General features: G+C 30.5%; 5 protein-coding genes, 1 long non-coding RNA gene and 1 pseudogene across 17 annotated transcripts; 3 read left to right on the forward strand and 4 right to left on the reverse strand.

The window, feature by feature from the left end:
- Positions 1-4,781: 4,781 nt before the first annotated feature.
- On the reverse strand, positions 4,782-24,903 carry LOC105154924 (uncharacterized). Its single transcript, XM_087414900.1, has 8 exons — positions 24,716-24,903; positions 20,672-24,313; positions 20,110-20,408; positions 8,419-8,978; positions 7,361-7,890; positions 6,616-6,745; positions 5,498-5,712; positions 4,782-5,283 (listed from the first exon to the last, which is right to left on the reverse strand). The coding sequence occupies exons 3-5, from the start codon at positions 20,113-20,115 to the stop codon at positions 7,671-7,673; spliced, it is 786 nt and encodes a 261-aa protein (XP_087271026.1). The 5' UTR covers positions 20,116-20,408; positions 20,672-24,313; positions 24,716-24,903; the 3' UTR covers positions 4,782-5,283; positions 5,498-5,712; positions 6,616-6,745; positions 7,361-7,670.
- LOC147906806 (uncharacterized) lies at positions 13,814-15,366 on the reverse strand (annotated as a pseudogene). Its single transcript, XR_015547854.1, has 2 exons — positions 14,503-15,366; positions 13,814-14,149 (listed from the first exon to the last, which is right to left on the reverse strand). The product of XR_015547854.1 is annotated as an uncharacterized LOC147906806 (transcript).
- A 109-nt stretch (positions 24,904-25,012) lies between the features above and the next one.
- LOC147906807 (uncharacterized) lies at positions 25,013-35,257 on the forward strand. 3 transcript variants are annotated; one of them, XR_015547856.1, is made up of 5 exons: positions 25,013-25,099; positions 32,285-32,434; positions 32,762-33,023; positions 33,413-33,511; positions 34,711-35,257. It is a non-coding gene; the product is annotated as an uncharacterized LOC147906807 (long non-coding RNA). The 3 variants fall into 3 exon arrangements; XR_015547855.1 differs by having other exon boundaries at positions 25,017-25,211; XR_015547857.1 differs by having other exon boundaries at positions 25,017-25,211; positions 32,892-33,023.
- On the reverse strand, positions 27,066-48,283 carry LOC105153757 (putative ATP-dependent RNA helicase DHX35). 9 transcript variants are annotated; one of them, XM_011068790.2, is made up of 13 exons: positions 48,116-48,229; positions 47,966-48,011; positions 47,463-47,677; positions 35,190-35,369; positions 34,693-34,833; positions 34,449-34,611; positions 34,208-34,369; positions 33,615-33,761; positions 33,397-33,538; positions 32,759-33,045; positions 32,277-32,582; positions 31,976-32,129; positions 27,066-27,229 (listed from the first exon to the last, which is right to left on the reverse strand). In XM_011068790.2, the coding sequence occupies exons 2-13, from the start codon at positions 47,991-47,993 to the stop codon at positions 27,103-27,105; spliced, it is 2,052 nt and encodes a 683-aa protein (XP_011067092.1). In that variant the 5' UTR covers positions 47,994-48,011; positions 48,116-48,229; the 3' UTR covers positions 27,066-27,102. The 9 variants fall into 9 exon arrangements, with proteins under 9 accessions (XP_011067092.1, XP_011067094.1, XP_011067091.1 ...); XM_011068792.2 differs by lacking the exon at positions 47,966-48,011 and having other exon boundaries at positions 48,116-48,283; XM_011068789.2 differs by having other exon boundaries at positions 47,966-48,283.
- Positions 48,284-48,326: 43 nt separating this feature from the next.
- LOC105153756 (putative methylthioribulose-1-phosphate dehydratase) lies at positions 48,327-49,786 on the forward strand. The gene is made up of 5 exons (XM_011068785.2): positions 48,327-48,466; positions 48,723-48,817; positions 48,889-49,157; positions 49,249-49,450; positions 49,535-49,786. Exons 1-5 carry the CDS (start codon positions 48,434-48,436, stop codon positions 49,629-49,631), a joined length of 696 nt encoding a protein of 231 aa, XP_011067087.1. The 5' UTR covers positions 48,327-48,433; the 3' UTR covers positions 49,632-49,786.
- On the reverse strand, positions 49,640-51,879 carry LOC105153755 (CWF19-like protein 1). Its single transcript, XM_011068784.2, has 3 exons — positions 51,048-51,879; positions 50,320-50,965; positions 49,640-50,220 (listed from the first exon to the last, which is right to left on the reverse strand). The coding sequence occupies exons 1-3, from the start codon at positions 51,656-51,658 to the stop codon at positions 49,921-49,923; spliced, it is 1,557 nt and encodes a 518-aa protein (XP_011067086.1). The 5' UTR covers positions 51,659-51,879; the 3' UTR covers positions 49,640-49,920.
- Positions 51,880-55,219: 3,340 nt separating this feature from the next.
- LOC105153754 (uncharacterized) lies at positions 55,220-57,599 on the forward strand. Its single transcript, XM_011068783.2, has 4 exons — positions 55,220-55,403; positions 55,749-56,934; positions 57,054-57,189; positions 57,265-57,599. Exons 2-4 carry the CDS (start codon positions 55,763-55,765, stop codon positions 57,463-57,465), a joined length of 1,509 nt encoding a protein of 502 aa, XP_011067085.1. The 5' UTR covers positions 55,220-55,403; positions 55,749-55,762; the 3' UTR covers positions 57,466-57,599.
- The last annotated feature ends 13,155 nt before the right edge of the window (positions 57,600-70,754 follow it).

Consider the following 70,754-nt stretch of genomic DNA (forward strand, 5'->3'; position numbering starts at 1 on the left):
GATCTCATCTACTTTCTTGTGGGCGGTTGGAGAAGTCTCGCGAGACATCCTGTATCCAGCAAATACCAAATATAAAAATAATATAACATGAAAGTAACAAATAATGTAACAGATGTTACACTCTATATATATAACTTTACTTTATACAGGGTGTCATGAATATACGGCCCCACTCGTTCCGAGCAGGTAAAGTGAACTAAACTGAGTAGAAAAGTCCTCTACTATTTTGTAATGCTCACAATAATTAACGAGATATTAACATTTAAAGATAACCGAATATGCACGTCCTCCCGACCAATTATTGCCGAAAGTACGGCCCACCGCGCGCGGGCCGCGAGGAGCGGGGCTTACCGTCGCGAGCATCTAAGCTCAAAGGGCGCGACCCGCGTGCCGTGCGCTCGGTGGGCCGTACCTTTGACAATAGTAAGTCGAGCGGACGCGCGTATTCAGCTATCTTTAAACATTAATATCTCGTTCTGGAAAATCGCAATGCTTCGGGAAGTGATTAGCGAATCAAAATAAGGAACAAGAGCTATATAAACATAGGTCCGGAAATAGATCGTTTACAAATTATAACTACATTTATGTTACAAAAAAAATTGTAATTGATTTTTTTTAATTACAATAATAACTTATTTCATACTATTTTTTTAACTACATTTTAGAATATTTTGGCGTTACTCAAGATGCATGTGGAGGCATAGTCTGCTAGATATCCTTCTAGTAAAATAAAAAAATTTTTAAATAAAAAAGATTAAAAAAGAGAGATACTTAGCGGAGTACGTATCCGCGTGCTGCATTTTTGGTAATGCCAAAATAATCTGAAATGTAGTTATTTATGTTAAAACCATATGAAATAAATTATGATTACAAAAAATAAATTACAATTTTCTTAAAATATAAATAGTTATAACTCGAAAGCGACTTATTTCCAGAACGATCTTTATATACATTTTTCTTTCTCTTAAGTCCGAATTTCTTCTTGTAGTATTGTGGCTGATTTCCGGACATCTATATAAAATACAGTATAACTTTAAGTATGCATTATAATGTATATATACGTAAACTGCGTTATTAGATTCGAAATGAATCATCCTTTTCTAATTGTATCAGTTTGGTTTTCGAAGTATACGCTTAAATATTGCAAACATAATTATTCCTCGATAAAAGTTGTTTTTTAATTTAATGATTCTATTTATCTTTTATTTGGCACATTTTATTTATACTTTAATATTCTTAAACATAATAATATTGACGCGTTTATATTTACATTCTAAATTTTTTTGTTACCGTGTATAGATCGCATGTCAATTTTTCGAAATAAAAGCGTAGCATCCAATTTACACTCTTTGCAATATATACACTCTTTAGTTTTTCAAATACTATGTAATAATATTATATAAATCATATAAAAAATAAGAGCATAAAAAACCACAGCACAAGTTATAGTTTGTGATATTTAATTATTATTACATAAATTAAAACATTAAACGTTTCGGCCACAATCTGGCCATCTTCAGTAATTCAATAATATTCTTAAAACGCAGAGTTACATCTAGTTGACATTAAATTCAACAGTCGAGAATTGTAATTAAATAAACATGTTCTTTTATATGTGAAGATGCTTCATACAGTAATGTTAAAACGCCATTTGTCATATCAAGAAAAGTGTAGAACAAGAATTTCCAGATTCTAATTTAAATAAAATTGTATATATTAAAATCTTCTAATCGTAATATAAAGAAATAGAATCATTACCTGTTTTACAGCAAAAAAACCAAACGATGAATCTCAAGTATTTCTTTTACACAATTAGAATTTTGTCGTGACATTATGTTGTTATTTGTCCTATCATGTATTTTACCATTATTTATATATCTGAGTCAACAATTTAGAAAGTTCTAGAATTATTTATTAAAGGAAAGAGACATCCTTCTTTAGAAGAGGAAAATAAACCTCAGGCAAACCTTCCGTGTCACTTTGCTTATTGATACCACTTGTTTGTCTTTTTATATGTATCATTTCCGAAATTCTTCTTTTCACTAAAGATTGTTCTATATCTAAAATTCTTATATTATCCCAATCTAATTCATGCATCTCATTCATACGGTGACGTGAAACCACAGAAATTTCGGAAGAAGGTTTTTTTAAATCGGCCTTATGTTCTTTAATCCGAGTTTTTAATTTCCTTTTAGTTTGGCCAACATAAGACGATTCACAGTTTAAGCAATTAATTTTATAAACTATTCCGCATTGGTCATCTTTAGGCAAAGAATCCTTTCCTGTCTTAATAAATGTATCATTTTATTCATAGGTTTATAAGCTATATTAAAACCGTAAACATGTGAAAGTTTTTTAATTTTTCAGAAACTTTGTCCAAATAATAAATTGGTAATTTATTAAAAAATTGGAAAAATAAGGGGTACATTGATTCAAATTTATACAAAAAATTGTACGTTTCGGACGGCGAACTTCCGAGATCTTATGGATTGCCAAAAATTCACAAAGAAGGTCACCCTCTAAGATTAATTGTCAGTTGTATTAATAGTGCTTTTTATCCACTGCCGACTTTCTTAAAAGAAATCATTGACAATAATAATATAAAAAATTTTAGTTTTGTTAAAAACAGCTTTGATTTAGTAAATAAACTCAATGGTAAAGCAATTGATAAAAATTTTAGTATTATATCATTTGACGTGGTCTCCATGTACACGAATATTCCGACTGAATTAGTATCAAAAAACATTGAACGTAGATGGAATTTTATGGAGAATAAGACTTCGATTCCTTTACATGAGTTTATCAAAGCAATTATGATTATAATTAATTCTACATTTTTTGATAATAAAATTATTTAAACAGATTTTTGGCATGCCAATGGGTTCTCCTTTGTCCCCCATACTGGCGAACATAGTTCTACAAGATTTTGAACAAGAAATTATTACCACGAATAATATTAATTCATCTTTTTATTTTCGTTATGTGGATGATATTGTATTAGCTGTACATAAAGAAAAAGTTGAAAGGGTTCTAGAATTGTTTAATTCATATCATGAAAGGCTTAAATTTACTGTGGACTTTGATGATGATAACGGCATACATTTCCTAGATGTTAAATTAATGAGACAGGAAGGAAATATCATCTTCGATATTTATAAAAAACTTACCAATTCTGGGAGATATTTAAATTATTTTTCGAATCATCCGTTAGAACACAAAAGGGGAGTTATTATTGGGCAATTTGATAGAATTCTATTCTTATCCCATCCTAAATTTCATGAAAAAAACATCTCTGAATTAATTCACACGTTTCTAAGTAATGGTTATCCTTTAAAGTTTACATTTTCAACGATAAATAATAGAATTAAAACTTTGGAAAACAGAACTAATTTAGATCAAAATCGTAAAGAAATTAATAATGAATGTGACTTCAAAAAAATTTTTCACGATACCATATTTGGGCAGTTTCTGAAAAATTTAAAAAACTTTCACATGTTTACGGTTTTAATATAGCTTATAAACCTATGAATAAAATGAATACATTTATTAAGACAGGAAAGGATTCTTTGCCTAAGGATGACCAATGCGGAGTAGTTTATAAAATTAATTGCTTAAACTGTGAATCGTCTTATGTTGGCCAAACTAAAAGGAAATTAAAAACTCGGATTAAAAAACATAAGGCCGATTTAAAAAAACCTTCTTCCGAAATTTCTGTGGTTTCACGTCACCGTATGAATGAGATGCATGAATTAGATTGGGATAATATAAGAATTTTAGATATAGAACAATCTTTAGTGAAAAGAAGAATTTCGGAAATGATACATATAAAAAGACAAACAAGTGGTATCAATAAGCAAAGTGACACGGAAGGTTTGCCTGAGGTTTATTTTCCTCTTCTAAAGAAGGATGTCTCTTTCCTTTAATAAATAATTCTAGAATGTTTCTAAATTGTTGACTCAGATATATAAATAGTGGTAAAATACATGATAGGACAAATAACAACACATAACGTCACGACAAAATTCTAATTGTGTAAAAGAAATACTTGAGATTCATCGTTTGGTTTTTTTGCTGTAAAACAGGTAATGATTCTATTTCTTTATATTCCGACTAGAAGATTTTAATATATACAATTTTATTTAAATTAGAATCTGGAAATTCTTGTTCTACACTTTTCTTGATATAACAACTGGCGTTTTAACATTACTGTATGAAGCATCTTCACATATAAAAGAACATGTTTAATTAATTACAATTCTCGACTGTTGAATTTAATGTCAACTAGATGTAACTCTGCGTTTTAAGAATATTATTGAATTACTGAAGATGGCCAGATTGTGGCCGAAACGTTTAATGTTTTAATTTATGTAATAATAATTAAATATCACAAACTATAACTTGTGCTGTGGTTTTTTATGCTCTTATTTTTTATATGTTTTAATATTAGAACCACGTTAGTTTTCAAGATATATTATATAAATCATTTGTGCAAATTAAATAGCTGTTTAACAGTTCGAAATAGTTGTTAATAAAATCTTTAATAAAATATTTATGTAAAATAATATAGATTATTATATTTACAAGACTATCATTATTTAATTTGTAATTTGATTCTATTACGATAAACATTCAGAATATTTTATTCTTTGATCTTCCAGCCAAATATGGATGCTACTTGTTTGCGTAATGCTTTCATAGTCAAATGAGAATCCGCCACAGTGACAATTATTCAACTACATCTATAAAAATGTTAAATATGTAAAATGAGTATCTCAATACAATTGGTTTTGTCAAAAGTTTATTCACAACAATAATTTGAGAAATCGTATTTTAAAAACTGAAATCATAGCTTAAATTGTTCATCTCCCGGCACTACTACAATGTTTCAATGCGTACAGTGCCATATTCAGCAATTTTAATAGAGCAACACTTCTCCTAGTCATATAATACGGGTTAAATTATTTAAAAAATTTCTCTATTATCATCTGTATCTTTTTCTGTATGACTGAATTTGAAAATCAAAAAAATTTGATAATTTCAATGAACAAGGTTTTTATTTTTACATCTCTGGCTTACGAAAAAGGTTACATATTCGATACTTTTGATAAAATGAAATATTGATTTCTTCCTAAACTCATTTGAAAAGATTATTTTAAAAAATATTTCATTTTAAATATTAGTAAATTTGGACTATTAAAACACATAGCATAATATCCTTTGTACAATGATGCCCTTGTAGCGACGGTTTTGAATTCTTTTCGGATTCAATATGATCTATAACATCTGTAATTTTGTTTTTGCACATATGTATTATTTATATTTCATTTAATAAGTTATTACAAAAATTGCAACACACATCAAAAGATATTCTGTATAATTTTCTGTATAATTTTATTCTGTTAATGAGTTTTATGTGATCAGGAGAAGTTATATTTATTACAAATTGTACAATATGTAAGATTTATCTTTACGTGACATAAACGAAGCGAGTAATTACCAGGATCTGATCTTATTTGTTTTGATAGTGGTTCCACAGTCAAAGGACTTTGCGTTTCGCCGGAGACTGGTATATCTTCATCGTCACTGCTTTGTCTTGGCATATTTTCCACAGTTGCAGAACTTTGCGTCGCAGTACTTTGTATTTCGCTGGACTCTGCCTCTGGTGTCTCTTGTGTCTCTGGTACACTCTCACTCGGAATGTCTTGTTCAGGCCTATATTTACATATTATTAAAAAGATAGAAACTATTACGTATTATTTAAAAAACAGAAAAATGCCATGAAATACATAACAATGTAAATTCAAAGTGTACGTCCTGTTGAGAAATTAAATCAAAATTTGCATTTTTTAGATTCAGTATTGATATTATCAATTCGTTAACATTTACATTTGTAATTTATTTATGTTATACTTGTATAAAATTAATGTCTTTAAAATTGAATATTGTAATATAATGCTATATATACAGAAATTAAATCACATAATGTAATATGCAAATGTTGACAGATATACTGCTAGGGTGTCCGATCATAAATTTAAAGTACGGTTGAAGTAATTTAAATTGAACAAAAAAGTTAATTTTTTGCCATTTTGCAATTTTCGCGTTCTAACTAATGAGAAATTATTTAATTAAGATAAATGAATGACCGTTTATTAGGGGCAATTCTGATAGTAAACGTGTTGCACATTATACATGCATGCTAAATACGCCCTAATATTTCGTTACCAACGAAGAAACCGCAATTGTCGCGATACGTTTGTTAGCGATCTCTTCTTTGCGTTTACATACATTCATTATTGAATCTATCATCACAAATTCCGTATATAAGCAATATATAAGCAGAAAATGTTAATATTTATCATACTTTTTGCTTATATTCCACATACAGGAAATATGATGCATATTATGTAAGAAATTTTTAATATTTGTATAATTGAAAAAAGCTTAAATATTTTGTAATTTATCAGTTTGTTAATAACGTGAAACATAGTTTAAAATTTATTACATTTTTTGTATCATAAATGAATTATACTTTTATTGGAAGTTAATATTTAATTTTCATACCTCATTCATTTCATGTTAAAGTTATTTGATATAAGAAAAGTGAATAATTACTCAACAATGTGTACTTCTTGAATCTCATATCTCTCCGATGTATGTGATATCTGCGTTGCAGCTTCTCATCTTTAGTTCTTGTATCTTAGTTTGTAGATTTTCATCTGTCTTTGGCCTACCTGACGTCGAACTGTTATTAAATAATTGTTTTGGGATAAATATTAAAATTATAAATGAGATCGTTTATTTGAGTAAATCAATTAAGTACAAAATAACATCAATTATGATGAAAATTAAACGTTAAATTACTACACGTAAAAGAAGGGTCCCATTTGCCTACAAAACGATTGTCTATAGCTTCGCATATATATGTATGTATTTTAAATAAAATAATCTTAAAAATAATAAAAAGTTACATTATTCTGAAGAAGTTCTTTACAGGTTTTAAGATTTAGCATGAAATTAAAATTCTAATTAAATTTGGTATTATTATAATATTTCATATATATATTGATTATGTGTTGAAAGATCGAAAGCAATTGTCGCGCAGTTATTGTTGAGATGATTTCATTTAAAGTACATTCGTATGCGTGTGTCTAACTTTGACCATAACTGGCGCTTCTTTGTATTTAATTGCTCTGTGATTATATTACTATTTATAAAATATTTATGATAAGATGTTTTTTGATAGAACAAAACCGAAGTCATAGATCAATTATCTCTTTGGATTATTATAAAGTTATAGAAATAAATCAAGTAAAACGCAATTAATTTTTGATATGTCTAAAAAATATTCGTTTTATACCCATGGTTTTGGATCCAGTGGTCTCTTATAATTTTCAAACCGTCCAAATACAATTTATTGTCTTTTTCCATATTTTCTGAATATTCACACTTAGAGCAGGTTGCTAATGTTCCATCCGTTATTTTGTAATTTCGAAATATTACATTTCCATCATTTTTTATTTCATTGTAAATCATATTTTTCGGCCCGTGATGAATTTCCCAATGGTTTCTTATGCAATATAACTTATTAGCATCATATGTATATCTGTGATTAGAATCTATATTACAATGTAGTTTATATTTTCCTATTTTAATACATTTCGTTATTTTCATATTGTATTGTTGCAGTAGCGTATTAAGATCTTCTGAAGCAGCTTCCGTTTTTGTTTTTCTTTCAGTCTCTTTATTTTAACTTCTTTATCAATATTTTGCTTTGCTTCATTTATATCTAATTGCATTTTTTTTTCTTTTTCTAGCTCACTTTGTATGAATGCTTCGTCTAGGAACTGTAAATCTTGTACTTTTTTTTCTAGTATGTCCGAATAATCGCTGTGGAAGCCATAAGATTATTATTAAATATAGTTGATTAATTTTTGTTTTATATTAGTTACGTTCCGTGTCAATTTTAAATTAATTGTCTACAATGATTTGTAGATTACCAATGACTGCAATATGAGCATATGGCAAGGAATTATTATGTTTCAATTAATACATATAAATTATATGATTACCATAACGGTCATTACGAAGAATTTAATTTATTACAAAACATCTTAAATGTTACATAGTAAAATGTACTTAGCGTATATTCGTACGTATGACAAAATAATGGTTACAGAAAATGTACAGAAAACTTATTTTCTTATATAAGATATATACATATCAGGGGAATTTATATAACATTAATTTATATAAAACTAATTTCATGAAGAAATGCTCAATTTCAATTCTATTTGCAAAAATCTTTTCTGTTTTTCGAATTAATAACGAAATTGTAAAAACAAAATAAACAAAATGTATAAAATCAACTTTTCATACTTTTGAGAATGATAAATATGAACAATATATTTTACATACTCAATATGTGGTATCAAGTGTCTGTTTAAGGCCACGAGTATCACAGCAGGATGCGAATCCAAACCTTCCAAGGATATCAGCGTCCGACAAAATGAGCATTTCGCATATTCGGTGTTTTTTATTTTGTAATTATTCAGTATTTTTCGTCCAGAATCTATTTTTACTGCTTTTGCAAAAAAAACAGTTTTTTTGTCGTCTGTGTGATGCGTTATCGAATGGTTTTCAAATGGTAATCCTTTACCAAATTTACTTTTAATTTTCGTGTTACAATTTGAAACAAGACATTCCCCAACGTCAATTTGGTTTGCATTTTGGCGATGAAGATTAAATCTTGCTGCTACGGACTGATATTTTGGGTCGTCCATTATTTCTGATTCTCCATGCTCATTGTATATATGACATTTCATTCTAACACGATCGATGATAAAATCAGGCTCCGATTTTTGTCTGCAGCGTCCACATGTGACTAACTGATTACCCTTCGCATCTAATCCAGATTCTTTGTAAAACTGCACTATACCCTCTGGTTGCTGTTGAGCCATGTTCGTTAACACTGTTCTCTATTATGGATTGCTCACGATTAACTGCTTATTACTCGGAGAACTGTTTATTATTTTAAAATCATAGCTAAGAGATCGAAGGAAGATACATGTTTCCTTGTCAGAAAATGTAAATACTAATGTTTTTAGTTAGTTTATGTGTATTAAATATACCGTTTGACCGACAAATTGTGTAGCTCTACATCTCATTCCATATTTAATGCAATTTTATATATTTAATAAAATTCTAAAATTTTAAATTATTGAAACACGCAGAGGAAGAAGAAATATTCTTATATTGGTAATGTCTTTATTTTTAAAATATAAATCTTGAAATAAGATTATATAGCGTTAAATCAACCTGCTTACATGAAGAAATTTTAATTAAACCAAGAAGAATATATTCTCGTTACTCAATAATAATAATTATAATTTTGGAGAGAAAATACCATGTAGAAAATAAGAATATTTTCAAATTGAGAATCAGAATTGCTTTAAATAGAAATGAAATTTTTATTTTATTGTACCGTTTCCTCGAAATAAATTGTTTGTATTTTTAAATTGTTTTATTAAAATTGAGCGTGCATCTCATACGTGATCTCAATATGTACAATGGACGTAATAAATAAACGCCCAGATCTTCGTTATAATTGTCGTTCGCATAAAAATTCGAAATTATACATATATTATGAACGAATCGATTAAAGTAACGAGAAAAGCAAATCTTATAATAAATCTTCAAGACTTAATAGTTTACTTTATCTCGTCTATTGAATTTAATTATTTGTTTAATAGACTATCTTATTAAAGATTCAATTTTCACTCTTTAGATTAGAGTGAGATTTCACTCGGAATAAAAGAATTTTAATGAGTAGATATTTGTAAAATAACGAATGGTTTTATCAAAGATTCGGGACTGTTTCGCCTTTGTTACTTGCCTTTGTTACGATTATGACAAAATCACATAATATTATAATTAATATGAAAACAAGAATTTGAATATTAACGCGTGACATTAGACAATTCACGAATTATTATTTTTATGATTACATTGACGACGCATATATACTATATATTCTCCAATAATGCAAAGTATTGTCTCCTTGAAACAATTTATTAATGTAAAGATTTTGAAATATATTTACATAATACTCGTAGCAGTTAATAAAAATAGCTTGGGTATGCATGCTGAACGCGCAACACCGATTTTAATTAATCAAAAATTGGAAAATTCAGAAGAATAAGAATTGTCAAATTTTATATAATAAATTTCTTGGTATAAAACTTTTTAAACTCCTGTTATTATGAAGTTTGGTTTACCTCGAAGAGTTGATACCCGAGAAACTTTTGTTATATAAAAAATTATTATACGCATGTATTTTGTTATTATGAAATATTTCTTCGTAATCACTATTTCGTAAGGAAATCATCCATTTATTTTTAATAAGCGAAGATTTTTGGGGTGAAGAATGTGGGGCGAAGAATGTGGGGCAGAACATATTTTCTTGTGAATTTTAATTATAATATATTAAAGATGCAATAAAAATGACTATCGCGGTCTGAAAGATTCATATTCTCCTGTAGATAACTTGTGTTTGATGCATTGCTTAACTTTTCTTTGCGAATGAGTATTGTGAATTTGATGTTGAATCAGAATTAAGTTCATTCTCCACTATGAAGATCGCTCTTCTATGTATTAAATACTAAATTATCAAAAAGCACAGAGAATTTAAAAGAATTCAAAATGAATTTCAGTGATATGTCATTAATTCTAAACTTATTACTTTTCAGATACAACATGAATTCTTTTTAGAACTTTTCAGAAAAAGAATTCTTTTTGCGTCTGAAAATAAATTCAGAATTGATGACATATCATTGAATTCTTTTTGAACTCTTTGTGATATCTGGATTATCAGCGAATTGTTACAAAGCGCAAGGAGCTTGAAAAGTCTCTACTTCGTTTTTTGCTAAATTAAACCTTAAATTAGCGATATACGATTGGAAAAGTTTGAAGTGTATTCAAAATCTCTGTAATTGTTAGTAATTATAAAGACTTTGAAATATACTTACATACTAGTAATTATATTTGGTTAAAAACGAACTGAAAGTCTGTATAAAGAAACATAACTTTGTAATTTCATTTTTATGCAGGTATAATACAAAATTCGTTATAATACAAAATTCGTTAAATTAACTTGTTTGGATATTCAATTTTGAGTTTCTTTAAATTCAACAACTTTTATTTCCACAGTAGTAGATGCGAAATTAAAATTTTTGTTTAACCTATTAATAAATATTGTCTGAAAAGAATTCATGTTGCATTATGTCTCAGAACACCGAGGAGACAAGATTTTGTTTTATTTCTTTTCGCATTGTCTCTAATTTTACTATTTGCACCCGAAACTCTTTTAATTTGTGACTCAAGGATCAAACACATATTTGCGTTCACCATTCACTTTTAATCAAAGGACTTTCGATTTACTAAAATTGACATTATAAGCATTTTAATGACTGCAAGTAGCTTTTATTATGCGTACGTTCTTTTTCCGTTATATATTATAAATATGTACATTATGATATTCGTTTTCTTGTTACCAGCGTCAGAGCGAAATAGATAATTTATGTTTTTATTTTCTTTTCCGACTGTAACTATTATGTATATTTTTAACATTGAAAATGATCCGATCACGATGGGAACGTCCGTCTGCTAGCTTTCTATATTAAATCTTTAACTTAAAACATGTCTGTTTCTTTTATTTTTTTACATTCATGTTTATTATATAATAATTTTTGGCTCGTAGCCCTCTTTTTTCTTTATTTTATAAAATTTATGAGCCTTATTACTAATTAGATATTTTAATTGTTATTTTATTTCCAAAAATAAAACCCATTCTACAATTGCGTAAGCGTAATTGTAAATGATTGCAGTTGTAAGAATTGGTCAATTATAATCGAATATGAGAAGAATATTCGTCTGTGATTGATCAATTCTTACAATTGCAATTATTTACAATTACGCTTATGCAATTATAGAATGGGCTTAAAATATCCATTTCTGAAGTTAAAAAAACTTTCCATGACTCGCGCTTGATTATTGTATAATAATGGGACTTTACATAGATTCATTTCATTTTTCTCAATTATCTAAAAAATTGGACATGAGCAAAACGCCTTCCGAATTTAGACCAAAATCTATAAGAAACACTTATTCATTTAATTTGTTAAAAAAATTTCTGAAATTTATTTTTTTGCGATTTACATACCACATAAAAAAAACAATGAATGCATAATAAAGATATTGTTGTAGGTTTCATGGGAGCCAGATTTCGAGCCTTATATAATAGTTTCAAAATCTGTTTAATTTTAGTCTCGGTTTAATTTATTCTTTATTTTTAATTCTTCGAACTGAAAAAAAAAATGAAACGTGAGTTAAACCAAGAACAAAATTTTAATCTACAATGACAGAAAGTATTAGTAGTACATAAATATAGTTGTATAAATGATATATTCTGCTCAGTAATTGTTTTATTTCCACGCATCATTTTGAGTGAATTGATATGTGTATATCAGACCATGACAGTACATTGTATATTTTGATTCCAATTTCAAATAACATACATTTTGCATGCACACATGTAAGAATGACTGTTGTACACACGTGAAAAAGTTTTATATATATATATATATATATAAAACTTTTATATATATATATATATATATATATATTCGTAAAAGTTAAAAGGCCAAAATTAAACGAGCAAAAATATATGTCAATTTAATTAAAACATGTATTTAATGAAATTAAGTAGAACGTTTCGGTTTGATAAAGCGCTTTTCAGTCATTACAAATGCTCAATCAATCGACTATAATTAAAACAAAAATTTTTTTTATCTATGTGTTGCATATTTTCATCATGTTTTATATGAAAACTTTCTTTGTTCTATTTTAATTGTATTCGACTGGTATGTATACTTGTATTCAAATGTTCCTTGCGGCTGAAAAGAGCTTTGTTAAATCGAACCGTTCCGATTCATTAAATACATATATTTTATTAATTTGACATACATTTTTATTCGTTTAATATTAATCTTTTAATTTTATATATTTAATACGAGCTACTTTCGTTCTTTATATATCTGTAACAACATAATTGATCTAAATATGATATATATTGATCGAAAAATTAAATTGATACGCGTCTGATTAAAATGTAATATAAAAACTATTGATAATTTCTTTCTCTTTAGAAGATTTAGGTGATATTTTTCAAACATATCGTTTTCGTCATCGTTCGATGCCATTTAATGTGTAATTTTATAAATACAAAGATACTACACATATCTGTACTGTTCTTGCTGTGGAATCGAAATACAATATTAACTGTATTTAAGACATACTTATTATTTCAACTGTATGTATATGTATAGCGATAATTAGTTAATACAAAAGATTGTATTGCGACGTGTTTCTAAGCAATGATTGAATGCAATAGCAACTATTTAATTGTATCATCCATTTATATTTGCAATCACAATGATAGTATTTATGAATTTTATTATAATTTAATCACACATACTTGTGTTCACATATTGTGAAAGAATCTTAACAAAATTTTACATCATCAATCAAAATGATGGAAAATTTCTATTCCACATGCATGCACAGAATGTTTAAATTACCTAAAAAAGTATGATTTACATTATATAACGCAGCATTAGAACAGCATTCGAATGGAATAGAAATTTCTATCAGAGAGTTGAGTTTTTTTTCTGTCACAATATATTTCTTTGTATCCTTCTTCTATTACTTGATTATTTTATTTAATGTATTATTACGAAAAATTCATTTAATAATAATAATGATATTTAGAATTGATTTACAATTAGAAATTTATAAATTATAATACTTTGTAACGTGGAATATTTCGTGAGATTTTACGGTAAACTAGTTTAAGGGGGGAAACCACAGTAGAGCACGAAAAAGTAAGTATATTTTCGGGAATTTTTTTTGGCTCAATGAAATGATCAATCAAAAATTTGTAAAATAAGCATTATAATATTATGAATGAAGTACAAATAAGAATTTTTTCATACATTTTTGATACAAAATGCGGCTGTGCCGCACTTGTCCGATGGCGCCTATTTTTGAAGGAGGGACCATGGACGGACATCTAGAGTCCTTAATTTTTGACCTGGAATAAAAAATGACAGTTTTTTAGGTTCTATATATCAATAGCTGTGGAAGTACGTAGGATTTTTTCGATATATTAATTTTTCGCAAAATGGTGCACGTTTTAAGGAAAACTTGCAAATTTAACAAAAAAAAAACGCCATAAAATTGTTGATAAAAAAAAAACCATGTAATATAAAAAAAAACCCTACGCACTTCCATAGAGAAAGGTATTCTGAATATACTGTCAAAATTTGAAACCGATCGGTAAAGATTTATTCGAGTTATGTGTCCGCCCAGTTTAAAAAAAGTGGTTTCGAGAAAAACGCGTTTAAAGTTTTAAGTACTGTAAAATCATATAATATTTTTATATACCTCTAATCTGCGATGCCTGCGCCATACAATTGGCCTTCTTCATCTATCTCCTGCTCTTGTTTGGCCTTTCGAATTGTTTTCAGATCGATGCGGGCCTGTTTTGCGCCCTCACTCAAAGATCGTTCCGCTTTCTGTATGCGTTTCTCATCCAAGTCCATGCATAGTTCGTGACTTTTTGGGCCAATTTTCATGCCCATGACCTGGATTATATGTAAAATTGATATTAATCCGTCATTAAAAACACACGAAGCGATGTTCGTAGCAATGTCGATGATTATTTTGCCGGAATTCATAGTTTTCGGAGCTATCGCCCACACTGTCGAGTTGAAGCTCTCATTGCTGTTTTGAGTGAAACCCTCGATGCAGCGAGTGAGAAGATCATCCGTAGTGAATTGTTCGTAAACTGGCTTAATTGCTTCATAAACTATATCAGACATTAGTGATTTGTGCGTATAGGTAGCCAAAGTGTTAGAAGATTTTGCCCTTTGCCACGAGCACCATGAATTTTCTCCAGTCGGGCAATCGTCGTGTTGGGGATGGTTATCCGTAGATATTTTGTGAAGTAATGTAGCCCATATAGCTGTCTTCATTTTTTCGACTGATTCGCAATTTCTACGAATAGCTAACCCGAAATATATTGACAGTTCATCGATCAGTTTGCCTGTCAATTTCCCTTTTCCTCCCAAGCCTTTTGTGCGTTTCTTCAAATTACGGAGGTGGGTGCCCATGCGTTTTTGTACGTGATCTACGCATTCCTTTTTAGTTATCGTTTATTTTCGGAGGGAAGTTCCTCCTCCATCGCCATTATACCTGCTCCCTAATTTATACTCATAAATTACAGCGCGCGCCGGAATCACAAAAGGCGCTCGGAGCATACCTGAGAGGCGTTGCCGCAGAATGGAAAATTTGGGTATTCCGAAATTTTTGCGGCACTCCATCTTTTGGTATGTTATTCTTAAGACCCTAAAGCACCTTATAAGCGAAAAAAAATTTTTTCGATTTTTTCAAACTTTTACTGTGGTTTCCCCCCTTAAATATTCTTAAATATGTTACATTTTAAGATAATCTCTCTCTTTTCACTTCCTCTAATAGAAAGAAATTATTTAAGTTAAGCATACGAAAATAGCATGCTAATTTATCGTTTCCATGTATTCCGTTTAAAAATAAAATTTTATCAGTTATCACACATCTACATAAAAAATGTCTTTTATTGTACTATGTCAGAAAAACAGTACATTATTCTGTTCTATGACTTATGATAAAATTTTACGATTATCTGTGTCCTTTCGACGGTGAGCACAAATTGTAAATTGATTCCAATTAAATTCAAAAATTTTCACGATATTTGATTATACGTCTCTTCTTATACGTTTATGTAGTGTATTTTATTATGCATGTACGATGTATTTTATTGCATATCGCAGGTCAGCAGGAATATAAGCTCTCGTCAAGCGGCCATTATCAGTGGCACAGTGCTGGCTTGCCTGATACCTATTCTGTTGGTAATCATTTGTATTGGATATCGAGCTCTCAAAAGCAACAACGAGAAGATGAGGAGGTTTTAGCAAGGTACTGAAACCTGTTCACTATCAATTCCGAAGTGAATCTTGTACATGATCGCGACTAAACCTATTTTTCACGCGGCAAGCAGAACTGCAACGGTTGCGGTAGATCGACGAGGATGAGGAGTCTATCCCTTACAGTTCAAGCAAAATTACGGAAATTAATTAGAGGAAATTTTATACGTCAAATTTTTAGAAATGTAAAACTTTTGTACGATATTCATATATCATTTCACATTATTTACTTATAATTCACCAATTCCCACTCAGTGAATATTATGTCATATTTTTTATTTAAGTATACATATTTACGAAAAACTACATTTAAGGCGGTAACAAATTCGTAGCTTTTTTTTTTCTTCATCTTTTTTTAAGTCGACTATTGCTTGTATTGTAAATCTGTACAACGACAGAAGAAAAAAACAACACTTTTTCCTTCTTTTGAATTAAACATACTTTCAAACTAATCAATTTTTAAGGATACATTAATAAATAAGAATAAGAGGAACCTTTTTTTTTCGAACAAATTATTCAAGTTACGAATAATGTCCGTCATAAATATATTGCTCCACTGTTTATTTTACAGGCAGGGTTTATAAATTTGAAGAAATGGAAATACAGATATCTATACAGAGTGTAACAAAAATGTTGAATAAAACTTTAATAATTTTTATTGCTTATAATATATACTTAAAGAAAAATTGATTATATATTATGCAGTTAATATGAGTACAACAGAAATACTTATAGCATCTGTCGTACTCAAATTCATCAGAAATTGGCTTGAGTACGAAGTTTATAGAGTTTATTTTCAACAGTGTTCTTCCCTTAACATTTGGATAGGGACTATTGATGATTTTTTATTAGGATTTTATATGTACTTTTGAGACAAACATATATAAAATTTATTAGAAAATTATTTGATCCATCTGTCATTGCGGTGATCGTATACCTTATTGTAAAAGATAAACCTTTATTTCAGGTAGCTTCATTAGATTTATATATTCTTTTAATATCCAATTTTGTCCTTTTTTTCATAATACTACAGTAAATTTTTTTCTAATTAGCAATGTCTTATGTAATGGTGTGCCTACTCAAATTTCAATTGAGTTTCACAAGAACGATGAGTGTATACATGCACAAAATGATGAGGTACCAGCAAATCTGCTGTTCTAACGTCTACCAGTATATATCAATCTACGGATTCTTGGGAGGATTCCATTTTCTTACAAATGGAGTGCCTACATCATTTACTTACATCATTTTTGCCAACGACGAGATACAATCAAAAACCGTCAATCATGACCTTTATTTTTTTCGAAAGAACCTCAAAAGCCCGGAGATAATTAAAGACGTTAGCATTGTCAATAATTAAATAATATAAATTTGTAACTATTAACACAGATATTGTACAGCTAATACATTATTATATTAATGATTTTATATTATATAATATAAATATTCTATAAATAAATATGCATACTTGTAATGCATGTAGTGCTGAGATATATCTTATATACTTTCAAAAAATTACAATTTTCTTCTTTACAATTTACATTTTTATCGATCAAATTTTGACGAACATAAAAATCATTGTTTTAAATCAATTTTGCACTAGCGTCTCTACACACTTATTTATTATGTATGGCACTACATACTTATTTCATACATTTTTATTGTCTAGTATCAATTTTGATTGTTCATCCTATTTTAATGCTGTTAAGGGTATCCTAAAGTGAAGCCCGAATTCCGATGAGATCGCTGTTTTACCGATAAAATGCGACACGTCGATATTTTTTTATATATTGTATATAGAAGAAAGCCCCCTATTATGAGATAGGCGCCTAATATTAGATAGCGACGTTTCTGCCAAACTAATTATGCTATATCCATCTTCCCCTTTATTTTTTTTAAAGAACCACAAGGATAATTTTTTTGGGAAATAACTTTTTTATTATTTTTTTTCGGTTAAACAAAAAATTATATCTATGTCTGTTTTACAGCATCTAGTTCAGAAGTGTTTCATCAATACTTGTTCCAAAAATATTTTTTCGATACATATAAAAATGTTTTATGCAAACCGTAAAAAAAAACCGTTAAAAAAATCGTAAAAAAAATCAATAAGTTTCAAAATTTAAAACCAAATAATTGGAAAGAAAATAAAAAATATCTGATAATTTGTACTTATAACTGTATGTATCTAGTTTAAATCTTTCAAAAAACTAATTTTTGACGATTTATTCAAAGTTATTGAATTTAAAGTGCCAAAGCAGTCCATGCGTTATCTACATTACACAATATCCTCTCGAATCTAACACAGCCATTGATGACAGAAGCATGTTGTATAGACTTTTTTGGTCACTGATTTTAAATGTGAATTAAAAAAATGTGCAATTTAAAATGGCGGATCCAATATGAAGAACGGAATTTTAAATATCCATGTATGAAAATAGATATCTGGTCGTTTCGTAAGTCTCTGATTACTACTGTAATCACGATTGTTAAATTGAAAGTAGCAGATTCAATGGCGATGAATTATAAATGTACACGGAACAGTGATTTTAGCATTATCCTTATTATAATCATATCTCCATGCGATACAAGATAGGTAACACTAATTGTAAAGTCAACGTTTCGTGTATATTTATTATTTATCGTCATTGGATCTGCTATCTTCAATTCAACAATTGTTGATTATAGTAGTAATCAGAGATTTACAAAACCACCAGATATCTATTTTGATGTACAGATTTTTAAAAAATGTTGACCTTCATATTGGATCCGCCATTTTGAATTGCACATTTTTTACTTCACATTTAAAGTCAGTGACCAAAAAAGTCTACACAACATGTTCCTTTCTTTGGCTATGTGTCAGACTCAAGAGGATATCGCATTATAGATAACGCGCGGACTCCTTTGGTACCTTAAATTCAATAATTTTTGAATAAATGGTCAGAAATTAGTTTTCCAAAAAAGGATTTAAACTAGAAACGTATAAGCATAAATTATCAGATATTTTTTACGATTTTTTCAAAGTATTTTATTTGCGGTTTGCAAGACATTTTTATAAGTATCGAATAAATATTTTTGAAACAAGTATTGTTGGAACACTTCTCAGTTAAATGCTGCAAACAGACATTGATATCATTTTTTGTTTAACTTGGGAAAAGAATAATAAAAAAGTTATTTCCGAAAAAGCTATGCTTATGAATATTTAAAAAAATGAAGGGTGAAAAAAACGAACAACGTAGACGTTTTCAAAATCCTATGGAAACATCTTTCAAAGCACAAGACTTCCCCTAAATTTTGTCAGTCTGTGTTATACATAATCCCGTTCCAATTATCAAACATTAAGTATAAATCAAATAATAAATAATTTTGAATTTTATTGAATGTTCAGTTCTTCTGAAATTAAACTTAATTTTTTGTAAAATTCTATGCATAAACAAAGTCTGTAACGTTAATATTGTAATTAATTTTGTTATTAATAAATGTATATATAATAATATTTGGTACATAAAATTATGTCGAGATAAAAATCATGTTTACGTTTGTAATTTTCGCAATAAATAATAAATTATAAATTTATTGGAATCTTTATATTCGTACTGAACATATCTATTCAATACAGATAGCATTTATCTTGTCGTAAATCAAATTTATTGTTTGATTTATGTTTTTATGATCTAATTACACACAAAATCGACAAAACATATAATAACAAAAATTGTTTATTAATTTAACGATTGATAAATATTTAATTTTAAAACTTTTTTAAAATTTGGATTTCATTTTGAATATTAAAAAATCATTGCTAATTTTAAGTGACTTTTAATTAAAATTTCATTTAATTTTATTAAAAATTTCATGTTTAGAATAATCATCAATTTTTCTTTGTATTTAGTATACAAATTTATTAAATAACTCAGTAAAGATTGGCACGAACTGAAAGTGACGGATTCGTTATTAACAGATCACGAGTTCAAATCCCACATATAGAATTTTGAAAATATAATGCAAGCTATCTAGTAAAAAGAGCACTTACCTGCATTATCGTGAGGCTGGTTTGGCTGCTGAGTGCCTCCTCTTCAATGTCATTCGGATACGCATTGACTTCATGCTCGCTCAGCCACCGCTTCAAAATATTTACAGCCTCTTTGAGCAGGTTTCCTCATCGCCTTCTCCCCGTGGCATTTTGTGCGGCGACAGTACGGCGATTTACACGGTTTTCTCCGTGATTTAAAGGCGACCCACGTGGTGATGTGTCCTCCGATGATATGCTTTGTTCATCGTCAATGGGAGGCGACGCTCTCCTTGTGGCAAGCTGTCGATTGCAGTAAGGCACTGTAACAAGAAAATAATTTTACTATTAAATGTATGTAAATGTATTAAATTAATTAAAGACGACTTAGAAATATGATATCGCGATTTTCAGAGAATCTGAGTGAGAAGTTTGGTCTATTAATAATTGCAACACTGTGCAACAAAAATAATTATTTTTTGTTTTGACCGAAGCAGTAGTTAAATATTAACTTCTTGTTTATTTTTAACATTTATATTTTTAACATTAGAGAATTACAAGTATATCTTAGTGATTGATTTGTTACATGCAATGATCTCGTTGCAGTCCCTCGCGTTAGATGTATACCAGTGAATGCGTGATTTGTACATATCAATGAAAAGACGTAATTATTTTCATCATGGAGAGTTTTTCCTTGTTGCTTTTCGTAAAACCCATTCGCAATGTCCAGTTTGATGTTCCATTCGAGATTTTTGTACGGGATCAGAATTAAAAACGAGTTTTTTTTCATCAATTCCTGGAAGTAATAATTTTACCAATGATTCAATGACAATTACTACATATTTTAAAGTCAAATCGTGAAATCAATTTATATAATTTAGCATAATTAAGTTTTATTACCGACTTTCAATAATGTTTTTTTTGTCTACTCGTAATAATGTTTGGTTTGTATACGAATTTTATACTTCGTAAGTATAAAACAATTTTGATTTGCACTAAAGATTACATGAACAACCAATGTTGAGTACTTAGAATTAAGTTTAGATACTTAATACGAAAGATTAGTTTGTTAGAAAATTTGTACTTATGTTGAATGCGATATTGATGCAGTAGTATATGTATAAAGATATATTGACGTATCGCATTGTATCGGTAAAACAGTGATCTCATCGGAATTCAGGTTCCACTTTAGGATTCCTTAGCGTTAAAATAGGATGTATAATCAAAATTGATACTAGACATTAAAAATGCATGAAATAAATATGTAGTACTATATACATGTGTAGAGACGTTAGTGTCAAAATTGATTTAAAACTATGATTTTTATGTTGTCGTCAAAGTTTGATCGAAAAATGTAAATTGTAGAGAAGAAAATTGTAATTTTTTGAAAGTATATATAAGATATATCTTAGCATTACAAGTATGCATATTTATTTATAGAATATTTATATTATATAATATAAAGTCATTAATTTAATAATGTATTAGCTGTATAATATCTGTGTTAATAATTACAAATTTATATTACCTAATTATCGAGATGTCAACGTTCTTTAATTATCTCCGGGATTATCTTAAGGCTCTATCTAAAAGGGTAAAGGTCATAATTGACGATTTTTGATAGTATTTCATCGATGGCAAAAATGAAGTAAGCAAATGATGTAGGCAATCGATTTGTAAGAAAATGGAATCCTCCCAAGAATCCGTCGATTGATATATACTGATAGGCGTTAGAACAGCAGATTTGCTGGTGCCTCATCATTTTGCATGTATACACTCATCGTCCTTGTGTTATTCTATAATACTATTAATAACTTGCTGCACAAATAAATAAAATAAAATTATTAAAATTAAATATTTGACCAAGAACGATAAACTATTATCTAAGAATATTTACTCTAAGTTTCGTGACAAATATATCTCCATTAGCATAAAAAAGATAAGAATGACTTGATTATTTTAATAGAAACATTTAGAATATCATTTGTACATTTGTACGAAAGATATAGTTGTAACATTAATTTTTAATTATGGTATAGGCAGAAAATAAACAAATATATCTGTTAAAAATATTGCATCAAAAACCGAAACATTTATTTATAATAATAAAAAACAAAATCAATATAAATTTTTATCAAATTTTATTTCAATTATGTAGATGTATACATAATTTATTAATAAATGCTTATAGATTTTTAGTTTTTAATATACATAATTTTTATTATATATATTTATATATATATAGTTTTTAATTTTTATATATATTTAAAGTTAAATGATATTACTAAAACTGGAGAAAAATTTTAAATAAAGCAATATTCGAAATTAAATTTTAAATTGCACAAAACTATTATTTTATATTTTCTAGAAATTAATAATATCGTAAATTTTATATTAAAAATAGTAGAGAAGTAGCTTGTAAATTATTCATTATTTTCTACTTATTTCATACTTAATACGCATTTCTTGTTAAACTAAATTGTAATAATATTCTAGAACTTTTTAACAGTGTATGTACAAAAACGGATAAAAAATATTAACAGCCTTTAAACAATTAAAGGGATCCTGGAATCTAACATTTTATCAACAAAAATTCATTTTGATCTATTCATAAGATGTACTTCATATTGATTTTCCAGAATAATGTGTAAAATTTATTTTCCACTACTAAAATTGAAGAATAAAGAAATCTCTAACTATACTGACATTTGAATGTTTTAATTTGAATATAAGTTAAAATAATAAATAAACACTTTTCAGGAAAATGTTGTCCTTTTAATAAACATGTAGGGCAGATGGACATGGGTTTTTATATATTATAGGTCTTTTATTACACATACATTAAATTGCTATTATATCTATAACATTATGTTAATCGTAGTTCTGAGCTTAATCTTAAGAGCAATCTAATAGAGAAGAATAAAAAATACTGAATGCATGTGTAGTTTGAAAATCTCTGTTTTCGGCAGAATTCTGATCCGGCGTTTTCCGGCGTATACTGATTATTGATTAAAATATTTGACAACAGAATAATACATTAATTCTGAACTTTGATTAAGTATCTTAATCTTTCATTAAGTATTAATAAAAAATAAATATATAAAATTGTGGTAGACAATTTATCATGCATCTTACGTTTATTAATTCAAAATCGACATATATCAAAGCCAATTCACATACAGAAAAAATACATTTTTTTCTTACCAATTTATAAACGCATTTTATTTCTCTTTTATCTAAATATTAATAAATGTTAATATTCGCTGCCATTATATTTAAAATATAAATAAACACATTATAAAATTAAATAATACATAATTTCTACAGGAATTTCTATGTAATAATACATAATACATAATTATAATACATAATTTCCGTAGAAATTTAAACTATATATTCCCTGTTGTTCATTTATGCTCCGAAAATGTATGAAAATAATCTTTTATTAATTTATTTTCTTAAGAAGAAAGGAAATTCTGTAAGATAAACGATGTCATGATTGAATGTATTTTTTATCCTAAAATAATAATAGTATGTAGTATAATACATTTAATAAGCACAATTATTTTCAAAAAAAAACGCATCAAATTACTTATAATTCTGAAGAACAAAACTAATAATTAATATACGAATATAAGAGAGTGCCAATAAAACAAGAATATTAATAAAAAACACTTAGGTATACAGGGTATCTGGAAAATCGCAATGCTTTGGGAAGTGATTAGCGAATCAAAATAAGGAACAAGAGCTATATAAACATAGGTCCGGAAATAGATCGTTTACAAATTATAACTACATTTATGTTACAAAAAAAATTGTAATTGATTTTTTTTAATTACAATAATAACTTATTTCATACTATTTTTTTAACTACATTTTAGAATATTTTGGCGTTACTCAAGATGCATGTGGAGGCATAGTCTGCTTGATATCCTTCTAGTAAAATAAAAAAATTTTTAAATAAAAAAGATTAAAAAAGAGAGATACTTAGCGGACTACGTATCCGCGTGCTGCATTTTTGGTAATGCCAAAATAATCTGAAATGTAGTTATTTATGTTAAAACCATATGAAATAAATTATGATTACAAAAAATAAATTACAATTTTCTTAAAATATAAATAGTTATAACTCGAAAGCGACTTATTTCCAGAACGATCTTTATATACATTTTTCTTTCTTCTTAAGTCCGAATTTCTTCTTGTAGTATTGCGGCCGATTTCCGGACATCTATATAAAATACAGTATAACTTTAAGTATGCATTATAATGTATATATACGTAAACTGCGTTATTAGATTCGAAATGAACCATCCTTTTCTAATTGTATCAGTTTGGTTTTCGAAGTATACGCTTAAATATTGCAAACATAATTATTCCTCGATAAAAGTTGTTTTTTAATTTAATGATTCTATTTATCTTTTATTTGGCACATTTTATTTATACTTTAATATTCTTAAACATAATAATATACTTGACGCGTTTATATTGGGTCATCTAAAAAGTATCCGCGGTTTTTTGTCACTAGATGTGTGTTGATGGTCATATATCTAGTGACAAAGTACCGCGGATACTTTTTAGATGACCCAATATATAATTGAAATTATGATGTAGGAAACTACGTTCTCAATACCTTACTAGCGCTGCGAGTGTTGAAAACCTAGCGATTTTGTAAGTTGCGAGTTGTCTACAAGCAGCAGAGAAAAATAACAAACGAGATTATCGCGCTCATCCCGTACGTCTCATCGTACAAGCTCATCATATTCATTCGAGCTCGAATAATAAAATTCATCATTATTAGTTGCAAGAAAAGTGTCGATCATTACACCTCATATCACATCACACGACAAGCGTGGGCTTGTCTTGAGAATTTGACTTATCAATCGAATCTTATTCCCACAATGATTCTAACGTTGCGATCTCTATCCGCGACGTCGCGAAGCTCTGTGCCAGTCGAGCTGTCATCTGTCACGTGTGACTATTTGCATTTGAATCATGAGAATTTACGGACAAATAAGTATTACTTGTACTATAAAAGAATATTATTAATGAATTCAATCGCTTACACATTAGAAATTATATCAGTGCATACTAAAAACTGTTCCATGGAATTAATTAATGTAAAAGTGGTAATTGTTGAATTTAACCTTTACACCTCCGATTAAGTTCATTCGATGCATTTTTGCATGAAATGAACGAATTTGGTAAATAAAGTATCGCTTTGCCCCGTAATGGAGATATTAATCGTTACAGTGAAGACTATTCAGGTTAGGAAATCTGTCACATCGATGATATAGATTGTCATGAGAACATATAAGTGAAGCTATAATAAGATGTGACAAAATTATAAACGACTCTTGATGGAAACAAATCTCTGAAAATCGCAATTGCTAAAATTTTCAATTGACCTATTTCAGTTGAAATAGGTCAATTGAAAATTTTAGCAATTGATAAAGATTTTAGCGATTTCAGTAATTTTCAGCGATTTATTTCCACCAATGGCATTTCCAAGCGATTTTATTTCAGTTTATTTCTACATTAATATATTCATTATATATATAAGGTATTCAAAACAATTGTATAACAAAAATATAACACATTGAAACGTTTATACAACAAAAATGTAATTATTATATAACAATCCATAACATCTACATAGCAAGTACTATATAACTATTACATAGTCTCTTATTCATCTGAGTGGGAAATTACAACTAACAAGAATGCAACATAGTTGCATTTTAGTTACATAACTTGTTATATTCGGATTTATAAATGGTACATTAATGGTATACAACTATGTTTGCTGGGTATATATGAGCTTTTTATTTGCTAGCGATACTATTGTTTATTTGTTACATTGACGAATGAGAAATAATTAGTTTGCAATAATAATTAATCGATCGTTTTCTTAACAAATATCACATTTGTTTTCCCGATTTGTTCCTATAACAAAATCATTTCTCTCAGTATATAACCCGCTCATGAGAAGTGATCTCGTAAGTCGGGAACCTCCTTAAATCCATTCTGCAATCAGTCGATGTCGATGTCGGCTAGTCTTTTGTTGTATGTTGTATGTCGCACATGAATACGACTTGCTATTCTACAATTGAGTCGTTGATCGAAGTCGAAAGGTCGGAACAAATGTAAAGAATGGATATTGAAATGTTGAATACATATTTAAACTTATTAATTTGAATGCAAATTATATGATTGTAGAATAATGCGACTCCATTTGCTTGACGACTACTATGCATTGATTTAATTAGTTTTATAATATTGAAAAGCATCAAAATGATGATTGAAACGTATATTATTCAAGTTATATACGTATCTTATTAAACTTGAATAAATTTATATACACAAATTCACCCAGTGTCAGCTCTTATAGGCATTTCTTAAGTTTGACACAAAAGAATTAATAGAATTACGAAATATTTTTATATTAAATAATAATTTAACAAATAAAAAATTATCTGACATATTTATATCATAACAGTTTCTCAAATTTATGGATATTTTTTACCACAGATCTCTTTTTTGCTAACATTTTTAAAATCCACATCGCGTTTATCATAGAAGCAATGATTTTCGTGAACAAAGTCAATAATTATTTCATCTACATTCAGTGATTCCATAATATAATATAAATATAAATATAATATAAATAAATTCGTATAAAAATACCTTTATCCATACACAAATATGTCCGAAGATTATGTTTCATCTAATCGTAGTCGGAAAAGATAGAAATTGATCATCTTCTATTCCGACAACGACAGCCGACTTGTGACAACTTCATTCGACATCCGACAATCCAGTGCGCGTGCATAAGACGCCCGACATACGATTAATTGTAGAACGAGCTTTATAGAGACTCTAGCGCAGACTGAATGGAGTGGATTTTTAGGGGAAGGGAGGGAGGAAGAAAAAGAGAGAGAGAAGGGGGGGGGAAGAGAGATATTGAATCAAAATGCCGAGCATTATAGTTATAAAATTTTTATTTTTAAATTATTAATTTTAAACAGAATCAAGAGACGTTCTCTCGTAAAAATGTGGTGCCGCATCTAACAACATTTCTGGCTGGATGACAGTCAAGTCTTTCATATAAGTTTTGTTTGTTTGCAAAATTTCACAAAATAGTAACCTAAAATGAAATTATATTTAGTGTTCCAGAAATGGGATAGGATTGGGAATGTGGAAGAGATCAAGAGGAACAAAAGTCTTATACCATTTTAAGATATTCGCTGTTTTCAAATTAAAAAATTAAACATCCAAGCTAATGGGCAACGACGCCGCGCTACGTGAATTCGTAGCACGGATTCGCGAATTGTGATTTGCGCCCAATCAATGATAGCGGCGTCTAGTGAGGGGAAAAATGATGCATCGCTGCTTGGCATGGTGGTCTTATGTGTTTCGATAAATTAATTTACACAAATTGATAAAATTTAATTTACTTTTAATAAAATTTTATGAAAAGTTAAATTTAATGTAATGTCATGAAGTTCAAATTATAATAGTTAATGAAATTTAAGGACATTTCTAACAGTGTCTTGAAGCATAAGTAGAAACATCGCATAATAAAGCAAGCACAAAAGTATCACGATGATCAGCAAACGCTTTGCATAGTGTTCTAATTAATTACGTCGTTTAACATACCTAATTGTGTTAAAACATATTCAATCATGCTAAATAATGTGATTTGTAACGATAAGAAATGTATAAGAAAAACTTGAGCTAAAATAACACTCTTGAATAGGTGTAGGCGCATTGTGGCGAAACACTTCAGCACATACAACCAAGAAGGGGATTTGGTTTACAGAAATATTTAACTCATTCACACTTACATTCCTTTCCCACATTTATCTTACAATTATAAACCTAAACCTATTACTATACTTTTACCTATACATAATCTCTATATCACAGTTCTATCACAATCTATTATTATTACTTATAATTGACTATAACTAACTGTAATATACTACACTTCATACTCATAGCTTTGTAGTCTTACAAAATACTCATTCTTTGTCTTTATCTTTATAATAGTCTCTATTTATATCTTTTCCTTCCTCTCTCATTTCTTTTCTTTTCTTTTTATTATTTCCTTTCTCTATTCTTCCATAATTTTAGCATTTTTTCTTTAAGTTTATTCAAATCTTCTCTCCATAATTTCATTACAATTTCGTCCTTATTCTTCTCCAACTCTACTCAAAACTACTTTCTTGTCTCTTCACATTCTTTAACATAATGCTCCAGGTTATCCTCGCTTTTACCATAGAAGACATCCTCCCTCCTCTATTCCTAGCCAGTAATTATTCTTCTCTTCTAAATTACCGCATCTTAATTTAAATAACGCTTTTATCTCATCTCCTCTCTTCCATTCCATATTCTCCACTTTCAAATAATTTGGTACCTATTCTCCATACTTATCTCTTTATATCTTTTATTATACCTTGACTTATCTATTCTTTCCCTTTCCCATTACCTTTGTAAATCTCTTTTCTTATTTATTAAATCTTTTTCAAAACTTTCATTCCCATGTCTCATTACTTTCCTAGATTCAATTCCCCATCCATTCTTATTATAATAACTCTCTCTTTCCGTACCATATCTATCGTTCCAATCATAACTTTGTTTATCCTTCCAGTACTCCTTGATTAAATTATCTGTGTTTCCAGATTTAATCTATTCTTCATATTTTCTTGCTCAACTATCCCCTACTTTGAGTTTATCCATTACCAGTTCTCTCAATTACATACCTTGGGGTGCAGAAATGTAAGTTGAAAATCCATCTGATGTAGTCTAACATTATCTTTTCTAGTTCACCTTTTTCCTCCCAGCTTCATAATTCCACTCCATATGCCGTTATACTTTGTACCAGATATTTACATAGCATCCATCTTACTAAAGTCATCTCTGCATAGCTTTTCCCCTAAGCCCTATACTTTTCTTGCTACCATTTTTCCTTTTCTACTTATTTCTTTAATATGCCTTATAATCCATTCCTATCTAAATTAAAACCCAAATATTTAAAATCCTGCACCTCCTCTAGTTCCTTCATTTCCATTTCTCTTTCCCTTCTCTTCCCCCTCCCTCCAGACACCATTATTTTCGTCTTTTCTGTGCACAGCTCCAATTTCCTCCCCTCTAAAAATTTTTTAAACGTGCATTATATCCTGTAACGTCCCCCTATTATAAGCTACTAAAACTAAGTCATCCGCATATGCTAACGACCATATCATACCTAATCTAACTCTTCCTCTTTTCTCTAATTCATTATCTATGTCCGCAATATATAAATTGAACAACAATGGACTCATCATACAGCCCTGCCTTACTCTTTTCATTGTTCTGAATTGTTGCGTGTATTCTTGCTTGACGTTATCCTCATCTTCTCTATCTTTCTTACCAAATATTCACTTACACCCTTGCTTTTAAGAGTTTGCCCCTGTCCACCTTATCAAAGGCAGTTTTTAAATCCCCAAACATCATGTATATTTTTTTCTTTCCTTTTTTCTGATTTCTTTTCCTCTGCATCAAATGCATCAATATGAAAATATTATCTGTTGTTGACCTTCCTCTTCTAAATCCAGCTTGACTTTCCGAAATTATACCTTTGGTTTCCACCTCTTTTTCTAGTCTATACTTTATTACTTCTGCATATATTTTATACGCCGTACACTGTAACGAGATATCCCTATAGTTTGTTACCTTCTGCTTGTCTCCTCTTTTGTATAGAGGGACAATTACACTTTCCTTCCAATCTTGCGGCATCTTGCCTGTACTTTTTGTAGCAATTCCATTAGCCTCTTCCGTAAACTCTCACCTGCATATATCAAGCTTTCATAGGCATACCATCTATTCCTACCTTTTTCTTTTTCATTTTGCGCCCTATTAATCTCTTCAGCTTTCAATCCTTCTTCTTCACTTTCTTCTTTATTTATATCTTCTTCTTCTTCTAACTCAGAGAGCTGAGGTGCTCTGCTGTGCTTTATTTTCATCCACTTCAGTGCAATAGCTCCTTAAAATATTTCCTCTATTCCTCGTTCTTTATATTATTTTCTTTCCATATCTTCTTACTTTTCTTCCTATTAATATACTTCCTATTAATATACGTCTGCTTCCTTCTTCAATTTTTTTAACTCCTCTTCTTCCTTTTTTCTTTTTGTTTCTTCTCCAATAATTCTCTGAACTCTTTCCTCTTCTCCAAATATTTCTTTCCCGTCTCTTTTCCATTTTTTTATTTCCTACATATTCTCTTCATCTCTCTCTTCTTCCTGGAGCAACTAATATCCCATCAATCCTTGTATCCTGTGTACTTTTTCTTCTTTTTGACTTTCTTCTTCACGACATTGTTGAACACAATCTGTTTTAATTCCTCCCACATAGCTTTTACTTCTTCCTCATTATTTCTCTTGCCTTTATCCATATCTTCCTCATCATTTATCATCTCCGTGTTTTTATTGTAGTTTTCTATGGTCTCTTTATTCCATACGATAATTTCTTTTTCCTTGATGACACTGCCCTCTTTGTCCCGGGCCTCTTCCGCGTCATTTTCTTCCAACCCCATAGCAATTCCTTCCTTTAATGTCAGACTCAGTGGCATGTGTCCGAGTCCACTCTCGCGTCGATCCTAAATTCTATCGCAAATATTATCGTTAGCTATCGTATAATCTATTACCGAGCTATCTCTTGCTCCTACATACGTATATTCCGTCTCCTAATCGCCTCTTGATCTTCCGTTCAAAATCTGCCAGCTATACTGCGTTACCAGTTCTACAAAACCTCTACCTCCATTTCCTATCACCTTATCTTTGCTACATTTATCTTTTCCATCATTCCTCTAAATCCTCTCTTCCTAATTCCCCAATTCTAATATTAAAACCACCTCTTATAATTACATTCTTCCGTACATTCCTCCTTAATTTTTTTCATCTTTATATCCAAATTTTTATCTCCTTGTTCTCTGTATACTGAGACTATATCTGTCTTTTCCCCACCATCTTTAACTCTGATACAATTACTCCTTCTCACTCTTTGCTAATTAATCTGTCTTCCTTATTTCCCCCTTTTCTCTTTTCAATTATAAAATCACCGCTTGCCCTGCCTCTCTTTCTTTCCTTCCTAACATAATTACAATGATGTGGCGAAACACATACCGCCATGTCAAGCAGCGATGCTTCCTTGTCCTTGCTGCGCATCATTGCCGTTGACCGCCGTCGACGGTCGACTGAGGAGCAATGAGTCGTGCGGCATGATATGAATTCGCATGACGCTGCGTCACCGCACATTGGCTTAGACTCTCTTTCATCAACCTCGATTAAACTAATCGACGATTACATGAAGCTTCAGGCCCAGTGTGTTTCACAACTCATGATTAACTCTTAACTGAGGTTTAACTTATTTCTCATTTTTTTTTCCAATTCTAAAATTGGAAAAAAACAATAAATAAGTTGAACCTCGGTTATGAGTTAACCGTCAGTTGTTGAACCTCAGCGTATTCATTTAACCATCGAGCTTAACCGAGGTTGGTGAAAGAGATCCTTAGATCCGATTGCAAAGTTAGTTTGACTTTAAGCGAAGCTTAACATTCTCTCTTTCTCTTTTTTTAAAGCCAATAGAGAAACAGAAAAGGAGAGAGTTTTAAGCCTCGCTTAAAATTAAAATAACGTTAGTGCAATTGAGTCTTAAACGTTTTATTTTCTAATTTGAAAACTACAGCCAATATCTTAAAATGGTATAAGATTTTTTTTTGTTTTCCTTGATCCTTTCCACCCGTTCCTACCCCATTTCTGAGATATTCTGTATATAAAACACACACACACACACACACACACACACACACACACATTTTAGAATTTTAATTAAAAATTTTTTTTATATTTACCATTGCGGCTGCTTTAGAGTATATAAGCAACTATTTGGATGAATGTATAAATCCTTGTTCCCCCGAACTGTCCTATATGTGCCTGTATAATGCAGATACGCCGCTTTAGGAAAGAGACCAGCGGTCAGACACTTAAGAATTTGTTGAATATTTCCTGAAACAATCAGAATAATTACCATTTATTACAATTCAAAACTATATATAATTATAATTTTTTTATAATTATATATATATAATTATATAAATATAACTATACATACTATGTATAATTATATTTGTAATTAAATTCAAAGTACTACACCATTGCAGGATACTAGTGGAATGTCTAAGTGTTTCAGCATTTTATGCATCTGCACGCGAATTTCCGTAGCTCTCCGCAAAACTTTGTGATTAAGGAAATATTTCTGACACCAAGCAGGCGTTTTATTCTGTTCAAAAGCTGTGTAAACATTTAACAAGGTAAGAAGATCTCCTTCTTCCACTTCGAATTTGCGATGAGCTATTCTTGCTTTTAGAACCGCTTGCCCTCCGCCGGGTTGTATAAAAACGTTCTGAACTTGTAGCATGGCGAATATTGTCGTGATTTCCTCGGAACATCCCATTTCACCTATCAATAAAAAACTTATAAATTTACTGTCATAATTAATCATGATTATACATACTATCGTATTTATTTAGAAATCGAAAATCTTTGATTTAAAAAAATGTCATTGATTTATGAAAAAATTTTGCATTTTTCTGTTGTATTTAAAAAAAATTATTAGCATATTTATTCTTATATACCAGATGTGATTAAAGATTTCGCTAGCACCGGCTCCAATGGCATCTCCGCCATCGTAAGACCTAATGGCATCGTCAAATCTCCGTTACTGTCGATCGCACCTAATGTGTAAAGCAATTCCAATCCCGTAACTAGATTTTTGCTGGGCGGCGCAGATGGAAAATTGAAACGCAATACATTATCGATGCCCAGAGCCTTCAGTTGCAGTATCGCTGGCGCCAAATCTGATCGCTGCATTTCCGGCGGAGTAGCTTCGAACAATTCAGTGTAAGCCTCTTTCGTGTACAATCTATTTATTATAAGATTCGTAAAATATTTTACTAATAATGCAATAATTTCTATATATTCAGAATTAATATAGAAAATAATATACAAATAAAACACACACATACACACACACAAAATCTAAAATCGGAACATGAAACGTCTTATAAGATATCTTTTGTATGTCTTAGAAATTTTTGCATAAGTGTCTTTAAGACATCTTATGTCTCGAATTTGGACTTTTTGTCTAAATTATTTTCTAGGTACATTACTGGGTACATTCTATCTTACAATTATTAGAATCATATATACATATATAATTAGTCTTCCTTAAAACATAAAACAAAAAAAAACATATAATTTGTTTCTCTTTTACCTAAATACTTTTCCAGTACGTACGCGACCTGCGCGGCCAGCTCGTTGGTTGGCGGAAGCTTTTGATATGGGCACAATAACGAGACTATTCGTCTGCGTTTCTGCTTCAAACCAAGGTATCTTGACAAAACCGCAATCGATTACTGCACATTACAAAGTTTCGATTACATAATGTCGTCAAATCAAACATTGAGAAGGACAAAAAATACACTAACATACCGTAAACGATATTTGGAATGGTAATAGACGTTTCCGCGATATTTGTTGCTACGATAACTTTGCGAGTGTCTTTAGCAGCCCTCCAAAATACTTTAAGCTGTTCCGCGTTCGGAAGCGATCCGTACATCGGCAAAGGAAGCAGTTTCTCTAGAAATAATTTATTTGACTTAAAATTTTAAATTTCTTCAAAAAATATTAAATATATTAAAGGTTATTATAATATACGTATAATAACCACCTAAGGTCACAATAATGTTACTAAAACTATTGGGTCATCTAAAAAGTATCCGCGGTTTTTTGTCACTAGATGGTGTTGATGGTCAACACCATCTAGTGACAAAAAATCGCAGACACTTTTTAGATGACCCAATATTATCTGAAACATTTTTTGGTAAAAGTAGGAAAAAAGATATTTGCAGTAGGACATTACAATGTCTTAAAATCTACTCTCTGTACTCTGTGTGCGTGCGTTTAGGAAATTAAGAATTAATGGAACAACTTATGAATTGAGTCTTCTCCTCGAAATTTTTCTATTTAAAAAATTCCAAGTACTCTCTGCTCTCTATGTTTGAGAAATTCCTCGATTATCTTACGTTTGTCATCCTTTATGAGCTTTGCGTGTTCCGATAAAAGAGATACGGCTTGATCGACTTCATCAAGTCCTGTGAGGAACGCTAGGATATCACCCGATTCTTCCGTATCATGTATTTTTAGAGCTGTATCTACTACACCATTAATATAATTCGCCATGGGTTCTGCAATGCAATACAATCTTAATTAAACAGTGAAAGTTATAATTTCAGTCACGAATATGACTCTGGAATATGTGTGTACCTTTGAGAAAAAATACATCCACTGGATACAATCGACCCTCGACGCTCATGATAACCGCGCTATTTTTATTCGAGTCTTTCATCGTATTTACGTTAAAGAAATCTCGAAGTTCCTCTGCGTCAACCGTCGCTGACGATACAATAATTCTCAAACTCTTTCGTTTCTGCAACCGTTTATGAGATGGCATTAATTTATTATGTTCCGCGCGAATTAATTATGTTTGTTATAACATCAGTGAACTTACCCTGATTATTTTTTTCAGCAACCCCATTATGATATCAGTCAAGAGGGTCCTCTCGTGCACTTCATCCAGGATAATGACCGAGTAGCTTGTTAATAACGGATCCCTCATTAATTCTCTTAAGAGAATACCCTCTGTCATGTACTACAAAGACAATCTATATATTAGCTTCGTAACAAAGTAATACACACATATACGCATTAATATAAAATACACACACATACACACACATATATATATATTGGGTCATCTAAAAAGTATCCGCGGTTTTTTAGATGACCCAATATATATATATAAAATATAGAAATATATATATATATATATATATATATATATATATATAATATATAGAAAAATACTGACGTTATTTCTTATATCATTATGATATAACACAGAGAAAAATACCATTAACGATGTTTCATAATGTAAAATTATTGTAGATAATATTTTGAGTAAAAATCGTTTTGCGTTCTATTTATCTTTTATTTACAGTGTTGTACCTTAATCCTAGTTGTTTCATCAGTGTAATCATCGAAGCGTATGCAATAACCGACGGTGGTCCCTAGAATGCAATTACGTTCGTCGGCCACGCGATTTGCCAGAGAGGTGACCGCGACTCTTCTCGGCTCTGTAATGCCGATCTTTTTCCCATCTGCACACCATCCTGCTTCAAGAAGATACTGAAAAGTAAAAAACTTAGTTTATATGCATAATATCATATTAATTTGTTTCAAAACATATTAGATTTTATTGTGTGTTATGTTACAGCATAGAAAATTGAATCTAATAATAAGTAAAAATAGATAATATGACTCAATAAATTGAAAATAAAGAAAGTACAATATTTAAGAAGGGCTGTGAGCTAATGAACAATTTTCAATATACGTTTATTATATTTTACGTTATTGTAATAAACGTTTCGACCTCTTTATCAGGTTATCCTCAGTGTTATTAATTTAAAATTCTAAACCGCCAATCATAATTACGCAAAAACAGGTCGTTGGACGCATATTTAGAAGTTTGTGTAATATGTTTTTTCTTTGATTGTTTCATTAGTCCTTGTGTACAATGTATATTCTTGTTATATGATTTGAGAAGTAATAAACAATGTAGATAAATTACACGTTCCACTAATCTCAAATGCAATATATATATATATAATAGTATTATAGTTAAAGTGCAACAATTTTTTACAATGAGTAACATAGTTGATATAGCAATATGCAATTTTTAATGAAACATTACTTATAAGCGAAGAATTAGACATTAATTATGTGTGTCACTAGTGAACTCTCGATATTAGAACTTGCACTTCAACTATTGGACTTATGTATTGAGTTTTCCGCGGTTTTTGTCACTAGATGGTGTTGATGGTCAACACATCTAGTGACAAAAAACCGCGGATACTTTTTAGATGACTCAATATATTGCGTTTGAGATTAACGGAGCGTGTAATCTATTTACATTATTACTTCTCAAATCATATATAATCTCAACTCAAACTACATCCCAAATACAACAAGAATATACATTGTATACAAGAACTAATGGAACAATCAAAGAAAGAATGTTACAAACTTCTAAATATGCGTCCAAGGGCCTGTTTTGCATAATTACGATTGGCGGTTTATAGAATTTTAAATTAATAACACTGAGGATGACCTGATAAAGAGGTCGAAACGTTTGTTACAATAAACGTATATTGAAAATTGTTCATTGGTTCGTAGCTCTTAAATACTTTCTTTATTTTTAATAATAAATATTTATTTAAAAAATTACGTATTAAGATGCACGAAAAAGGATATTGATAAAAATTAATTTATTAACAGATTAAATATTATCCTAATAATATTGCTAGCCCTAACGGTATAAATCATATTTTCGCATTCGCCGTCGCATTTGCGCTTCCAAACATGGAAATATAGAAAACATTTTCTTTGATAAAAGTAAACTCTCTTTAATTGAACAACATTTACATACATATAATATGTATATGTGCGTGTGAATAAATTAATATTTCTTATATATTATTATATAATTTGATAGTAAAAGTTATATTTTTATATGATTTTGAAAAATATTATTATACTGAAGGATTTATTTTTGAGTGGAAAATAATAAAACAAATGAACAAATATGTCAGAGATTAATTTATATAAAAATATTTTATTGCATATTTCCATTATAAAAATAATACAAGATTCTCTCTCTCTCTTTCTCTCTCTCTCTCTCTCTCTCTCTCTCTCTCTCTCTCTCTCTCTCTCTCTCTAGCTATAGCTATAGCGTTATAAAATTTAACGAAACCTTATACCAAATGAAATCATTTATATAAAAATATTTTATTGCACATTTCCATTATGAAAATAATATAAGATACTCTCTTTTTCTCTCTTTTTCTTCCCCCCCCCCTCTCTCTCTCTCTCTCTCTCTCTCTCTCTCTCTCTCTCTCTAGCGTTGTAAAATTTGACGAAACCTTATATCAAACGCAACTATTGACATTGACCGCACGTTATCTAATAATGTTTTTTGCATACATTCACGTAACAGTTCTTTTTACGTTCATTATATTCGCTGCAGTTAGGTAACATACTTGGCACTGGATTAGATAAAAATGCCTATCTGTAGACAATAAGTGACCTACTTCGACTTAAATGTAACGTTGTCTTGTATGTAGAAGCGATAAGAAAAAAAAAGAATTGAAACGTTGCGCATAGTTATTTTACGGATTTCGATTTTTATTTAGAATATTTTTCATGTTATTTTGTATAAAAGTAAAATTATATTTATTGAAAAGTTTTATTATTTAAAACTTAAGAATACAAGTAACTTGTAACGATATATTTTTCATATATCACATAAAAAAAGCTGTATAAATTAAAACTTTTTCTTAATTGTACATATTTGTATTACGTTATTATACGTATATTTTTATGTGTATATTTATATACATGTAAGTATAAATGTATGTATGTTTTTATTATGTATTTATTTAATATAATGTAACATCATATATAAATAACACCAGAGATACACATTACTTTTTATTTACGTTTATTAATATATCAAATGATTTATAATAAATAATATATAAATAATTTGAACAAAAGAATGAAAATTTGCGATAACGCGCGTGAAATTACAAATACCTAATTTTTTATTTCTATATCTGCATCTTGCATTTTTATTTTTAATAAAATAATGTATATAATAAAATAATGTATATATTATAATATATGATCATTAATATTTATAATAATCATATAATCACATGATTTAAGAAAAAATGAATATTCAAGATGATTGAAAGAAATGACCTCTGCCACGCGAGCATCCATCATATAAAAGAATCATATGTAAAATATAAAACTATAATAAAAAAAATAGACTCTAAAAGGAACCTTTTCCATGCTGACGCTTGATGCTCATTTTTAGCGTTAAAACAGATCACATGATCGAAATAGACGCTCGATATTATCTTAACTTTGACCATGTGTGGCCCGTTTTGACGCTAAAAATGAGCGTCGAGCGTTAACATGTAATTGTACCTTTATGCATTAGGAAATGCATATAAGGAGGATCGCAAGCTCTCATTCACCGATAATATTTCCACATAAGTGTACGTGTAGTGAAGTTCGCTGATAAGGATAAGCAAAAACAACACTGTGGGTAGCTGCCACCACGTAAGTCTAACGTATTCCCAAATACGATCCAAAAATATTGCCAGAAGAAAATAGTCCATCATTGCGTGGAAGTTAAAGATCTTCCATGCGAGGGCGATAATCCAGAAAGAGGAACTTCTGAAAACGATAGTTTGTCTATCGTACAGATCCTCTCGGCTGATCGTCGAAGAGATATCAGTCTCTAGAAGATCCTGATACACGGATATATACCGGTTCCAAGCGATGCTTGTCAGGGAAAAGTGAAGACCCACCATCAGCATATTGTACAGAGGTGATTTCCAGAACGAGGTGGAGGAAACGGAATTGTGGGACGACAATGACGATGACGATGACGATAACGTCCGGATGGGCAGTAACTCATAACCGGCGCGGTGATTAGAGTTGCGCCTCAGGAAAAAGAATACCGCGACGGCGAGAGCAATGCAGCCGAGACCGTCGCAGACGCCATCCACGAGATAACCGATAGAACCGACGTCCGATCTCTCACCTTTGATGTTAAGCCTCATCCTCGCCACATGGCCGTCCAGATCATCCAGCCAGGCTCTGACTAGGAATAGAATGACACCTATTCGTCTGTAAAAGAGGGAACTCCGTGTGATGTAACGGGCGCCGATTACAGCCACCGCTACATGAGAAACGCTGATGGCGTTTGGCGTCAGCCACATCCAGGAACGACTAATGCCTAGTAAATAATCCACTAGGGATGCCAGGGGGCTCAGGACATAGTGATTAGGGTGATCCAACGTCATGGCCTTCACCGTCACCGTGCAAATCGGATTTAGATCGCACAAGATCGGCGAACGATATGATGAAGCTCGCGTGTCATTCACGGATGGACGTACATCGTAGTCTTGCACTCGGAAATAAAGTAACAAATCCATTCCAACGAAGTACAGCAGGAATAGAAACGCCAGACACGTCTTACTGATAAATGCCGACGAGTACATTTTCCGAGAGAGATCAAAGGATCAAATTGTTCTATGCTTCTCGTTATTTATTTTTTTTTTTTAATAATATTGTTCTTTTATTTATTTATTTATTTAAGTCAATTGCTATTATTCCTTTAATCGTTTATTTAATAGCTTATTATTGTTTCAGGTATTTTTTTTATCTAATTAAAAAGGTCAACACATTCCGTCGCAGTCGATTATTAATTAGCGTTACCGGTATGCCGTAAATTCAACTTGCGTTTTATGTGTCACAAAAATCTTATCAAACATTATTCTTCTTCTATATTGTGTCGGCTCGTTGATCGATGTTAAGCCTATGACATTCTTCGCGATCTGGTCCTCCTCTTCGTCCTTTCTCTGCTCTAGATGCGTCGGAGTCCACAATTTGATTTTTAATCGTTCCGAACTTTCCATGCAATGTTAGTAGCTCTTTATGAGAACAGCTCCTGTCGTTGTGCTGACTGTGCGTTTTACCAATAACTGGCAGCGCCTTGCTGTAATAAAAATTATGTCACGTTGTAATTACGTCACGTTGCAATTATGTCATGTTGTTGTAATTACGTTGGAATTAATTTGACATCGAACACACACTTTTGCCGCAGAATAAATTCCATTCTGCTCTATCGCATCGTTGACGCGCGTATTCTGAAATATTTTACAATACGTTGCGTTTTAAGCCACAATTATAGATCATTATCAACTCGCCTTTATACTAGTTTATAATAGTTTATCAACTATTTTCTCATATCAGATTATGGCACAGTTTGTTATTTTCAGGCTATTTCAGATAAAGGCAGATAGAAACAATCGGACACGCACGTATATCCCGCCGTTTCTGATACTCTTTTCGTTTCGTTTCGTTTCTTTTCTTTTCTTTTCTTTTTCTTTTTCCACGAGAGACCGTGCGCGATCCACGAAGTTGCGGGTCATACTGACGGAGAAGACAGGTGGTCTATCGCGTTACCTTCACGGGTTTCATTCTGTTCCGTAATAGGTCAATATCAGAGTATGTTTGATTCACGAATATCTTTAATCCAATCGGATAGAGAGCTCGCGCGCCTGCCGGATGTTGATACGAACCGCAACGATTAAACTGTAACGCTCGCAAGGAGCCCCGCATAATATGTTGCTCAGAGATAATACAAACACGATAAGAATGTCAGAACAAGTATCTTTCCTCCCACTCTTTCTTACTTCCTATGACTACGACTTACCCAAAGAGCATCTCTACGGCCGAATGTTCCAACACTTTCGCGTTTACCGTTTACAGTTGAATTCTAATAGACCATACTCTCCTGCGCAGATTTCTATTTATATCTGCGCGGTGTTGAATTTCGTTAGTGAAGGTTGCATGTGTAACGGAAAATGCTATAGGTACTAATGTTCGTCATGTTTAGAATCGAATGTAAACCCGGAGAGGAAAATACGAATTTTTATTTCTACGCATGAATAATTTATGAAAATAAAACTGGTTATTCTTCTTCTCTCTACGCTCAAAGTCAATGCGTGGTTACACATGTTTCAATATACAATATTATACTTTTAATGTATAAAATATAAATTGTCGTGTCATTGTTTCTTTAATAATTACTGTCGGATAATTTTCAATATTTGCTGCTTAACTTGTAACTAGTGTTACAAGCCTACATGGATTTAAATATATTCAGCATATTCATTTTATTTGATTGCAGTCAGCAATAGTACATATAACTATGATAATAGGTCATTTTTTCCGATGAACTTCTTGCATAATTCATCTCTCTCTTTTTCTCTCCATGTTCGAGAAAAAAAGATAAAAGATTTGTGTGTGTGTCAAATGTTTGAGACATTTAGCTAAAAACAGGTCTCTCTCCGATTATCTAAGATGAAAAATATCTTTTTTAGCAATTGAACTTTCCAAGTACGTTTTCGTGTATTTTTTTTATAGATATAACTGGAAAATTTAAATAAAGGAATCGTCATCTAGTACTATCTCTCTTAACAAGATATTAAATCTTTTAATTCATTTCGCTATTGAAATACTGATATCAAGTACTGATATTGATAATTATTGATTATCACAGTTGTAGACATTTATGTGAACACAGTGAATTATAACACAAATATTATAAATTTTATACAATATTATAAATTTTTCGCAAATTTAATTGAACGCATTAGTGTGCACAAGTGTACATTAAAGCCGTTAAATACTGATCTAATCTGTGTAAAAATAAAATGCAAATATTTCGAATTATAAAATACAGATTTCATTTACAGCATAATATAACATTGAGAATTTCATGTTCAATCCATTTGATATGTACATTGAACATACATTTCAATACTTTTCCATCCTTGAGCAAATCTGTTTTAGGCAATTAAAAGTCTTCAAAATCATTAATGTATTAATTATACCTAATTGCTAGTCTGGAGCATGAACAATACTACGACTGAATTGTTGCATTTGTCCGACAAGGTATTGCTGAGCTTTGACATCGGTTCGGTGACAATGGCCTTTTTTGAAGACTTTCGATACTATCGATTATAAACTGCTTCTTGCCAAACTTGGTTACTACAGTTTATCCCCCTCTGTCCCTTCCTTCCTAATTAATTGTTTCCAGTAAGTCCTTCTCTTCCTATTTTATTTCCTATTCATTCTGTCCTATCCAGAATTGTCCCATTCAGAGTGCCTCAAGGATCTGATCTACATCGCTGCTATTTACAGTGTTCACTGCTGATGAGCTGAGCTCCATTCATCTTAGCTCCAAGTTGTTTATATATGCTGACGACATCATTATTTTGTTCTTCTTCCGTCTAGAGTCTTCTGTCTGAGGCTTCTTCGGCTACCGAAATTATAAATTTCTGCGATATGCGGCCGATTGGCCATCTAAATCCCTCAATATTTTCCTTGCTCATCGCTGCATGCTTCTTTCCTTGTATTATCTTCCTCCTTTTAATGTTTTTCTTAATTCTACACATCCTATCAACCTCACAAAAGCTTCTTGTATTTTCCTTATTATCTCATTATTTGACTCGTCTGATGTAGTTTATATTTCAGTGTTAAACAAATGCTAAAATCAATTCAGAGTGTCTAAAATTAAAATTTCTATCTTTGTTTTTTTTAATAATATCCACAAGTATGATCACATCTCTCCTTTTTATTAAAATCCGGTTGGCTAAAAATCTCTCGTGCTTCATCCTTCATTTGTGTTGTTTTGTGTATCGTCTTCTTCATTTTAACATTTCTTTGAATTTCCACAATCTCTTGCATTTTAATTCCAAATTCTTACAACTTCTAACATCCGATATTATAATTTCTTATTTTTTCCTGTACATCGTTCTGCCAAGTTTAAAATTTTTCTTCTATGTTGTCAAATGTTTCAATATGCTATCTCATGATACATCCGATCTTCCTCATTTCTGTCTTCTTTTTGCAATGCTGTCGCTCGGTTTCTATCGTTTGTGAAATGTTAACACGTTCTGATATTTCCGGTACTGTATTACTTTAATATTGCAACCTTTCTACCTCTTACTCTGCAGTTTGACATCTGAGAGCAATATATCTTTTGTTAATTATAACTCTTTTTATTTATATACATATATACAGGGTATCCAAGAAAAAGACGAACAACGCTTAAGGGGAGATTCCTGAGATTATTTTGAGACGAATTCTAATATTAAAATGTTGGAGCTATAATAACTTTTGAATTATAAGCATTTAAAATTAATGAATCATATTCTTCTAAAGTTGGCGCGCTCAGGAGTAGCACAACGCAAAGAACTAAACGCGAAAACTTATCACTTCTTTTGTTAATATTGATTTTAGAATTATGTATGTGAATATAAGATTTTATCTATTACTTCCACAAATGCATTGTACAATAACATTGTGCGACATTTTTCTTTTTATAATAATATTTTTTACCTTTACACGATACGCAGAACGCAAGCTATCAGATAACAGTTCTTTGAGCAATTTGCTATCAATTTCATATTTTAATTAGCAGAAATTAGTAACTTTTTATGTAGAATTATGTGCTATTGTTAATATTCAATTAAAACTCATTCAAATACTTTAAACATTTTATTAAAAGAATCCGGAGAAACTAGGAACTTATATGAATATTATAGCATCACTATTTTGGAATTAAGTTGGATGATCTCGCTAGCCAGTATTGCGATCCATTGTATCCTATCCATCTATTCGAATAAGTTGTATCTAAAAAACGTCGAATATTTCTGGATGTGTGCGTAGGTGTATCATCATGTTGAAAAATCATAATCCTTCTGAGGTGCAACGGAACGTTCTCTAACAGAATCAGTAAATGCTTGTTGCAGCATTCACTCACAAAAATTTCTTTTTTGTTCGTAATCCTGCGGCATCAAATGTTGTACTTTTGTGTAGTGATACGCATGTAATTGATTTTCCTTTTTCTGTCTCTTCATTACGGACATAAAATCAATCGCATATTGAAGCAATATCACCCGATATGATAATTAATGCGCAACAAAGTTTATTGAGACACGCAAAATTGCGCATAGATGTAAATGGAGTACAATTTGAACATTTATTATAATGTACATAATTCATTTTGTAAATTAATTGTTCTGTATTAATTAATAATTTATTAATTGTTCTTTATTAATTGTAAATTTATTGTTTATAATTAATAATAATAATATTTATATACACATAAGTTCCTACTTTCTCTGGATTCTTTTAATAAAATGTTTAATAAAATGTGTATTTGAATTTTGATTGAATATTAACAATAGCACATGATTCTACATAAAAAGTTACTAATTTCTGCTAATTAAAATATGAAATTGATAGCAGATTGCTTAAAGAACTGTTATCTGATAGCTTGCGTTCTGTATCATGTAAAGATAAAAAAATATTATAAAAAGAAAAATGTTGTTGCACAATGGTTATTGTACAATGCGTGTAAATAATAGATAAAATCTTATAATAATAAATAAAATCACATACGTAATCCTAAAATCAATATTAATAAAAGTGATAAGTTTTCGCGTTTTAGTATTTTGCGTTGTGTCGCTCCTGGACGCGCCAACTTTAGACAATATGATTCGTTAATTTTAAATGCTTGTAATTCAAAAGTTATTATAGCCTCAACATTTTGATATTAGAATTTTCGTCTCAAAATGATCTCAGGAATCTCCTCTTAAGCGCTATTCATCTCTTTCCTGGACACCCTGTGTGTATATATATAAATATAAATATATATATATATATATATATATATATATATATGTACACAGAATGGTCCATTTAAATTGACCATCTAAAATATCTCGCTTATTTTTGATAATATAAAAAAACATTTCAAATGAAAGTGGAAGAGTTTCGAGGGGGATGCATTTTGGTCATGTTGTTTTTTTTAGATGGAAGCGTCAAAAAAATATGCATCTACTTTTTTAAATGAAATTGTATGATTTTTTTTACATAATATGATTCTTCTAATTATTCTGCATATGAAAGTATTAAGGTAATAAGATATTTTACATTTTATTCTGGCACATATTGACATAAAATGTTGAATAACTCATAAACTATTGGTTTTTTGATATTATTATCTTAATTTTTATATGCAGAATAATTAAAGAAATCATATTATGTAAAAAAAATCATACAATTTCATTTAAAAAAACCGGAGATAATTTTCATATCTTTTTGATGTCTCTATCTAAACAAAAACCAACATGATTAAAATGCATCCTCCTCGAAACTCTTCCACTTTCATTTGAAACGTTTTTTTATATCATCAAAAATAAGCGATATATTTATTTCAAATGGTCGATTTAAGTGGACCCTATATATATATATATATATATACACACACAGTGATTCGCATTAATATTCGGATCATGTGATACTTTAGAAATTATTACCTTCTAAATATAATTTTTGTTGGAATAAGAAATTTACGGCTTTTGTTTTAAATTGAAATATTCATTATGGTTATTAGAAATATAAATTTTATTTCTATAATTACATTTATATGGTACAGTTTCGAATATACTAAACTGTAAACAGAATTTTGCTTAATTCGCAAAAATATTCGGACACTTAACAAAATATAATAATATAAATAAATAAATATATATATATATATATATATAAACGAAATAATAATTTTAATATTTTGTTGGATATTTTTTCTGTTTAATAACATGCTACAAACATTTAGGCATGTTAGAAATAATTTTTGTTAAATAATCTGGTATAATGCGCGTCCATTTCTCTTTTAATCATAATTTTAGTTTTTCTTTTGATCTTGTAGGCGTAATCCGAATGTTACGATCTAATAAATTCCATAAATTTTTTATGCGATTTAAATCTGGTGACTGACCGAGGATGTAATACTTTTGGACAGTTGTTAATAAATATTCTTGTACTGTTCGCGATTTATATTTTGGATCATTGTCTTGATAAAATTTGAAACTACCTCGTATATTCATATTATTAGCACTTTTTATTAAATTATCTTTTAGAATACTTAAATATTTATTTTTAAAAAAATTCCGTCAATGAAAACTAATTCACCCATTCCTTTACTTGAAATACAACCCCAAACTATTAAACTTTTATCACCGTAGTCATAGTTGGCTTCAAATTTTTCAGTTTGAATTCTTCGTTTGCTTTTCGGCATATCATTTTCCGTCCGTCAGATTCAAAAATGTTAAATTTGGTCTCATCAGCGAATATTACATCATTGTACCATATTTGTTCTTTAGAAATAAATTCCTTGGCGAAAATTAATCTTTTCTTCTGATTCGCTTCATTTATGAACGGCTTTTTACGAGCAACTCTACTGTTGTAACCACTTTTTTTTAATGCTCGACGAATTGTATCAGGATACCTTCTTGCTAGTCTCTTCGTATAATTCTGAAGTCAATTTTATAGCATTTAATCCAGGATTTATTTTTATTTTCTTAATAATTTTACGTTTATCCCATGAGTTAAATAATTTTGGGCGTCCTTTCGAGGTATTGATTCAATGCGATCTTCACGAAGATATCTTTTTACAATATCTGCTACTGTACTCTTACTCAAATTTATTAATTTATTTCCCGATATGATTTGCCTTTTTTAGAATGAAAAATAACAAGTTGGCGTTTATCAAATGAACTATTTTTGCCTTTTTAGGTCCCATTTTCACTGTTAACTTGTGTGATCTTGAGAAAATTAAGTTAACTCAATTCAACATTAAATAAGTCACATATTTTATATGATTTCACGGTAAACAAGTAAGGAATACTTGATAACTAATTTGATTTTTAAGGGTTAATAAATATAAAATATATTGAGTGTCCGAATATTTTTGCGATTCTAAAATTAAGGATTTTTAATATTTTTTACATTGAAAACTACATTAAAGTTAAATAAAAAAAATAAATGTTTTTTTACATCTATAATGAGCGTTTCCAATGATTAAAAAACCGTAAATTTCTTAATCCTATAAAAACTATATTTCAAACATAATATTATAGTTTCTCTATTATTATAATGTCCGAATATTAATGCAAGTGTACTGTATATATACATATATATATATATATATATATATATAAATATATTCTTTGTTAATATTATAATCTTTTGTTATTATTACTGTTATTTCATTTTATTAATATATATTTATTAATATATATTGTTTTTGCTTTCTGATTATTTTAAGTATTGTTCTGTGAGTGATTCTTTTGTTTGTTTTTAATTATTGGTAAGTGTTATAACAGTAGTACCGCTGGTGCCTTATTAAATTATGTACTTACCCGCTCATTTTTATTACATTCAGTGTACCTCTATTTAGCACACAATAAACAAGGTTGTATAATTTTCATATTAATTTATGTATGATGGCTTTAATGTGCACCAGTGTTCACTGAGTGCATCCAATTGAATTTCATGGCTATTAATCATCTTAATTAAAGGTCTGTTACCAGCTAAACCAGTGTATGCTCATTATACATTAATTATATATATATATATATATATATATATATATATATATATATATGTATATATATATATAAAGTTTGACGAAAGTGAAAAAAAGAAAGTTTTAGTGCAAATTGCGATTCAGAAAGTGTAGCGATAAAGAACAAGACTAAACACATTAAATATTTGATTGAGTTTTACCTGAGGGACTTGTGTACTTTTACCACAGCCTGTTTCACCAACTAAAACCAAGGTCTGATATTTCTCCAACAAGTAAATAATATGATCTTTGTTTTTGAATATAGGTAATCGTTGACGTTGCATGTCGAGCGCGAGCGAATGATGTGCATTGTAAACAAATTGTGTCGATGAATGGGCATCAATGTCAGGTCTATCCTCCTGCCATGTGCTATCTCCTAATTAATAAAGTGAGATATAAATAAACTTGATTAGTAATTGACATCTCACAATTTTTATTTTACAAATAAAACTTTTATGCATTTTTTTGTGTGTTAAATTAAATTATTTAGTTAGATTGAATAGTAGACGAATTATCGAATTGCAAACTACTTTTCGCTCAAAATGACAGTTAAATAATTGTTATTTATTAGCATATCTCGATAATCCACAATATAAACGTTGAAGATAACTTGATCTAATAAAATTGCACTATATAAATACACGACTGAATAATATAACCTTACCCGGCTTAGAGAAAAGCAGCCGAAACATCTTTGGAGTTTAAAACAACTTTGATAGAAGAAGACTTATATTTACATATATGTATACTAGTTAAATGGAAAAATACAGGTAATATAAGTAAAGTCAAAATAAATACAATTCTATATCAATACCATAAGAGGTGTCTAACAGCTGCTACAGCGTCTAATGTATGTGTGTACGCAACCATGGCATATCATGATACACAACTATAGCAAGTTTTATGGCAGTACAGTAGATGGCTCTTTTCATAGTCACTCTATATATATGTATATATCGCCTATATTTTATGTGTGATTACAGTCTGTGTGTATGACACATTTGATAATAATTTTATTTTAATAGATAGTGCGCTGCCCTGTGATCTCTCGTTACTCAGGCTCATTGTCTGATTACCATCCATTATCTCACTGGTTAATTTCCAGCAGTTTCCAGTCGTTTCCAACTGAGAGATGTTAGAAGCTTACGATGCCAACTACGACAAAGTATGAGTTATGACACACAAATAATATTTGAAATATTACATTATATATTTTTCTATAAGTATAATCATCATATAATCATTTAATTGTGATTCTTTCATAGCAATTTATTCCAACGTTTTTACACTATTCAGTATTCACATATGCATGTAGCGTTAATATCATAAATCTTACAAAATTTTAATTCCAAAATTTATACGCAGTTAATTTAGTGAATATGTAATCTACTAATAATATCAAATATATTACTTTTACGCAGGAACATCCAAGAAATCTTATTCCAGAACTATGCCGGCAGTTTTATCATCTCGGATGGGTGACTGGTACTGGTGGCGGTATCTCCATAAAATACGAGTTAATTGCATAATATTATGTACAAAATTATGAAAACTATAACATTTCACTATAAAATTTCTATCCTACAGAGACAAGATCTACATAGCTCCTTCTGGTGTACAAAAGGAACGTATGGTACCTAATGATATGTTTGTGCAAGATATCAATGGAACAGATTTGGAATTGCCTCCACCAGAGAAGAAATTAAACAAGTCGCAATGCACTCCACTATTTATGTGTGTGTATATAAGAAGGCACGCAGGTGCCGTGATTCATACGCACTCCAAGTTTGCTGTAATGGCGACACTATTGTGGCCTGGGAAAGAAGTCAGACTCACCCATCTCGAAATGATAAAAGGTAAATGATATATTCATTTGAATCATTTTTTCAAATTTATTTATAGTTAATTTGAAATTAATGACAATATAAAACTGTTCGGCTTATATAGGCATATGGAATCAAAAAGAGGATAGAGCGTATCGTTACGATGAGGAATTGGTAATACCGATCATAGAAAATACTCCTTTTGAGAGAGATTTAAGAGACGATTTAGATAAAATTATTGTTCGTTACCCTGAGACTTGTGCGGTATTGGTACGTAGGCATGGCATTTATGTATGGGGCAATTCTTGGCAACAGGCAAAAACTATGTAAGCTATTTCAGTATCAGTATCATGCAATGATGCAACGAAATTTATCAACTTTTTCGTTAAAATTTATTGTTCTTTGTACAGGACGGAATGTTACGATTATTTACTTGATATTGCAATTCAAATGAAACAATGTAGATTAGATCCTTCAACAACTCCAAATGATTATGAATTAAAGTAAGCAAATAGTACATGATATAGAAATTTATTACAAAATTAATATTTCTGTTAATTATAATTCTATGATGCAACAATATTATGTATCTCTAGTTATGACATTTTTTAATCATTAAATGTATATAAAAATTAAAATAAAAAAAAATAATAGAAACTTGATTTATTGTGATTAAAATTATTAATAATCTTAATGACATGTTCTACATATGAGGATATAATATACACTATGTACATTATTGTACATACATATACATATATTGTACACGTAAGATAAAAATAATATAGATATTTTCTCAAATATCTACATCGAATGGCATAAATTGTTTTCTAACTTTCTTTGCTAGTTCAGTCTCTTCCTCTTGGCTCGTATGACAATCTTTCCAGTCGGATCTATCGTTTATGTCCAATATCCTGTCGGACGCTAATACTTCTCTGCCGAATTGTAATGGGAAGTCTTTCTTGATCCTATAATATAAGATTCTTCCATCTGGTAATTCTACATAAAAATATAAAATACCAGGTTTAGCGACCTGTTGCAAATCTGTATGTGATGGTAACTCCGATATCTTGAAATTGTTACATTCGGCCAGTTCCTGAAAGCATAGAAATTCATACTCATAGTCATTTGAACTAAAATAAACAAAAGATATGTTCAATATTCTTTAATATGGGAAAAAATTGAGGATAAGTACCTCGAACATTTCCTTCAATGCGGGTGCTTGATTTTTATGAACAGGTACCGCTTGCAATTGACAGTGGGAAGTTTTAAAGTTTCTTTCGAAGAATACAGGTACTCTGTTGGTACTCTCATAGTACTTGCTCACGGCTTTCTTATAGAGATCCATCTCCTCTTTAACATTTTTCGGTAGAATAGACAGACTCTGATGATGCGTTATTGGTAGAATTAAAAGATGATCCTCCACTAGACCACCCTTTGCCAGTGCCAAATATATCTCTATGCCGACAGAGATTACCAAATGCTTGGAGACTACTGGACTGGATAAACAAAACCAGCACTTCGACTGATCAATTTCCAGCTTTGCTTTCTTATTGAGGCCACAATTCTGATGCCGCGATCTCTTTGCATTATCTATCGAGTCCATGTCATAGAAAAATTGGATCTGCTTTTGCAAAGTTGGATCGTCAGACAGCATAGATTTAGGATATGGACTCGACGTCTCATCTGTTGTTTTCATAATTAGATCTGATAGTCTGGTTCTATCAACGGGAGTTAAATTCAATGCATACAACCATTTCTGTTTCTCGTCATTCAGTACTGGTGCAAGAGCTATGAATCTAGTAGCTATTTCCATATTTCCATCATCCTGACTTTGATTTCTGTAATGAGAAAAAACTATCATTTTCAAAGTAATTTTATTCTGAATTTATTTTCAGAAATTTTCTTGTATAATAAACTTACCGATATGGTGGCCGTTCATAATAAATCCGTTCTAAGGCTGACACATGATACCTAGGTTTAATATGAGTAACAAGCCAGGCAATTAATTTGGAACCTTGATACTTGCATTCTGGTTTGTTAGTGTCAAAATTGGTTACACCTTCTGGCCATGGAGATGTTAACAAGATGTCAACGCCACGAAAACTCGGTTGACCCTTCAAGCAACTATTCCTGATGGATACAACGTCGTGTTCGTCGAAGTGAACGGTTTTGTTTTTAGACGGGACCTTCTCGGTTCCACTGAGATATGCTATTTTGAGGCCCGAACTGGCGATGTACAGACCACGCTTTCCGAGATAAGTGAGATTCTGACATATTTCGTATCCGTCCTCGGGATAGTCCTTAATATCCGATTCCCGATTAGGACCGATAATGTACGTCGGTACTGAAATGATTTCCTCGCAGGATTTGTACGATTCCAATTCAGAATTGTCCGCACCGAAGAAATTGCCGACGCATAACAGGAAATCGAATGGACCATTTTTCTTGTTGATAGCGTTTACTTTGGAGAACAAAAACTTAAAGTGTCCTTCCACATCTCCGCAAATGAGAACTTTCTGCTTGTCATTCATTCTGATAATAAAATTCTAAATAGTTTATGTCAAAATGTCAAACACAAATCAGTGAGCATTGATTTCCTCAGATATCTTCACTAAAACGCAATTTCACACACAGCGAAGGAAACAGTACAGAAATGAGCCGAGGAATGAGGAAAGCTGACTTTTTACCCCCACTTCGAGTGATTTCGACTATAGTGGAAGCATCCAATACAATACAATATATAATATGTACAATAGCGCAACTCTGTCGACACCTTTGATGTTAGTGCGCATGCGTGAAACAAGTAAGTTACATAGCGTTGCTATGATGTTACCACCTAAACTTCTTTCTCTTTTCATCCTTTTTTTACTCTATCAAAATTCCTCGCAAAACTCACTAGATTTATTCGTATCGCAATCCAACGAATTCGTTGAAGTGAATAAGTGCTATTGTAAGAACATATTGGAGCATATTAGAACATGCAACACGAATAAACCTAATATTGCAATGAAATAATTTAAACTTTATGAAAATTAATAAAAATAAATTGTAAATATATTGAAAAAATGTAGAAAAAAATAAAGAAAAAATATAGAAAAATTAGGAAAAATATTAAATTAACTTAAAAATGTATATTTGTATAAAGAAATATTATGTAATTACATATTTATGAAAATATTATGAAAAAGCTGATATAAAAGAAATTTATATACATATGTGTCAAAAAATAAGCTTAAAGTACAATAAATAAAAAGAAATCTTTCTTGCTCGATTTTCTATATTACTTTTTGTTCACTTTTTCATTTTATCACTTTTTCACAAAAATTAGACCAATCTCTCGAGATTTCTCACACAACATTTTACCAAATAAACAATATACTAATACTTAATACTTCCCTCTAAATTTCTACTCTGAACCTGTATGCTTGAAAAACAAATGTTAAGTGGGACATTGAAACATTATTTAAATAGAGTGAGAAAAAGAGAGTGAGAGAGAGCAATAAAAAAAGGAGGAAAAGAGAGAAGGCAACTTACTTATTTCACGCATGCGCACTTCATTTTGGTCAACATAAAATCAGGAGATGCGCTACTGTATATACTGTGGTGGAAGGATTCCATGATGTACTCAGTTTAGTCAAATCACGCCTATTTTTACTCCGCGTCGTCACTCTCTAAGGGTATAGTCAATGATGCTACAAATGCTTTAAAGCGTTTTTTAATTAATCAACTTGTAATATTCTTTTTTCTGATTGGTCCATCAAATACTTCAAACATTTGTAGCGAGATTTTGACCACAGCCTCAGTGCGTAGTCTACCAACCATGAAACGCGAAACATGGGTATTTATAGTCCGTTTTTAAACCATCTTAAATATGTACAATATAATGTCTTAAGATGTCGTAAGTCAAGGACTGCGTTAACATCGGGCTTAAAGCCCGATGTCCACAATGCTAAAAAATTGGTCCGAAATCTCGAACAGAGAAAAAATGAACAAATCACATTTGAACAATTTGATCACATTACCATTGCGATTGGTCAATTCTTTCTTCATCTGAAGTCTCAGATCGATTTCTAGCATCGTGGACATAAGGCTTAAGAGATTATATTTAAGATGGTTTTAAAATAAAAACGGATTATGAATATCGCCCCGTGTTTCACATTTCACAATTGTGGAAGGCCTTGCGGAATGAGAAGCAAATAAATGACAAAGAGCGCTAATTTTAGAGAGAGATGCTTGCAAACTGAGCACACCATACGTTTTCTGTGGCTGAGTTTATACTTTTGGAAGTTAAAGTGAGATAGATATACGTTTGATATTTGTCTAAAGCGAGAAAGAGAATTCTAAAACAGTCTAGTGCAGGAACAGAAAACAGACTATATGTAATCCTTCCATCATAACTTCGATTACAATCAAAGCAACGTATGGTGGAAGACATGAAGCAGCGTTTAAAAACTGTTCGCTCTTCTTCGTTTTCATGGAGCGTATTTTCGCTGGTTTTATTAATCCTTTATCCCGGTTCTATTGGGTCATCTAAAAAGTATCCGCGGTACTTTGTCACTAGATATATGACCATCAACACACATCTAGTGACAAAAAACCGCGGATACTTTTAGATGACCCAATATAATAGATTTTTAAGCCTTAGCCATAAGGAATAGACGAATCATAATTATTCTCTTCTGTAGTTGATCAATTTCTTAAGGCTTAAGGCTTAAAATACCTATTGTAAATTCGGAATTTCGGAATTGCTTATGCAGGGTTTACAATAGAAATTGTAGCGGTCGTAGAGTCTTAAGTCGTAGAAAATTAACCAATCACAATCGAATGTGAGAAGAATAATTGAATATGATTGATCAATTTTCTACGACTTAAGATCCTACGATCGCCATGACTTCTATTAGATCCCGCATTAAATTAATAATGGAGAACTCATTTATTTTCGCTAGCTTTTAATAAAAATGGATTATGAAAATAAATACATCGAGTATGTAAAAGAATATATCCGTATACAAGTACCAACTAGCAGCTGCAGCAGAGATTCAGAGGCGATGCATAGCAGTTGCAATTATTATGCGAGGTCTACAATGAGTGCTTTCCATTTGATGACACAAGTCGATGACACAAGTATCGTTTAATTTGTGTCACTTTCTGAATGTCAAGAAGGATAGAACAGAAATAGCGGTTGTAAGGTCGGTTGTTCCACCTTTTGGTAAATTTTATCTGTTGGGTAAGTAGCAAGATTACCCAATCTCATGCGTGGGTTTATCTCACAGATAAAATTTACCGAAAGATGGAACAATCGGCTCGTCAGGGCTTAAGTCATAGAAAATTGACCAATCATAGTCGGTCGATTATTTTTCTCATATTCGATTGTGTAATTTTCTACGACTTAAGACTACGATTTAATTATTGTAGACTCCGCATTAATGTATACAATTATAAAAAAAGAACAAAATAGCATTCATTTTAAAAAATCGCAGCGAACATCGCGAACATTGCATATCCGTATTGAGTGTACGACGTAAACTAGTCGTTATCGCGTGACGGAAATTGGCTCGAGAGTCAAGCAAACAGTTTATTGCTTTTCCATAAAAACAAAAGAATGTGCAAGTTCAAGACGGCAAAGTGGATAGGTATACTTACCGAGTGATTGGTTGCGTTCAGCAGAAAAAGCAGCTTTGCAAGTTGCAACTGTTGTAAAATTTTTGAATATGATTTTGATCCTAGTTTTTCACTGGATCTAAATGTATAAACCAATCATATTCAAGAATTTTATAACAGTTGCAAAGCTGCTTTTTCTGCTGAATGCAGCCATTATATATGATTGGATCTATAAGTAACAACCAATTATGTTCATTTGCTCGGCGAGCAGGCTAGCCGCTTTGTTGAGCTTGAACGCACTCAATGATTGGCTATTGCACCAACTTCCGCCACGCAGTAATTGCCGCGTTTTGTTGGGATGCGTTCTAAAACTTAACTCACAGTACTCAAAATTCTATAATTGACGTTACGTAAACTATAGAGCTTTGGTTACTGTAGTTATATTTTGGAACGCAGTCCTATGGGAGTGTCAGCGGTGGGAACCATGATGTCGCTGCTATCAGTTTTTAAAACGGAAGTAGCATCATGTAGCATGCTTGAGCATGCTGTAATCTGCAACACGCTTCGCTGCATCTCGCTGCACGTTGTCCTGTCTGGAATGTAATTTTGCAACAATTTTATTAGCTGTTGTTTCACAATTTCAATTGAAAAGCATTTTGAATCATTCTTGGAAAGGTAAGTTATACGTGTGAGGTGTTTGCAAACCTCTTGCACATAAAACGGATATATAATTTAAATATCTTGATCTGGATAACCCTTAATTGCTGCGTTCGGCAATACAAATTTGAGGCGTCGGAAGGCTCTTTTTCTACAGTGCATGTGACATATGCTATAATATAAGAGCACTCCAACGCCTCAGATTTGCATTACCGAACACAGCTAATATATGATTGAAATGATATATCTCACGTTGTGACACGAGAGGATGAAATTTTATAAAATATTTTCAATCATATTTGAATATGTAGGTATATATTTGTATCTATCACTTATTTCACATATTTTTCTTTGGCATTGTAGAAATCTATTTCCAAATGAAGACTAAGATAATGCACAAGAAAGGGAAGAAACGGTCTCTTAGTGAAACTTCTGTTTCCAAAGTAAAATTAAATAAAAAACAAGAGAATGTTAATGAATTTAACAAGAGTCCCAAAAGAGCCAAAATTGGTTCTAAGCAAAATGGAAATCCTACATTGACGGGAAGAACCCAAATCTTTAAGACAGTAGACAAGCAGAAAAAGGAACAGAATAAAATAATTGAACAACAAAGTAACATCGTGAAATCAGAAACGAAGAAAGATACAAAAGAAGCGGCAAAATTAACGATTGTTAAACCTAAGAATGAGGCTATTGATAAAAGCAGCAGTCGGCCGAGGAGGAGATATCCTTATAGAACTATTACTCTTACTAAAGAACAAATAACAAAAAAGATAACAGAAATCAAGAGCAGAGAAGTGCTGTCAAAGAGAGCACATAGAATATTAGGTAAACTCAACAGAAAATTGAGGGAAATTGAGTCAGAGAAATTAGATACAGTAGGAAAGAAAAATAAAAAAATAGAACATTGTGCAAATGCATTGATGAAGAATAAACAGAAAGTTAATGATGAAAATAAAGTGAAAGTAGAAAAGAAACATGTACAAAGTAAACCACAAGAGGAAGATGAAAACGATAGTGACACTGAGGAAGATGAAGATAAAGATAATGACATTGAGGAAGATGAAGACAGTGATATTGAGGAAGAAAGTAACGAAGATGAGAGTGATGAAAGCGAGACAGAAAATGAATTTGTTGGTAATAAAAAACCAGAGATTGATAATGAAAGTGATAAAGATGAAGAAACTGATGAAGATGAAGAAGAGGAAGTAGAGGAAGAAGATGAAGGGGATATAGAAGATGAAGAGGATGTAGAAGATGAAGAGGATGTAGAAGATGAAGAGAATATAAAAGATGAAGAGGATGAGGAGGACGAAGAGGAGAATGAGGAGGACGAGGAGGACGAGGAGGACGAGGAGGACGAGGAGGACGAAGAGGACGAAGCTGATGAGGCTGAAGAAAATATAATTAAAAAAACAAGAATTTCAGAAGTAAGACGAAAAGATGTACAAAATAAGAATAAACGAGTTCCTCAATCTCTGGACAAAAAAGGAGAAGCGAATATGAACAAGAAGCGATATGTTCTATTTGTGGGCAATTTACCATTAAAGTAAGTAACTTTTTAGCTTTAATATTTCTATTTAATTTTGTGTGTGTGTGTGTGTGTGTGTGTGTGATACATACACGCATGTGCACACATACAAAATAATGTTAATATTTAATTTACAGTATAACTGCGGATGAGATTAAACGGCACTTTTCGACTAAAGTTGGTTCAATAAGTAGCATTAGAATTCCAACTAAATCAGATAAAACACCACGTGGCTTTGCATATGTGGAGATGACAAATAATATAGATTTTGAGGTAAAAGCATTTTATGCTGTTTTTACTATATCTTTATTAAATAATTTATTGCAATATGACTTTTGTTTTTAACAGAAAGGACTTTCGTTAAATCATACATTCTTAAAGAAAAAGAGGATCAATGTTCAATATTCGATGCCCATGAACAGCAAAAAGGCAGATACTACTAAAAAGCTCGTAATTGCCAAAAATATGAAGCTACAAGCGCTTCAGAAGGCTGGAAAGTTAGCTGATGGGAATGAAAAAAAGAAGAAGCTATTTAAAAAAGAGAAATAGGACACTGATCAAAATATAATGAAGTGAATAGGATTAATCAATAAAAGGACTATTTGCAAAATGTTTACTTTCAGCAATGCTTTCATTTTGAATGAAAGCGAATTTAATAAGGAAAAAAATTTTCTTGATTTACATTACATGTTTAGTACACACCCCTCCTATTTTCCTATAATTTTGTAAACTTATGTATTTTGTGTAGAACATATTTCAAGAAGGAAAATTGACTACGTTTACAGTCACTCTTAATCGAGTTTAATAACATCTGCAGTTAGAAAAACTAACCAATCCATCTTTTAGAGGAATAGCTAATTAATTAGTTATAACTACAAATATTAAACTCGATTAAGGGTATCGTGTAAACGTGGTGATTGTCTCACTGAAGTCCTGTTTTCACTATTCAATGTCGGTAAGTTAGGAAATGATAATTCTCTGCATTTTTACGCATATTATTATGTTCTGCTTTAAGGTGGTTATATTGCACAGAGGATGGCTATGAAGTGGGCCGAGTGGGCGACCCAGACAATCGCCTGACATTGCATGCATCTAATAGTCGGTTCGATGTAAGTCTTAGGGGCTCCGCACAATAGAAGGAATAGAGAACAGAACAAGAATTATCTAAGAATTATATTATATTTTCAATCTATTAGAAATCATGTATTGTGGAATACATAGTTTCTGATATGTTGAAATTCTTATTCTGTTCTCTGTTCCCTATTCCTTTTATTGTGTGGAGCCTCTTAATGTGTTGGAGCAACAGGTAGCAAGATTCTCTAAATGTTTTATCGATGATAATCACTATTGATAATTAGCGATAGCCAATGGCAGGACAATTCTGGAAAAAAGTGTGACTTTCATTGATTGTCGCTAGTTAAGCGACAGCGACAATTATCGATAAAACGTTTAAAGAATCCTGCAACAGGTCAACATTCTGTAGGACAAAAATCTACATCTATCACCGGAGAAGCGTAGTTTGGTTATCTTTGATAGGTCTAATCTGCCAACAAATAACTTACAAATTAAAATAAATATTATTAAGCCATCCTCTCATGTCAACTTTCTCGGATTAATTTTGAAATCATAGTGTGGAATACATAGTTTCTGATATGTTGAAATTTTTATTCTGTTTTCTGTTCCCTATTCCTTTTATTGTGCGGATCCCCTTAATGTATTGGAGCAACAGGTAGCAGGATTCTTTTTTATCGATGATAGTCACTATTGTTAATTAGCGATAGCCAATGGCAGGACAATGGAAAAAAGTGCGACTTTCATTGATTGTCGATTAATTTTGGATAAGTGTCTTAATTGGAACCTTCATGTAACTCATGTTAAAAAATATGATATCCCGATCAAATTTTTATGTTGTATTAGAAGAACTTGGTGGGGAGTCAACCCTACTACTATGCTTATTCTGTATAAAACTTTAATTAGAGCCAGAATAGAATATTGAGGATTCTTAATTTCACCGTGTAGAGCTACAGTGTTCTATAATTTTGAAAAAATTCAACTGAGATGTTTACGACTTGCTCTGGGATATATGAATGATATCCACTCCTGCTAACATAATTGTTAGTAAAGCTAAAGTATTAACATTGATCTACAGATTTGCATTTTTGAGTTATAAATTTCTTCTAAGGAGTTTTGTATGAGAGAATTGATTGTTATTGGATAACTTGGAAGAGAATAATTTGTCATGTTTTCTGTTAATTAGTTCCTATGAAGAAATAACTCATTATGAAAATTTCATGTTTAAGTCATACTCCCTTAAGTTCTATTTACTTGACGTCAAATACCAACTAAACACAATTAATAGCAAACGAGAATGGATTGAAATGAATTGAAATGGATCCAGAAATATTGATCCACGAATGTTAAAATGAATGCTTTTCAATCCTGAATGCATTTTTATTCGTTTAGAAATTGTATGGAGCATATCTCTATGCTTTTCAACCTAAAAATAATATTAGCTTTTTCTATGCACAACACACACATTGTGAATATTATTCAATTCAAGATTTTGAATAGGAAATGCAGTTTTTCAATCCAATTGCATCCAATTGAATCTAAATATTCGTTATTTAAAATACGCATTCGGATAAAAAAAAATTTCAATCCATTTTAATCCATTCTCGTTTGCTGGGATTGACTTAATGAGTGGTATTATTTCAATCAAGGAGGCGGAAAATGCCAATAGCGAGTTCTTACACATATTCCAAGATAAAATTGACAAGAATACAGTAATCTATAATCTATACAGATGGTTCTAGAGCTGGAAGCGATGTTGACTGGTCTGTGAGTATGGCAAATTGGTGTCATAATGGCTTTTTTTATAGCCGGGTTTAAATTCTTCGATGTTACATCAATTTATTCAGCAGAAGCCACTCAGCGAGAATGGATTAAAATGAATTGAAATTTTTTTTCTATCCGAATACGTATTTTAAAAATAGCGAATACTTTTTTTTGGATTTAATTGGATTCAATTAGATTCAATTGGATGCAATTGGATTGAAAAACTGCATTTCTATTCAAAATGTTGAACTGAATAATATTCAATTGTGTGTGCACAGAAAAAGCTAATATTATTTTTAGATTGAAAGGCATAGAGATATGCTCCATGCAATTCCTGTGAATGTATAAAAATGCATTCAGAATTGAAAAGCATTCATTTGAACATTCGTGAATCAATATTTCTGAAAATCTGAATCCATTCAATTCATTTCAATCCATTCTCGTTTGCTGGGCATAGCCTTACTTATGGCTATTAAACGTATTAGTAGTTCTAGTTTAAATGACTTTTTAATTTTCTTTGATTCTAAAAGTGTATTTAGTTCTCTCCTAAATGTGAATGAATTGAAACACCAATCATCCCAGTAAACGAGAATGAATTAAAATGGATTAAAATTTTTTTAATGCGTACTTTAAATCTATGAAAATGGATTGAAAGGATTGAAATGGATTGGATCCGAGCTGACACTAGTTAATATTCGAAAAAAAAAAACATTCATTATTTAAGGGTTACAAATTTTATTTCTAAGACATTTATAATAATTATACCTGAAATTAACTACTTCTAATTGTATTAAAAACGCACCTTAATGGGATTCGAACTTCTAGATTATGAATCTTCTACGTTAGCTGCACCTTCAATTAGTGTGTTATTCAAATGTGTTATTCATTCTCTATTTCAATTTCAATCAGCTAAATCAGTGCATGAAATTATAGATATAATAAAAATATGATCATTTAACAGATATAATAAAATATACACAATTTATAGTAAGTCAAGTAAGATCGTGGTCGGCCTTACTCGAAGCTAATAAAAGATATTGCCCTAAATCTATCATGAGTCCATAGAGGGTATCTTTGTTCTCGATGCACTATCAAGAAAGATTCAGTTATCATTGAAATTTCTTAAGAGAATCACATTAAGCGCCATGAATACCAAATACGCTATGAAGCTGTGTTCCTCTGCACTCACCCAAAAATGTCATAATTAGTGGCTGTTAAACATATGAAAAAGTCGAAATCATTCGTACAGAAATGGGTGCAGCGATATAATGTGGCAAAAATGTCGATGATTTATCGGAACGTAGCTCGATATGCAAAGTGGATAAAAAAATAGTGAATCTGTTTTCGCGGAATCCTGGCTTAACACTGCGTCAAGGACAAGCAAAATTGAAGCAGAAAGGTTTAGATATATCATATGAAATTATTCGAATCTATCTCAATGCTAATAACATGAAATGGTGCAACACTACGCTCTTACTTGACTTACTATACATTACTATGAGACAACATTGGATAAGTGTCGGATAATCAAATCTCACTTGGCCGATGTCACGCGCTGTGATCAGCGTAATATTCGGGCTGTGTTCAACTTGGTTTGCGAGTGTTCATATTGATCATTCATTTTATTTGTAATTAAAGAGAAACAAAGAAACATAGTTCAATTATTTTTACGTTACAATTTTTTTGAATTACAACTTAATTGTATTAAAACAAAAAATTTCCTATTTATAATTTTGAATAATTTAAGTAGCATTTATGGTTCATTTTTAAATAAAAACTTTTTTTATTCAATTAGATAGAAAAACTGCATTTCATACTCAATATTGAATTGAGCAATATTCACGTTGCACAGAAATTACTGATATTATTTTTAGATATTATTTTTAGATTGAAAGGCATAGAGATATGCTCTATGCAATTCTTAAATGAATAAAAATACATTCAGGATTGAAAAGAATTCATTTTAGCAATTATGAATTCATGTTTCTGGAAATCTGAATCTATTTTAATCCATTTTAATCCATTTTAATCTATTCACGTTTGCTAAGTGGGGGGAGGGTGGAGGTAACCAGGCAAATATCAATTATAAAGTCTTAAAAAGTTACTTTATTATTTCAGTAATATTCATTTCGCTTAATAATTTGTTCTCAAAAATTGTTGCAAATCGCAATTTTTTAACAGTAATTTTTTTTTCTCACTGAACGTCCATCCACAGGCGCCTCACGGGCGATTACCTAATAGATAATTGGTTTATTGGCTTACCACATATAATAGTATACAGCCATTAGTGCGGATATAGTAGATATATATAGATGGCGCATAGGGAAGTTTTTTGATTACAACAAATAAAAGAGTTTACATGAAACGAACTCAGCAAATGAGAATGGATTGAAATGGATTAAAATAGATTCAGATTTCCAGAAATACTGATTCATAAATGTTAAAATAAATCCTTTTCAATCTTCAATGCATTTTTATTCATTTATAGGAATTGCATAGAGCATATCTCTATGTCTTTCAATCTAAAAATAATATTAGCATTTTCTGTACATTGTGAATATTACTCAATTCGGAATTGTGAATAGGGGCTACAGTTTTTTTAATTCAGTTAGATTCAAAAATAATATCAGCAATTTCTGTGCAACGTGAATACTGCTCAATTCAAAATTTTGAGTATAAAATACAGTTTTTCTATTTAATTGAACAAAAAAAGTTTTTATTTAAAAATGAACCATAAATGTTACTTAAATTATTCAAAATTATAAGTAGGAAATTTTTCGTTTTAATCTAATTAAGTTCAAAAAAATTGTAACGTAAAAATAATTGAACTATGTTTTTTATTTCTCTTTGATTACAAGTAAAATGAATGATCGATATGAATGTTTGCAAACCAAGTCGAACACAATCGGAATATTACGCTGATCACGGCGCGTGACATCGGCCAAGTGAGATTAGATTATTCGACACTTACCCAATGTTGTCTCATAGTAATGTAAATTGTATATATTTTATTATATCTGTTAAATAATGATATTTTTATTATATCTATATAATTTTGTGCACTGATTTAGCTGATTATAATTGAAGTAGAGAATGAATAACACATTTACCAATTGAAGAAGTAGTGTAGCGGGTAACGCTAAAAATAGAAGATTCATAATCCAGAGGTTCGAATCCCACTAAATTTTTTAATACCAATTTGAAGTAGTTAATTTCATGTATAATTATTAGGTGTTGGAATTAATTCGTAGCGTTTTACAAGTGATGGGAAGTACTTTCATTAATGTATTTTTTAATGCTCATGTGAAATAAATAACATTCTTTCATTAAAAAACGCTACGAATTAATTCCAACACCTAATATTATAAATGTCTCAGAAATAAAATTTGTAATCCTTAAATAATGAATGTTTTTTTTTTTTTAAATATTAAACTAGTATCAGCTCGGATCCAATCCAATCTTTTCAATCCATTTTCATGGACTTAAAGTACGTATTTAAAAAAATTTTAATCCGTTTTAATCCATTCTCGTTTACTGAGCATTTTCTTCATTTGATTCATATGATATCTATCTATGTATAGTCCTTTAATTTTTGAACGAATTTTTAAATACCATTTTTGCATTATAATTGAAAATGTACCTTATCTAACATCGCTCCTTATCTAACACAGAGAACGTATGTTAAAAGTACTAACTTCAAATGCAATTAATTTTTAAATATATCTGATTACCTTCCCCCCAAATTATGTATAGAGAATATCATTATCTTTAATAATAAAAGCTTAAAAATCTTAAGAAAAGTTATTTTACGATACAATTATCTTAATTGAAAATACATATTATTTTCTTATATAACTCAAACTATAGCAGAGAATAATTTGTGATTAAAAGTTTATACTTATTATTTTTTTATGTGGATATGCAAAAATTTTGAAATTAAAAAGGAAAAGAATTTGAGTAAAGGAATTTTACCTTCTTGGAACATATTTTACGCATGAAAATATACAAATTTACAGAAAAATTGGTGGAGGTGTTAGGCTAAGTATTTACCTTTTTCTTTATATCAATGGCAAAATATTTTTAAAAATAGATTTCATTTTCTACAATTACATTTCATGTAATTTTAAATGTATAAATTGTAGACAAAGTATTTCAATTGCATCTTCAATTTTCATATAGAGTTTCCTTTTTTATTGATTATTTCAATTAAATTTATATAGTATGTAAAAGATATCTAATTTCTTTTAAATAAACTAAAAATAGAGAATTAAACAATAAATGAAAACACAGGCAATTAAGAATCTAAATTCGCAATAATTGGAGCGATTGTGTCAACATATATTATATTTCTCAGTACATATAGCAAATACCGAACACTTCGGCTTAATTCAAGCCATCTTCTAGTATAATAAAATCTCTTGATGAATAATTCCAAATATCTTGGTAGTCTCGTATAATACAACTTCCTTAATACAATTCAAGCACTCGCAAATCAAAGTAATCGAGTGCAGCAAGGGACTCTCCCAGATTACCAAATCTGAAGTATGTAAAAATAGAGAACTTGTCAAAGCGTTAAATCAGGCTTGTCCAAAATTTATAAGCCGAAATATTTATCATTTCTCCGCCATCTTGATAGAGCGAGACGGATTGTAAATAACGAAGGCTCCTGAATTAGGTCTAGTCCAGCGGAAGAAGACATCACCATGATCTAGCCAAGCTATCAAGCATCGTAGATGGAGCCTATGGATCCAAGAGAGCCCGTTTTCCAATTTGCAATCATAGTAGTCATTTTTTATTTTGCCTGTTCCGATCTGCCCGTAATACCCATAATAATGCTATACCGATCTCCTTCAAGCATCCTTATTTCTTATTACAGAAAATATGAGTGTTCCCATAGAGCACGCACGCACGTACGCACGCACGCATACACACAGATTTAACGGTGGAGAATGTTTGCAACAAGTATTTGAGTAAATGGAGGAGAAATTACAGAAACTGACGCAAGAAAAAAAAACTACGCAAAATGCAATAGCGGCCGAATGGGTTACTACAAAGTTAATCGAATTTAGTAAGAAGAAAATAGAGACCAAACCGTCGAGATGACAACAAAATGTTGAAAACAAAATGCAAAAATTTAGAAGCTACTCTGATTTTTATAAACGACGATATGGAGCCACAAAGAAGGAGTTGTGACAGATTCCCAAATCTGAAATATGTAAGAATTCTGGCGATAGTTGTCATTTTTTTTTCTATTTTACACGCAATACAGATTATATATTTTATCTCATTGTTATTAACTTACATTAGCTTCGTTGTTTAGAAAACATTCTTAAAGAAATTAAAAAGTTTGAGTTATGATTGAAGTTTTTGAGAAAACTTAGATTAACTGCTGGTTTCTTTTTATTTCATTAATAGCTTCATTTTATTCATTAATGATTTCGTATATATTAATGATTTTTAAATTAATAATTTGCTTACATTATTCGATTATTTTAAGTAATTTTTAAAAATAATATTTTTCTTATACTTGTAACGTCGAAAATAATAAAAAATTATAACTCCATTATATAAAAATAACGAAAAATATAATCCCAGTAGTAAACGAAAATTGATTAAAATTGATTAAAAAATATTTATTTCACAAATGCGTACTTTTGAAAATCTGAATCAATTTTAATGCCCAATGTATATTTATTTATAGAAAATTGCACGAAATACATTTTCCGTGTCTTTCAATCCAAAAATAAATTTAATTTTAAAAATAGGAATTTTGCTTAATTCAACATTTTGGATAGAAAAAAATGCAGTTTTTCAATTCATTGAAAAGGTTTTCAATGTCTCCAATGATCTCAATATGCTCTTTGCTTCCTATTATTTTTTACCTTACCTTTTTTTTTCTTTGCGATGTTTCTTTTTGTATACCTATTTCTTTCTAGTAAAAGAGAAATGGGTTGAAATGAATTAAAATGGATTTCGATTTTCAGAAATACGCATTCGAGAACGTTAAAATGATTTTTTTTTCAATCTGAATGCATTTTTATTTATTTATAGGAATTGCATGAATCATATTTCTATGTCTTTCAAAAATAATATCAGCTTTTTTCTATATGCCTTGTGAATATTTCTCAATGCAAAATTTTGAATAGACAATGCAGTTTTTCAATTCATTTGAATCCAGTTAAATCCAATTTAATCCAATTAAATCAATAGAATCTAAAAAAAAAAATTTTCTCATTTGAAGTACATATTCGGATAAATAAAATTCAATTCTGCATTTTAATCCATTCTCGGAAAGAGCACATTGTATTATAGATTAGGCTTAAATTTCTCCATGTTATGGAATTATCGCTAAGGATACAAATATCAATTATTATGCAGTGAAGTGGGTAAAAATATTAGCATTAGTACGCTTTTGAGTACCCCAGATGATTGGCGGAGAGCTGAACAAATCCGGTGTTTGCAGCAGAAATTGGTAGAACTGCAAAATTGTCCGGAAACGGAAGATCCCAAAAAGAATTATCTCTCTCTGGTACGAGAAAAAAATAATTATGTTCATATTTCTATTTCAAATTGACACTCCGCAATCAGAATTATCTTTATCGTAAATTGTTTTATATCAACTCATTATTTCATACAATATAAGTTATCTGCTTATTATAGACTTATTATATAGATATAGTATAGTACGCATGGACGGCAACTATAGTGTGAAACACTCCACACAAAATTTAACTTACTGTGGAAATCCATACTCAAGGATTCCAAGAATTGGATTAAAAATTAATTTTTAAAATGTTGTACGCGGATGTCAATACCGATATTTATAATGACAATACAATTGCGTGCACATAAGCAAATTCGAGATTTAACTCAGAGATCATTATATTGGCTGTAACCGTGTGTTGTATGTCGTATAATCTGTAAGAATTGACTAATCATAGTCAAACATATTCCTCTCTTACAATTGAATGAGAGGGGAATACTCGACTGTGATTAGTTAATTCTTACAAATTACGATCAATATAAATGATCCCTTTCCGACTGTTAGACAAAGCTGTTAGTGAGAAATGACAATGGAATCGATGTCGAATCGACGTAGAATTTGATGATTTCGAAATTGAATCGACATCGATTTGATGTCAATTCTATTGCCATTTCTTACTGGGGCACGTGATCGCAATTCGCAATTGTAAAAAAGGGGACAGCAACAAAGAGCACAAAATAAATAAAAAATAAAAAAAAGTCGTCATTTTGAACTCCTTCCTTTCGCCAGTCAAAAATTTTACACTCACAGACGTGGTACATAAGTTGCCGCTCCTGATAATACGTATTATAATTTAACTTCGTTTCTCTAGATCGGAAAAATTTGACATGTCTTCGGAATGCTGAAAAGGAAAGACAGCAACAGATAGAAAATATAGCGAAGGAACTGAGACAAGCGGAAGTAGCGTTGAAAACTTCGAAGAGGAAACTCGATGCTTCCAAAGCGAGAGTAAAAGTATTGGAGCAAGAACTTAGTATCGTGAAGGGGAATATTGCGACGCTAAATGAAAGATTTCACGGCAATCGTTTGATTGATGTGCTTATTGTTAGTGATCAACGATATTTAGTTTTAAAGTTTTAAAACTATTAAAACATGTCTATATATGTATACATATATATATAGATATATATGTATAGCGTTACAAAAAGATTTATTTTCTAGTATTAATTAAAACTATCTAAACTATAGTTTCTATACTATAGTTTCTATTCATTACAAGTAATCGTATTTAATTTGTTACAATATTATGTTTATTGAAATCGACTCTACATTAAAAAAAATTAATATTTAATAACTCAATTAATGCAAGAAATCAGTTTCAATCACTCGTATATACCATTCTGAATGAGAATATAGAATAATATTAGGTGTTGGAATTAATTCGTAGCGTTTTACAAGAGATGGGAAGTACTTTCATTAATGTATTTTTTAATGCTCATGTGAAATAAATAACATTCTTTCATTAAAAAACGCTACGAATTAATTCCAACACCTAATAATAAACGATATCTGATATCACACATTTACACAGTAATCAATTTGTTACCTCAATCATTCATACATTGTTCTGGATCTTACAAATTATTGGTATTAATGAAGAAATTAATATTAATATATGTAATATTAGTATATTAGTATCAATCAGCGATGATGAGCTCACCATGGTCGCAAGGAAAAAAGAGAAGATAAAAAAATACCACACGAACATAACAATCAATTGTTTAAATCTCAAGCATCCTTTTGATCTTGTTTTTATTACCAACTCAGCAACTTAAACAACTCTAAATCTAGTCATCACAACTTTAAATCTAATCATCAAATCATTTAATAATAAATTCGAATGCAATTATTGTTTTCAACATTTAACATGTAAATATACATACATATATTGGATGCATTCAGAACGACAATCGCTCACTGAGTGCTTAGTGAGCTCTTTCTGATTGGCATATTTCGTTAAATCTTATATAGATTATTATAAACCAATTAAATGAAACTCATTGCGTGTTCAGTGAGTGTCGTTCTGAATGCACCTATTATGAATTCTCCGGCTTTATAATTAATCAAAGTGTATCAAAGTGACCTGGTATTTCATCAGGGGCGATTAAAGATTTCTGAAGCGCGGTATCAAGATCGCGAAGTAGAAGTACGAAATAGAGATGGAACGTGAAAACGCGAACATCAAGAATGATCTGAGAGCAACGCAATTGCATGTTGATCGATTACGCAGGAGATTGGAGGAAGGCGAGATCGAGATTGACAAATTGAGGTCTATAGTCTGTATTCAGAACGCGCTTACAATGATATTAACGCACTAAGATGCTATAATTTATGTTACGCATACTATAGAATTTTAGAGATAAAAGCGCGTTCTGAATACGGGCTTATGTACATGTACATACTATATGAATAAGCAAATCATTTGTACATACCATATGTGATACGATTCAAGTTATGCCATTCCGATAAGGGAACACATTTGTTTTCCAATTTCAGAAATTCTGTCGGATAAATCTTTTATGTATCGAATGTCGATTCATTCAGATTTTCGGCTAATTGAAAGGCGGCAGATCAGTCTATCAGTTGTTAGCCCGCGAAGCTTAGACAAACCAAATGAATATGTGACCTTGGCTTTAGCTGCTGAAGCCAAACGAGCGAGGCTGTTGGAATTAATAACATTACTTAATCAACGACTGGACAAAGAAAGAAACGAAGCTGATTCACTTGTAGTATGAAGTTACATTTTTTATTATATTCGTTAAAGAATTTTGTTAATAATTAATTTGATAAAGAGACATTGCAATTTTGTGATAATCTGTTAAATTAAAATTTAAAAGTTTTCTAATTAACATATTTATAGTATATAGATCTTATAAAAATTGAAAGGAAAGGAAAAATGGCTGTAAGAAAAGTATGGGGTTTAGAAGAAAGAATATGCAGGATGATTTTAAGAGGAGATGAGTATTATTATTTAAATATTTGGTGCAGAGCGTAATGTCTTATGGAATGGAAATATGGGATTGTGGCAAGAAAAAATTTCAGAGAAAGTATAATGTTGATCTATTATGTGAGGTGGATTTTTAGTTTGGATTTTTGTACACCTATAGTGCTTTTCAGCAAGCGACACAGTGTGGCACAGAGATCATGTCATCTTCGTTTAATATTAACAAATTACAATTTAAGAATGTAATGATTTTGATGATGAACTATGTTACACTATGTCATCTGTGCCTCTTGCTGGAAAGCATTTTTAGATATCTGATGAGGGAATTAACAATGGAGAAAATGTAATTGGGTCCCCTGGGTGGGGATTAAGCAGATATGAGGAAAAGATAAAGAAGGAATTTACAGGAGTGAGGGAGTGTTTGGAGGAAAAGCAGGATTATTGATAGGATGATATGGAAGAGAAAGGGAAAGATATTATAATAGGAATGATGAGGGATACAAGCTCCGGAAGTAATGGGAAACGGATAAGACAGTTTAGAAAAAGATTTAGTTACGAGAGAAAGGAATATACAAGGTTTGTGTTCGCATTGCATGCTCCAACATGCTCCTACTTCCTCCAACCGTAGCTCCTACTCACTCAAACGCGCTCGTTAGAGTGAGTAGGAGCTATGGTAGGAACATATTAAAGCATGTTGGAGTATGCGACGCGAACAAATAGATTCAATGAAAGCTAGGACAGCAGAATAGAAAAGGTTAGTTATAATAGGAAATACAAAGAATTGAGTAATAAGGAAAGAGGACCGATTTACCTGAGTGAGGAAAGACTAGAGCTAATAAGAAAAGGGGAAGAGGTAAGAGTTTAGTAAGAGTTGTGGAAATATGGAAGAGACTAGCAAATGTTAATTAAATGAGGGCGGGGGGGGGGGGAGAAGAGGTGAGGTATATATTTTTTGTGAAAAAAGTAAGGATAGTAAGTATAGAAAAAGTAAGTATAGAAAAGTAAGTATAGAAAATGATGTAAAGGAATGTGAGGAAATGAAAGAGAGGTTCAATGTGAGTTGAAGAGGAAGGAAAAATTATAAATGGATTATGGGGTGATGAACTGGATGCAATGATATATTAAGGGTAAGGTCATAATTATAGAAAAATAAAGAGAGAATATACTAAGAATAAAAAGAGATGAGGCAGAAAAAATTTTAAGTATAAGCTAGATGCAAAGAGAGAGGGGAGGAAGGGAGGAAAGGAGGGGGAAAGAGAGGGAGGGAAGCGAGAGAGAAAGGGAAGGGGAGAGAGGGAGGGTGCAAGGGGAAGGGAGGGATGGAGGGAGGGGAGAGAGAGGGGGTAGATTCGTGTGATAAAAAATAAAAAGTAGTGAAGAGGAGAATATAAAATTGGACTCTCTCTTCTTTGAAAATTATAGGCTATTCTATATAAATCTTATAATACTTATAATATTTAATAAAATCTTATAATATTTAAAATATTATAAGATTATATAATATTTATAATATTT

Source organism: Acromyrmex echinatior, chromosome 17 (genome assembly GCF_024713525.1).
Source record: "Acromyrmex echinatior isolate Ae372 chromosome 17, ASM2471352v2, whole genome shotgun sequence".
NCBI classification, from domain to species: Eukaryota; Metazoa; Arthropoda; class Insecta; order Hymenoptera; family Formicidae; genus Acromyrmex; species Acromyrmex echinatior.

What these genes read in the sequence shown, in the direction of transcription:
- LOC105153755 (XM_011068784.2), bottom strand. Translation starts at nt 51,658, where the DNA reads ATGAATGACAAGCAGAAAGTTCTCATTTGCGGAGATGTGGAAGGACAC. An exon ending in TATGAACGGCCACCATATCG is followed by an intron (nt 50,966 to 51,047) that starts GTAAGTTTATTA and finishes TTCTCATTACAG; the next exon opens with AAATCAAAGTCAGGATGATG. An exon ending in CATTGAAGGAAATGTTCGAG is followed by an intron (nt 50,221 to 50,319) that starts GTACTTATCCTC and finishes CTATGCTTTCAG; the next exon opens with GAACTGGCCGAATGTAACAA.
- LOC105154924 (XM_087414900.1), bottom strand. An exon ending in CACTTGATACCACATATTGA is followed by an intron (nt 7,891 to 8,418) that starts GTATGTAAAATA and finishes TGGCTTCCACAG; the next exon opens with CGATTATTCGGACATACTAG.
- LOC105153756 (XM_011068785.2), top strand. Translation starts at nt 48,434, where the DNA reads ATGTTAGAAGCTTACGATGCCAACTACGACAAA. An exon ending in GGTATCTCCATAAAATACGA is followed by an intron (nt 48,818 to 48,888) that starts GTTAATTGCATA and finishes TCTATCCTACAG; the next exon opens with AGACAAGATCTACATAGCTC. An exon ending in CCATCTCGAAATGATAAAAG is followed by an intron (nt 49,158 to 49,248) that starts GTAAATGATATA and finishes CGGCTTATATAG; the next exon opens with GCATATGGAATCAAAAAGAG.
- LOC105153757 (XM_087414899.1), bottom strand. Translation starts at nt 39,316, where the DNA reads ATGTACTCGTCGGCATTTATCAGTAAGACGTGTCTGGCGTTTCTATTC. An exon ending in CTTATGTGGAAATATTATCG is followed by an intron (nt 35,370 to 38,284) that starts GTGAATGAGAGC and finishes TTTACTTTTCAG; the next exon opens with TATCTTCTTGAAGCAGGATG. An exon ending in GGATGTATTTTTTCTCAAAG is followed by an intron (nt 34,370 to 34,448) that starts GTACACACATAT and finishes ATTGCATTGCAG; the next exon opens with AACCCATGGCGAATTATATT.
- LOC105153754 (XM_011068783.2), top strand. Translation starts at nt 55,763, where the DNA reads ATGAAGACTAAGATAATGCACAAGAAAGGGAAGAAACGGTCTCTTAGT. An exon ending in GTGGGCAATTTACCATTAAA is followed by an intron (nt 56,935 to 57,053) that starts GTAAGTAACTTT and finishes TTTAATTTACAG; the next exon opens with TATAACTGCGGATGAGATTA. An exon ending in CAAATAATATAGATTTTGAG is followed by an intron (nt 57,190 to 57,264) that starts GTAAAAGCATTT and finishes TGTTTTTAACAG; the next exon opens with AAAGGACTTTCGTTAAATCA.